Raw genomic sequence first — 72089 nt, 5'->3', positions numbered from 1 at the left:
AAACGTAGGTGGTAAGTTGCCAAAGTGCTTTGTTTTGAACGTGCATCAGTATTATAATCAAAAAGAGAAATATGAACGTTAGTTTTTACTGAAATTATCAAATAAAGTCAACATTTCACAGTCTTTACTGAGCTGTGTGGGGTTTGTTCAACTTTTAAAAGATGTTTGAATGGTGATATACACAGTGATAGATGTTAAGGACTAACGTTTATAATAAATACATTTGTATTAATTTTAAGATCTTTTCATAGTTCATACAATCTTTGGGATCATTAGTATTAATGTGGACCGGAGGGAGAGGGTGACGAGCATAAGTTTCACTTTCCTTTTTTATTTCAATTCCAACTTTGGTCATGAAGAATATGTTTCTCCGTTCATAAAGCAAAACAGCAGCATCAGAGCACGGTGCAGAGTCTCTAGATGAGTTTACAGTAGTCCCTCGTTCTTATTGAACATCCATGTTGTAGTCCGCTGTATAGAAAACTGTAGTTTCCCCACAGCAGCAGACGCACAAAATGATGTCCGCTGGCGCATCATAAACACGTCGGATAGTGAAAGTGCATTCGGATTCTCTAAAGCACTGCAGTCTCTTTTCCTAAATGCTTTTGAATTCTCCTATCCACTATCCCTTAACCCCGTGACGTTTCACTCAGAGGTCAAGGAATAGACGATAGGGTTAGAACTTAGGAGCTGATTTTTAAACTATCCGACTGCAGCCTAGGAGAAGAGACTGCGGTGCTTTAGAGAATCCGAATGCACTTTCACTATCCGACGTGTTTATGATGCGCCAGCGGACGTCATTTTGTGCGTCTGCTGCTGTGGGGAAATAAGTAAACAGGAAGAATTTGGTGCCAGGTCATGACCGTGGGCTGGTTGGGTTCTGTAGGTGAACAAAGGAAGGATATCCCCCTTTATTTTGTCTCAGAAGAGGCCATTGAATTTTGTTTCCTATTTCTCTAAAGTTTAAACGACTTATGTATTTACATAATGCTGATTCCTATGTTGTTATGTGTCACAGTGTTATGTGTCATAGAATGCCATAATGCATGTCATATTACGAATAGTTGTTTAATTTTCCTTTACCAATTATTTAAAGTTGTTAATGCATGTCAATTCATAAATATACCGCTTGTTTCTCTTTTTGTGCATGGTACTTCACCTTTTGCCGAGTACACCTGTGCTTTCCCTGGTGGCATCCATATATCTTGGTGCCCACGAGTTGGAATGGCACCCCATCATATGGTACACATTTCAACTGCCAGTATATATTTTTCTCTGGTGAAGGTTGCACGTCTGTATTGAAACATTTGTGACAAAAATACATATTTTATCCATAACATATACATTAACACTGGTCAGTTTAGATTTGGAAAGACACTCGGAATTTGAAATGTCTTAAGTAACTTTACGCCTGATAATTCAACCTGTTGCTGAATGTACAGTAAAGTTTCACGTATTTTTCGCTTTTATCAATCTATGGGTTATGTAGAAAGCTGAAACTACCAACCTATGATTCAGTTGTTGTAGGCATTAAAACACAGAACATCAAAATAAACATTTTAGTGGTGTGAACGCTCGTGAACTGTCAACAGGAGGGCGGGGGAGTCTCGCTGCGGGGAAACTGTGGTCGTCAGCCGTTTAAAAGATGAATAAATTAACGGCTCGAACCGAGCCGGCCGGCACCGGCCCGCTGACGACCGGCCGTTCTGTGAGCCTCTTATACTACTTATATACATACATACTTATACTTACACATTATTATACTTATACTTATTTGATTACTGACCACAATGTAGGCTACTTGGTCATCGTTGTTTCTTACATTTCCGATCTAACCTTACAAACTTACTATTTTCCCCGAAAACCTGTTCCTTTTTGTACACAATATACTTTGTGATCGTTGTTTCTTCCACGTCTGCTAACGCTTCCTCGAAATCCTTCAGTGTTTGAACTATTTTATGTGAAAGCATCCTGTTTGTTGCGCTTTGGCATCCTTGACAGACGTGTGTCTGTAGAGGCTTCTCAATACTCACATTTCCCCTCCTCGACTCCCCTCCTCGACTCCCCTCCTCGATACTTAGACCCGCCCACAGGAGATGCGAGCGGAGGACCGAGGAGGGGAACCGAGGAGAGAGGAGGGGAAGCAGCAGACGTTTAAAGAAATGAGAACTCCTCTCCTCTGAGCGGTCATATTAAAGCGACGTCCGTTCATTATTACGTGGCAACAGCTGCATCAGCTGTCGAGTGTTTCGTCATATTTTATAATCTCTGTTAGATCAGCTGAACATTGTTCCCCCACATATTTACTTTGAGTTCATTGAGAGTGCGGTATAATGAGGCAATACCAGGCTACAGATGCGGACACACAGACACACATATATTTATATAAATATAAGCAATTTAAAGTATGAGAGCACTCTCATAATAACGTAACACAATCAGAGACTGGATATATCCCCCCCCCCCCCTCTCTCTGGTCGCTGAAATGGGGAATTGAAATTACGGGCCAAAAGTTGTATTTGCAAGTATTAAAAGTAAGGACATCAAACCAACTGAGACCCGTCTGTCCGCCGCACCTACACACAGTACAACACACACCTACACACTGTACCACACGCACCTACACACTGTACCACACGCACCGACACTATAGGCCTACCACACACATGCTTGGAACAATCTTCAGCAAGAATTGAAACTGAGCAATCTCATTCCTCTGCATGTCTTTAAAGCTAGGCTAAATGAAATGCTTGCTGATACAATGGGCACTTGTAAATGTCTATAACTATGTATCCTGTAAATATAATGTATAATGTCCTTATTGTTTTATGTTTCATGTGGGACCTATATGCTGCAGGTCTCCCTTGAAAAAGAGATCTATGATCTCAATGGGACCAATCTGGTTAAATAAAGGTTTGAAATGAAATGAAAACACCTACAGCTCCTAAAGCATAATCAGGCAACAGCCGTTGTGTATTTTATTGTGAAGCACTAAATGTTCTTAGAAAAATATGGACTCTTTGTAGATATCTACTAAACTAAAGCAAATAAAGAGAGTAGGCCTGTTATACTGAGTGATATATATTTTACACACTGCTCTGCTTTCTGCACGGACCTCACAGCTGTTCTCTCTGTAAACATCGCGTTGCGATGAGAGCAGTTTCTAAAATAATATCCAGGGGATGCATGCAGAGCTGTCATTGGCTGAGATAAGTCCGGCCGTGCGTCACGCCGCCACCGTTCCCGGAAATGCATCCGCGGAGGACCCGTGGAGGAACCATCAGTGTATCCTCGGTTATAGCTCCTCCAGAGAGCCTCCTCGACGCTCGATCCTCGGTCCTCGGTGTGCATTTAGAGAAATGAGACGTCCTTCAAAATGGCACGCTGAAATTCATTTCCGGGTCACTACCGGAGGACCGAGGAGTCGAGGAGTTGAGGAGGGGAAATTTGAGTATTGAGAAGCCTCTTGTCTGTTGTCTGTTGGAGCGCGAGCGCAACAAAAGTTGCCGTCTCATCCACGACCACTATTACGTCACTTCCGCCGCATAAAACCCAGCAGGTATACGATCTAGCACTAACCGTCCCGACCGTAGACTGTATATATAAAGGTCCCGACCTATGGTCCCGACCAGAGCCCTATAGATACTAATCTCTCTATGGCTCTGGTCCCGACCAGAGCCGTATAATAGAAGATTTACGACAACGGAAGTCCAAAAACGGTTATCGTCACGTGGTTCATGTAGACGAGGATCGTTCCCCGGAAGTTCATGGCGGGCAATGTGAATGCAAAGATAACAGGAGATAGAACTACGATTTTTGGTAATTATTAGTGAATAAAGGTTTTGATTTGCAATATTTATACAACAAATCGATATGCGTATGTATTTACATCAATATGTTTTAAAAAATCAAATAGAATTTTCTAATATTAAGTGATAATATTAGGATTAGTGTGAACAACTAGTTTACATGTTACTAACAGTGCCTTGGTTAAAGAGCCTGTTGTTTATTTATAGCTTTGAATTCTTTAAAACCAATATTATCTTCTTAAACTTCTATGGTAGTCAGGAGCATCACTTTCTAATGTGTATTGATATATTTAGAGGGAGGGGATCTAAAGTAATGCTTTAAAATTCAGATTAGATTAATTTCTACCATTTTCTTAAATTCATGGTAGTTTCAGTAATCTCCTGGTAATTGAGGACACAAGTTATCTAAATGACTAATGTCATCTTTATGGCTTTCAGAAAGGACAGGAGACCGACAGGTGACTATCAAAGGACTAGCAGCAGCAGCAGCAGTGTTGGGAAAGTTCACTTTCTACATGAACTAGTTCAGTTCACAGTTCACACATTTTAAAATGAACTAGTTCAGTTCATAGTTCATAATTCAAAATGTTGAACTAAAGTTCATGGTTTCAAAAATGAACTAATTTATAGTTCATAGTTCTTTTTTCAATACGTTGCTGCGAGCTATTATTTGTCTCCTGTACGATGTTAATGGGCCATTTCAATTTTTACAATATCCTCAGAGGGCCGTACAAGTTATTGACCTCTGCTTAAAAAAACTAAAATCACAGCCCATTCATTTCATTCTGTGCAAAGAAAAAGCAACCTCTTAATCCAGATATCTCACCATGACTCGCGTATGCATGCACGTGCAGGGTGTGGCGTGACCACCAAAACAGAAAGATATGGACACAAGATGTGTGCAAATGTATTTAGTTTCCTATCCATGTGAACATGGTTTAAGTGGGGGGGACCTAACCTCCTCTAGAGGGGTCCGGGGGGCATGCTCCCCTGGGAAGATTTGTTGCACTTTGAGAGCAACATTAGGAGATCTTTGGACACATCTCTCAAGCCCAAACACAACTGGAAGCAGATTTTCTTTTAATTTATGGATATTTGACAAATCACTCCCCTTTCAAACTGTATTCTTCTTTATTAATAACTGTCATATAGTATTTTATACCTGTTTACTTTATTCTCTTTTTTTTTTTTAGAACTATAATGATCATATAAGATGTGCCTTTACCTCACTGGTTGTAGACAAAGCTTCTTATATTCGTTAGCATAGCTAGCTAACCAGATGCTAATGATAACAACACAGTTATTGACTGTATGACAGATGAGCAGATCGCCACTGGGCTTTCAACTAAAGACACAGACACGCAGAAACTGCGGCATGTGTATGGACTTTCTGCAGTTTCTGAAGTGCTGGAGTGGCGTTCTGGTACTCTCCGTCAGAACTGCACCCCTGTCAGTCGAGACATATACCACGTGATGACACGTTAGGCTCGTGTTGTGTTCAAGGACCCTGACCTTGGCCAGGAAAAACAGGCACTCGCTTGTTTAATTTTTTTGCGGTCTAGATTTCTTTCATTTTTTTATTTTTTGCGTGTGTTTATAAATGACCTCGAGGGCCGTACCAAATTGTCTCGCGGGCCGTATACGGCCGGAGGTTCCCCACCCCTGCCGTAGAGTCTCACTCTGAGCAAGTGCTGCTGCAGCTGCTCTCGGCTTCGTCCATACTAATTCATTCATTCATTCATTCAATGCTCGCCGGTTCCGCGGTTCCACATTGTTTGTTGTGAGGAGTCTGATATATTTAGTATATTTATATTTTAGTGCGACAGCCAGGGGTGACAGGCGCGTACGCGTCACAGGCAGCTTGCTGTTGCCAGATTGGGTGGTTTTCCGCATTATTTTGAAGCCTGTTTACGGTGTGTTTTAACTGGGTTTTCGGCTGAAAGGCATATGAAATCTGGCACACTTTTGAACGCCGTTATAATACAGTGCTGAGAATGAATGCACTTTTGAACGCCGTTATACAGTGCTGAGAATGAACGCGTTCTCAATTACGTTCATCTAGCGGAAATACAGTACTTTCAGTTCACGTTCGCCCAAAATATGAACGCGTTCATGAACGATCGTTCATTGAACGCGTTCAGGTACATCACTGAGCAGCAGCATGATGATGATGTTAAATGTGTTGTTTTAGGAACATCCATTGCAAATACATGGAATTCAATAAACATTGAATAGCATATCATGCAGTTTGTCTGTGCCTTTTCCTCCGTGTTGTCCTGGTTTGCTGTGCTGCCTCCTAGTCGCCACCATGGTTTGCTGTGCTGCCTGGGGATGCTCCAATCGCTCAGAGAAAGGAGTACGAATGTACGGCTTCCCCACTGACACAGAGCGGAGGAAGCAGGAGCAATTTCACGATCAACAGCAAAAAAATATGTGATTTATATACAAACACTGCATTTGCACTTTTTCACAAAACGAAAACCACACCATTGGGAAAGCTTAATGTTTTGTTTAATACAAAAAAACAGGGAAAGGCTTGAAAAACACTGAGAGTTGAGACGCAGGGTGCAGGGTGAGGGTCTCAGTGCAGGTATTCAGGCTCCATTGAATCCCCCTCTGGTTCTTGTGCTGAAAGAGGGAGCAACAGACAGGAGAAAGGGTTATACACACCTATATAGCACACCTATTGGATGGGAAATTGCCTTGGGGGGATAAGGTGTGGTCTTTGTTCCCGACTGAAGTTATGGAACTTTATTATTTGTGAGTTTAACAAAGTATGGCAAATGGCATCAGTAACAGATGTGATATGAATTTCTATAAAGTTGTCTCACATTCTTGGTCATATTTTATATACAGTATGTAATGAGTATAACATGTCCAGTAAGTATAAAGTGTTTCCTAATACTGTGTATTCAACCACTATGGAATATGTATGTGGGCAGACAAAACTGAGTTGTTCTGTGTGTGAAGTAACCTCAAGTCACTCGTTTGTCAAGACAAAAAAGGGCAAGACTAGGCTGAGAGCAGAGGCTATACCCACCATCTTCGTGCATCGCCCTGTGGTCAAAAAGAGAAGGCCCAAGTTAATTACTCTTATGAAACCAGAAACCATGGAGGGTCTTGGTCTTCCCAATTTTCAACACTACTTCTGGTCAGCTCAATTAAGAAATGTATATCTTGGTCTCTGGGAAGAAATGATTCACTATGGGTTCAGATAGAAGCCAATATCTTTGACCCGTTGCCAGTGGAAACTCTTATATTTGTTAAAGATTTCAATAAGGTGAAAAATATGGACAAATGTTTTACAGTGGTCAATACACTTTTAGCCTGGAGGGACTGCCTAAATCCTTGTTTTTTCCTGTTAAATGACATGCCAAACTTTAAACTGAATCCCAAACATTACAGAATAGTAATACTAATCACGATAACATATTTTGCCAAGAAATGTATACTTTTATTCTGGAAGAATGAACGTCCCCCAACATTTAAACTTTTCATTGATCAGATAACACATTTTCTTCCTCTGGAGAAAATGACATTGGAAAAATATAATCGTGGACATATTTTTCAAGCTCTGTGGTTGCCATTGTTCTATTTCGTATAAGGCTTCGCCCTCTAAGGCTATCGCTATTGGGTAAACCCCACTGCACGTGTGCAGCACTGACAGACTTATTCCACGCCCACCTATGATGTGGGCCCCACCTCCGGGCTCACTTCCGTATAAATAGGAAGTAGGCCCTACAATCCGCTCCTACTTTTCTTCAGCACTCCGTTGCAGAAGCATTGACAGGCAAAACAAGTTATTTTAAGAGCTAAAAGAGCAAACATTCCTGGTTCCCCTGGGCCCATCCTCCCTCTCCTCCGGACGGGGGAAACAGGGTGGGGGCCCAGTGTCAACCCGACATATGAGTTACGACCAGAGCTCACGGTGTGAGTTTTGAGTATTAGAGCACGCAAACGCGGCTCTCACTCCCCAGGTGTCGTGCACTCATTGTGTCCATCTCCCTCGGGCCCACAGGCAGTGGAGAGCGGACGCTCTCGTTGCTGCGGCCGAGGATGATTGGCTGGTCCAGGAGTTTTTACTCTGTGGACCAAGCCCTTTATTTATTGGATCCGAGTGGCGGGCAGCAGTAAGGCGACTCCTTCCCCTCCATTCACGGATCACCAGGTGGAGGAACTCCCGGAGATCATCGGAAAGGCAGCCGCCTAATGAGATCTCCCGGTTCAGGAGAGCTCTCCTCCGGATGACATAAAGCTGCATAAGCGGCTGCCTCACAGCCTGTCGGTTGTTAGGCAGCAAGGCTTACGGCTAAAACCAGCTGTCTTTAATAACCTGTCGGTTAATTAGACAGCCCGGGTTTGTTTCCTATGTCACAGATGTGCCTCCTATACACACCGCCGCTCATTCCTCAAGCAGGTTTGAGCGTGAACCTCAATGTCCGTTTTACGAGTTTTAAAAGCTCCTAAATGGCGACATGAGGAGAGCCGCTGTGTAATACAGCGTGGGGAGGTGCATAAGCCAGCTGTTGTTACCTGTAAGGTTAAACAGACAGCGGGGCTCGCCGTTTGAGCCGGCTGTAACCTGTTGGTTAGCGCGGCAGCGGGGCTCGCGGCACAAGCCAGCTGTAATTAACCAGCCGGTTACTTAACAGCAGGGCTTGACGGTTAAACCTGATGCTCCTAAACCTGTCGGTTATAGGCAGCACGGGTTTTTTACTCTGTCCCAGATGTGCCTATACTACACACGGTCGTAATGAGCCTAGGGCTGTTATTACGCACTGTGTGAATAGCACTGCACACACCTCCGCTCATTCCCTCAGCGGGTTTGAGCGTGAACGCGCCACAATGTCCAGTTTACGAGCCTTCTCCGAAACAGAGACAGGATGAGAGCCGGTGTGAGATGCAGCGTGTGGAGGGCCCCTCGCAGCCTTTTTCGGTCCGGCCCCTCTTGGGCTGCTTCACGGGCAACGGCGGCGAGGGCTCTGACGTGGCTCGTCACCATGACAACCACAGCACATCCAAACCAGGTGTGCGCTCTCAGAGTATTACTCAGAGTGGCGACACGTGTATTCGATGGACAGATTGATAATAATAAGCAGCTCACCGGGTAAGCCGGCTGCCCCTAACCTGTCGGTTATAGGCAGCATGGCTCGCTGCATAACCGACTGTCTTTAAAACTTGTTGGGTTTTAGACAGCTCAGATTTTTTTCCTCTGTCCCAAACCTACCTCCTACACACGGTCGTAATGAGCCACGAGTGCCATTATTACAGTGTGGACAGCACTGCACACACCTCCGCTCATCCCTTAGGGGTGTTGAGCGTGAACGCACCTTAAATGTCCGGTTTACGAGCCTTCTCCTAAACGCGACATAAGGAGGGCCTGTGTGAAATGCAACGTCTGGAGGGCTCTGGCGTGGCTCGTCACCATGACAACCACAGCACATCCAGAGCAGGTTCGCGCCTTGAGGACGGCACGTGGGTTATATGGACAGAGGGAAGTTAATATGCAGCAAGGCTCCCCGGTTTAAGCCAGCTGCCAATAGCCTATTGGTTACTTGGCAGCATGGCTCGCTGCCTAAGCCGGCTGGGTTTTTTAACTTATCGGTTAATAAAACAGCTGGGCTTGCTATTCAAGTCCGTCTACCGTAAACTTTTTGGGTTTAGGCAGCATGGATTTTTCCTCTGTCTCAGACACCTCCTACCCACGGTCGTAATAAGCCCACGGAGGGCCATTATTACGCCTTGTGTGGACAGCACTGCACACACCTCCGCTCATCCCTTAGTGGGGTTGAGTGTGAACGCGCAGTTTACGAGTATTCTCCTAAACGACGACATAATGAGAGCCGGTGTGGAATGCAGCATGTGGAGGGCTCTGGCATGGTTTGTTACCAACCACAGCACATCCAGAGAATGTACACCTGGCGCTATCAGAGTACTGTATGGTACTCAGGGTGGCAGCGCGTGTGTCTGATGGACAGATGGATGAGAGGCGGATGGGCAGAGGGTAGTCTCTGCAATTCGCCTCTCCCCCCCCGCAGTTCTACGGGATGCAGGAAGTCCTGTCATCCCAAGAACAGTGTCTCGCGCTCCGTGCAGAGCGGCAGGAACTCTGGTTAAAGAAAGCCTTTTCCCGGGATTCCTCAAAGAGAAGAAAATCAGGGGTTTTTACTCCCGCTATTTTCTGGTCCCGAAGGAGACGGGGCGGAGGGAATGAGACCCATTACTTCCATATAACCATCATCCCAAAACACAGGAAATTCCTGCGTTTTTCATTCCAGGGAATATCGTACCAGTCAATCGACTGCCGTTCGGATATTCCCTGGCTCCACGCACTTTTTCAAACTGTGTGGAGACGGCGCTGGAGCCGCTACGCAGAGGAGGGATGAGAGTGTTATTTTATCTGGACGACCTGCTGTTGCTGGCTCGCTCCAGAGAGGAAGCTGCTTTACAGACGGTACAGCTCGTATCTCACCTGTCAAGCCTGGGTTTCATAATCAATTGGGAGAAGAGCTGTCCTCTTCCATCCCAGATCATCATGTATCTGGGAATGGAATTCAACTCAGCCCGCATGAGAGCACGACTCTCACAGCGGAGAGTGGAGAATCTGACAGCTCTCCTCAGGCGCGTCACACCCGGCAGGGTGGTGACAGCCCTTTCCGTGATGCAGCTGTTGGGCATGATGTCAGCTGGTCACGTGGTGATCCCCCTGGGTCTTCTTTACATGAGGAGACTTCAGAGGTGGTTCATTCGCCTGCGCATCGACCCCGTGCGTCAGAGGAGACGCAGGGTGTGCGTTCCTCCATCCGTAGGTTTAGATCTGACCTACTGGAAAAATCCCCACATCCTGTCGGTGGGGGTTCCCCTCGGCAGAGTGACGTCACACACCTCGGTGTTTACAGACGCATCGCTCTCAGGGTGGGGAGGAACATGCATGTCGCAGGCAGTGGGGGGACAGTGGCCGCCGCACATGTCCCTTCATATAAACGCGCTGGAATTACTCGCCGTATGGAGAGTAATTCAGCACTTTGCCCCGTTGCTGTGGAATCATCATGTGATGATTCGGACAGACAACAAAACGGCGGCAGCCTACATAAATCGTCAGGGAGGTGTACGATCAGAGCAGCTGCTGGACACAGCCAGGCGGCTGTTGTGCTGGGCGCGCACACACATGCTCTCGATCAGAGCAGTGTATATTCCCGGCGAGCTGAACAGAGGGGCAGATCTCATGTCCGGAGGAGGTCCTCGACAAGGGGACTGGAGCCTCCACCCCGAGCTGGTCTCCCAAGTGTGGAGCAGGTTCGGGACAGCAGAGGTGGATCTGTTCGCTGCTCGCGGGAACGCGCAGTGTGCTCTCTGGTTCTCCCTGAGAAGGCAGGATCACCCCCCTCTGGGGGTGGACGCGTTCGCACACAGACCTTGGCCCAGGGTGTTACTGTACGCTTTCCCACCAGTCCCTCTGATCCCTCGGTTCCTGGACCGAGTGCAGGAGGAGCGACTGGTAGCGGTCTTAATAGCCCCGGACCGCACAGGAGCGTCCTGGTTTCCCTGCATGCAGCGGATGCTGTCAGGGAGACTGTGGGAAATTCCGTGGCGGAGGGATGCTCTCTCCCAGGTGGAGGGAGCAATCAGCGGTCACCCAGTGTTAGGCCAACGTTTGTGGGCATGGCCCCTAAACGGGAACACTTAGAGGGGCTCGGCCTCTCTCAAGATGTTGTGAGGACTATTCAGGGATCCAGAGCCGCGTCCACCAGGGCGTTGTACACAACCAAATGGACGGCGTTCCAACGATGGTGTGTAGGAAAAAGCGTGGACCCCGTGGTGTGTCCCCTGCCTCTCGTGCTGTCATTCCTCCAGCTGTTGTTGGACAGGAAATTGGCCCATAGCACGATAAAAACGTATGCGGCTGCCATCTCGTCATGCCATGTAGGGTTTGGGGTCAGCACGGTGTTTAGTCACCCGCTGACAAAACGTTTCCTACGAGGAGTACAGAGACTCAGACCGGTATCACGTGCTTTAGCGCCTCAATGGGATTTGGCTGTAGTGCTGTGCGCACTAGGTAAAGCCCCTTTTGAACCGCTGGATCAAGTTCCCCTGAAGTTTCTGTCAGCCAAGGTAGCGCTGCTCCTGGCTCTGACGTCAGCTAAAAGGGTGAGTGATTTGTCTGCTCTCTCTGTGGCTCCTTCATGTCTCCAGATCCAAGGAGATGGCAGCTCAGCTGTGTTACGCCCGAACCCGGCGTTTATGCCGAAGATGATCACAAGCTCGTTCAGATCGAGAGTGATAACTTTGGAGGGCTTCTTTCCTCCGCCTCACACATCAGAGGAAGAAGGTGTGAGAGAGAAAATAGAACGTCCTCTTTACCGTGGTGAGGTGGATCTGTTCGCTGCTCGCGGGAACGCGCAGTGTGCTCTCTGGTTCTCCCTGAGAAGGCAGGATCACCCCCCTCTGGGGGTGGACGCGTTCACCCCCAGATAGAACCCCCACGTTCTATTTTCTCTCTCACACCAGAGGAGACAGAGATAAAAAAAAGGTATTAACACACCAGTTAATATTCTTTAAAGAATAAAATCTACACCGTCGCTTTTTTTCCTTTCGGACTAACGGCAAGGTTGGATTTTTTCTCAGTAACGTACCTGTTACTAGCGTGTCCACTCCACGCCGACACCCTGGCGATCGAAGATGGACCCTTCTCTCCCTCACACCAGAGGAGTCAGGGACTCGGAGGCTCGGCTATGCGGCTGCGGGTTTAAGATTTCAGGCACAGACTCACACCAGGTCTGCTCGTCCTGCCTCGGGCTGGAACACGCCCGGGAGGCTATCGATAACCCCGGCTCGTGCGGGCATTGTACCCGCTTCACCATTAAGAGCCTCCGCCGACGGTTAGCACGCCAAGCTAGCTTGTCGGGACAGGACCCCCTCATGTCCGCTGATTCGCCGGCCGACAATCAAGACATGGTGGCGTCCGCCGCAGAGATTGAGCCCCGCGCTGTGTCAGACTGGGGCTCAACAACAGCGACAGCCGCTGAACCGGAGCCCCACGCAGTTTCAGGCTGGGACCCGGTGGCGGCAAGAGCTGCGAGAGCGGAGCCCCGCGCTGTGTCAAGCTTGGGCTCCCAATTGGACCTCACCATGGTTCCACCCGCGGAGGATGTCCTGGAGTTGGACTACATGGAGGACGAAGAGGATATCTCTTTGTTCCTCCTGTCTGACTCGGATGAGGATGACATCTTCGTTTCATCGGCTCAGGCTGCAAAGCCGGGAGCGATGTCCGCTCCCCCGGGCAAGAGCACACCAGCTTCGCCCGTCCTAAGCATGGACTTGCAGGCCGTGTGTCAACGTGCTGCGTCCAGGCTGGACATCCCATGGCCTGAAGTGGCCAAGGAGACCTCCAGATCTCGCTACGAGGGGAAGAACTTGCCCCAAGCAGCGAGGACGAAGAGGCAGCTCCTTCCAGTTTTTCCGGAGATGCTGGACGAGGTGTCGGTCTCCTGGAGAGACCGTCCCTTCAGCAACAAGGCCCCAATCCAGGGTGCCTCCTCCCTGGACTGTGACGGTATGGAGAGGCTCGGCCTGCTCCGCATGCCGCCCATGGAACCGCTGGTGGCAGCCCACCTCCAACCGAGGCTGGCTTCGACACCGAGCAGGAACCCCATGCTACCGGCAAAGGCAGACCGGTTCCAGTCAGCGATGACCGAACGGGCCTATAAAGCCGCAGCTTTGTCCGCCAGGGCACTCAACGTCTCCTCGCTGCTGACCGCCTACCAGGCGGAGCTCTGCGAAGACATGTCGAGCAGACCTGAGCCTGCCGTGTGGGATGAGATCGCAGCGATCACGGACATTTGCCTCCGTGTGCAGCGCTGTGCAGTCCAAGCCACAGGCAAAGCACTGGGAATGATGGTGGTACAGGAGAGAGCCAGGTGGCTCAACCTGACCAACCTTCCAGACCGGGAAAAAGAGGATGTTCTGGACATGCCTATTGTTCCTGAGGGCATATTTGGCTCCGCTCTAGCTTCAATGCAGCTGAGGTGCGAGTCAAAAAGGAAGGGAGACGAGGCTCTCCAGCTCCAATGGTCCCGCGGCAGGCCTTCACCCAAGCTGTCTCACGTCCTGCCCGGTTCAAAATACCGAAGCAGCAGAGACCGCAGCCCGTCCCGGGTCCCCAGCCCAGGCACGAGGCAAGAGGGAGCTGGCCAAGAAAATCTCCGGTTCCGGCAGCTGCCGCTCAGGCGCAGCCGACCCAGGTTTTCAGCCACAAGGCGAGGAAGAAGAAGCGGGCGGCCTGACAGCCTCCTCTCCTCTCCTAGATGAAGGAGCTGGAAGTTCCCTGTTCTCCAGCTCCGGAGCACGTTCCAGTGTTGGATGCTCATGTGTTTTCGGGGTACCACCATGCCCCCATCTTCCCGCCGCCTCGAGTGATGCCAGAACGTCATCCTCAAGTTCACGCCATCAGGGAAATGGACTTAACATCAAAGACAGCAAGTTCCGCTGCCTGTTTAAGTCACACAAACACATGTCATCATTGTTGTTTCAAAATAAATAATTTTCCACTGTCGTTTCCAGGCTTGAAGCCAAGGGCGCAGTCAATAGAAATGAAAAGAAAAACAATAAAAACAATAAACAGTCTGTCGTCTGCCCCTCTTTTGAGAGCGGCTACGGCTTCTCTCAAAAGGCAGACAATAGACGAGATTGTGAAGGCACCACCGCCACGCGCATGCGCAGTGTCGGCCGGGGTTGTCAACCTGGGGTACCACCGTGTTCAGACACTAGAGGGCCCCATAACACAACAAAGAGACACTGAGGGCAGAAAACAGAGCTGTGACATCTCCGCTCGCTTTGAGAAGCGAAAAGTGGAGGATGCTCACAGATTCTGCTTGGGTTTTCAAGACAGTAACACGGGGCTACAGGCTCCAATTCGCTGTCACCCTCCCTCACTTCTCAGGCATTCTGTATTCACAGGCCCGGGGAGAGTCGGCCCATATTCTAGAGCAAGAGATTTTCTCGCTACTAGAAAAGAAGGCTATATCGATAATACCCGCCGAACAGAGTCAGAGCGGCTTTTATTCGAGTATAGTAACGAGTATTTCCTCGTTCCCAAACGGGGACGGAACGGAATTCGGCCTATACTAGATTTGAGAGCTCTGAACAAATATCTCAAAAGATACAAATTGAGAATGCTCACTAGGGTTGGGTACCGAGAACCGGTTCCGGTTCGGAACCGGTTCCAACATTTCGATTCCAACGGTATCATTTAGAAATGTGAATTTCGGTTCCGCTTTTCGATTCCTGAGGAAATGTTTCTCGCCGCTCTCCGTAGCCTACTGCATGACTGCAGCGGGGCGGGAAATGTAGCGTTGTACCTACACTTCCTACAGTGTAACCTGAGACCAGGGCCGGCCCGTCGCACTGGCATTATAAATGTTCGCCTAGGGCGCCAGATCTGTGGAGGCGCTGCGCTGACAGCTCTGGGAGAAAAAATAAATGTTTTGACCGTTGGTGCTCATCCTAATTTTCGGCCTTGATGTAACAACATTCATAATTAAGTAAATGTAACACCCTTTTCATCCCGGTTACACTTTTCATTTGCCCTGTACGATGGGCGCTGCAAGTGATGAAAATGGGGGATGTTGGCTTATCTGGCAACCGCAGCTCACGAGGGTGCACTGGAACCGGCGCTGTTGTTATTAGCATCTGGTGCTAGCTGCTCTAACGGAAGAAGAAGAAGATGTTTCTACAATGATGTGGAGGGAGAGTCCTCTCCAGTCAGACTGAGAGGCTGATAACTTCAGCTCAGTGAGGTAAAGGACTCTCAGTGTTTAGATAGTTCACTTTAGTCTAAGTTATCTCAGTGGGTCTCAAACGTTTTGATCACAATTTATGTAAACACATATTTCCAAGGCACTCCTTTATAATTATTGGGATAAAACAGGTTTGAAATCATTCCAATGTAAACTATAGGACAGTAAACCAGACATATCGTTTTAAACTGGAGAGATAAAAAAATATGCATAAATAAAATAGTAAAATAAGATATGAATGAACAACAAAAATAAAATGCATTACATGTAAGCTATTTGTTATTTAATTATTCAAATGTAAACCGATCTTTTTCATATGGGTGTTTGGAGTTGTACCCCCTAGATCTAGTCTCTAGTAATTCTGCGTGTGCACCAGATTGAAGCATTTTACTTCAAAATGTTCAAACATTTCTTCCCGGTATGCCTGAGAGGCAGATATGCTTGTTTTTCTCAACAAGAACTGTTTTTAAAAGTTGGACTGTTGTAGCTTCAGGGGTTCTCAGGTTAAAGTTACATAGCAGTGAATATAAACAGACTGATTAATGTGAATATTACTTTAAACTAACCTGTGTAAAAGTTTCTCGAATAAATGTAATTTTTTTGGTGGAAGAAGCATGTATCATTTTTTTACCCTGCCCCTCAAAGAATCGGAATCGAGAACCGTTAAGAACCGGAATCGAAAAGTAGAATCGGAATCGGAATCGTGGAAATTCAAACGATACCCAACCCTAATGCTCACTCACACATCTCTGTTGCGTCTCGTGTGCCAAAACGACTGGTTCACATCAGTCGACCTGAAAGATGCGTATTTCCACATCCCAGTATATTACCCACACAGGAAATATCTGAGGTTCGCCTTTCAGGGTGTCTGTTACGAGTACAGAGTACTTCTCTTCGGTCTGTCTCTCAGCCCGCGAGTGTTTGTACGGTGTACAGAAGCCGCGATAGCCCCGTTAAGACAACATGGTATTCGCCTGGCAACTTATCTGGATGATTGACTCCTTCTCGCACAGTCGGAGCAAGAGGCTATTACGCAGACGAATGTCCTCGTAAAACACCTGCTCGACCTGGGTTTCGTAATAAACACAGAAAAGAGCATGTTGTCTCCAGCCCAGACTGTACTCTTCTTGGGCCTATGCCTGAATTCGGTGTCCTTTACAGCCCGCTTGTCCAACACACTCTCACTCCCTAAGCGTCCAATAGCGACGTTTGGTCAGTGTCCGTGGCGTCCAATTTTGACGCTCCTAGTCTCCTTCAGCGTCATAAAGGGACGCAAATAGCTTTCAACTGATTGCAATGTATTCCCATCTGCGTCGGGATTTGACGCTCATGGAAGCACGGCATTCGTTTATGCCGGCTGCCCTTAAAGGCAATGTGAGCGTCCATTCCCATTGGATAACGGAGAATTTTACACCCGGAAGTAAGTACTCCTCTTACTGTCGATTGATTTTACAGTGATATCTGCACTACTCATCGACTAAAACACACCAGATTATCCTTGTTAATTACACAACATTGATTGGTTTAAATTGTGTGCAATGCTTTTGTATTTTTCCCCTTCGATTCGGAGAAACAAATATGTTTTCTGAGTAAAGGATGGCAGAAGACACTACACTACCCAGAATCCCCAGCTATCGTTTGGCCTACACCATGTGCTCTGTTTGACAAACCCCGTTTTTTTCACCATTCATTCCGATGGCTGGCGTCTATGTCACGTGATCTTCAAATTTCTCCCTGCAGAAAAAGAAAACATGGCCGAAATTCGTTTTATTCTCGGTAGAAAAGGTCTATTTTAAAGTTAATTTGGCCATTAAAATGCGTTTTGATGTCATTTGATGCGAGAAATATGAGTTGTTATTTCAGATTATGTGTGCAGTGGATGTACATGATCTTTAGTTTGCTAGTTATTACGAAGATTACTTCAGGAAATCGCGACGTTTTCATTGTTACCAAGGTGGTTGCTAGGGACGCTGCTATCGATATTATTTCTGTTATGTTGTGTAACACATTCCACCCACTCCTAAAACTACCGCCCCTCCGTTATTTTTTTTACCTGGAGCAATCCACCGAGCTCCGAGTTTCACATGGACTGGAAAGATGATAGCTCTAAGGCTCCTTGCTGCTGACATCTTTAACCTCTCCGACTTCAAATCCAGCCATGTTTAGACTGTTACATTCACTCATGCAGCTGCGGGTTCCCTGTAACAGCATTTTAAGTATTATGTGTTATCTTTATTGCTACCCCCTTCCCCGTCAATGTATAGTGTTGGTCCACAGCCTAAACATATTAGTTTAACAAAATCCGCATCTAAAGATAGCTTACGTTATTTCCCCCCTGTGCAATTCCAGTCTCACATCTCACAGCACATCGTCATTAACAAATACCGGAAACAGACCAAAATAATAATAATACCTTATTCCGAGTGTGCTTGCTTTTCTCTTTGAAAGTCATCACATAACGGCATTGTAATACACGGTTCGGCTGCATTACATATTACATATCTGCCGTAGTTCTCTATTTATAGAGCCCTGATGAGAAGACAAACATGAGGAACTGAAAACGTGACGTGGATCATAAATATATCAGCCATTAAACAACATCTTACATTTCTTTTCACACAATACGTCTCCTTGCAGTATCAACACTAATTCGGCTCACTTTTATATTTGATCCAATTGGTAGATAGGCTGTATTTACACCATAAAGGTGCACAGATGATATAAAGGGACACCTGGTGGTTAAAGCATGTTATTGAATTTCAATATTTTTATTATTAGATATTAATACGATCCCTATAAAGTATATTCATTACTCGTTATTCTCTACTAATTGTTAATTAAAGACTGTATGTAATGACTATTTTGCACATCCCGTTCAAGATTTCAAGATTGTCTAAGGTTTATTGACATATCATATAGGCCTACACAACTGTGGTGTAGTTCTGCACTGAATGAAAAACTTGGGTTGCAGGTTCCTCAATAGTGCATTACAAGACATCTATCAATATGTGTGCATACCTCCAGCAATGTTAACTATGTTGAAGCACTTATTTTAACTGATATTATACATAATGTATTATACATATAAGATGTATGTAGATATTTCATCTCCGGCCTTGTCAGGTATTGAACAATCAATAAATAAAGAACACAGAATTGTTGAATATAAAACACAGAATTTATGTGATTATACTAAATGATTTTCAAATAAACACAACTGCATATTTAACTGTTACACATGCTGATGTAACGCAAATGTTCCAACTTGGGATCAATAAAGTATATCTTATCTTAAGCTGATCGATGGCTACTGCTATATTTGCACAATGTGCCTCTGAACCTTGACAAGTGCATGTTTCAGGCTTATCAATTAATGTAATGTAATGTTATCACAGGGGTCACACACATAAGACCAGCTGTTAAATAAAGCTCTTCTGACCTTAGCTGGCATGTGGGTATATATATTAATGCTGCCCATTATGGGCACAAGCAATTTTCACCCATTTATTAATTAAATGTTTTAAATGTGAGTGTTTCCTGTCCCCTAAACCTCCAGGGATGTACACAGTTTAATACTGGCAACTTCTTATTATGGGAAATACGAAAACGTCTTTTAAAACTACAACTCCCAGTAGAGACGTGCCATAGAGAACATGTTGCGAAACAGAATAGCCAGCATGTGTAGTTCTGGGGACGGGGTGGGCGAGGGGGGACGCGGTGGACCCGTTCAAATCCAGTTTTGGACAGTCTGCCGTGGTTCCATCCCATTTCAAGTGCTGTTCGAGAATCGGCTTAACCCTCGGAGCACACTCTCCAATCACAGAGCTTGAGGACTATCACGGGGTTTGTCAAGAGCACATGGTGTAGTCCAAACGATAGCTGGGGATTCTGGGTAGTGTAGTGTCTTCTGCCATCCTTTACTCCTGGGAATGGACGCTCACATTACCTTTAAGGGCAGCCGACATAAATGAATGCCGTGCTTCCATGAGCGTCAAATCCCGACGCAGATGGGAATACATTGCAATCAGTTGAAAGCTATTTGCATCCCTTTATGACGCTGAAGGAGACTAGGAGCGTCACAATTGGACGCCACGGACACTGACCAAACGTCGCTATTGGACGCTTAGGGAGTGAGAGTGTGTTGGCTTGTCAGCAGAGAGAGTGAAAGCCTTCAGGGCTTGCCTCGCTCATTTCCAGCCACACAAATATGTTTTCTTCAGGTCATGTCTGCGGTTAATGGGGCTCATGGCGTCAGCCATTCTGGTGGTACGACTGGGACGCTTACACATGAGGGAGTTTCAGCGCTGGGTAGCTGCCCTCAGATTGGACCATGACGCGCGGAGAGTGATGGTCACTATGAAATGCGTAATGGCACTGCGCCACTGGCCGCACCCAACTTTTCTAGTACGGGGCATGCCTATGGGTGCTGACGGGGTATATACGAAGGTCGACCTGTGAGTGGTCTCTGGAGCAGAGACCTCCAATGGTCACACATAAATTATCTGGAGCTTTTAGCGGTGTTCCTCACCCTGAAACGCTTTCTGCCTTTTCTCAGAGGACATCATGTCCTCGTGAGGACAGACAACACGACCACAATATCGTATTTAAACCACCAAGGGGGTTTGCGTTCTCTCCAGTTACACATGCTGGCACGCAAACTGATATTATGGAGCTGCGGACGTCTCCTCTCTCTGAGAGCGATGCACGTACCAGGAGTGATGAACCTCGGGGCGGATCTGCTGTCCAGAGGTGCACCACTATATGCAGACTGGACTCTACATCCAATGATTGTGAGTCAGCTGTGGGTGCGTTACGGCCGAGCCGCGGTAGATCTGTTCGCATCAAAACAGCAGACCAATGCTCAGTGTCAGCTGTTCTTTTCAATGCGCGATTTAAACGCACCGTTAGGCGTGGACGCGCTCGCGCACGTTTGGCCTCCGGTCCTTCTGTACGCGTTCCCACCCCCGGCTCTGATACCCCCAACTCTGGCCAGAGTGAGAGAACAACGCCACACACTTATCCTGATAGCTCCGCACTGGCCTGCAATGTACTGGCTGGCGGAGATTTATCAGCTGCTGTGCGGGCAGCCGTGGCAGCTCCCGCTACGCAGGGACATACTGTCTCAGGCGGGGGGGGGGGGGGGGAGACGATCTTTCACCCACACCCAGAGCGCTTGGCACTATGGGCCTGGCCCGTGAGTGGTACAATCTGAATACAGTGGGGCTCCCTCAGAAGGTTATAAACACTATTCAGTGTGCAAGAGCTTCCTCCACCAGGTCCCTCTATGACTGTAAGTGGAGGGTGTTTGAGGAGTGGTGCCTTCAAAAAGGACACATCTCTTTTCAATGTCCGGTCGGGGTGATTTTATCATTTCTACAGGACTTAATTGATAAACACAGAGCTTTCTGTACGATTAAAGTGTACCTGGCTGCTATTGCTGCATGCCATGTGGGCTTTGAGGGAAAGACGGCTAGCCAACATCCCTTGGTCTGCCATTTTATGAAAGGGGCTCGCAGGCTCCTCCCTGTTTCCAGGTCACTGGTGCCCTTATGGGAATTGGCAGTGGTTTTAGATGGGCTCACTCGACCTCCATTTGAACCCCTGGAAGAAGCTGACATGAAACACCTGTCACTGAAGACAGTGCTGTTACTGGCTCTGGCATCTGCCAAGCGAGTCAGTGACATTCATGCGCTCTCTGTACATCCTTCATGCACTCAGTTTGCCCCGGGGCAAACGAGAGTGTTGCTGAAGCCCAACCCTGCCTTTGTACCTAAGGTGGTTGGCTCATGTACCCCTATTGACATTGTGGCATTTCCTCCGCCGCTGTGTTCCTCTGAGGAACAGCGGCCGAATGTGCTGTGTCCAGTTTGTGATTTACGCATCTATATGGACAGGTCAAAAGAGTTTCGTTGTAATGACCAACTCTTTATATCCTGGGCTAACCCTCAGAAGGGCAAGCCCGTTACCAGGCAACGGCTCTCCCACTGGATTGTGGAAGCGATTGCTCTGGCTTATACGAGTCAGGGTTTGCAGGCACCAACGGGCCTGCGTGCTCATTCTACTCGTGGACTAGCTACATCCTGGGCTTTGTTCAAGGGTGTTTCCATCCAAGACATTTGTGCAGCAGCGAGCTGGTCCTCGCCGCTCACTTTTGTCCGCTTTTACAGGCTAGATGTCTCTGCTCCAAGTGTGGCCCGCGCAGTGCTGGGTCCCGTGTTGAGACAGAGTTCTACCTGTTACGTTCTGGTTGTTTTTGGTGATTTTCGAGATAAGCATGTCTAGCAATACGGGAGTTTCATTATCCCATAGTGAGACATCGAACGGAGTGTTATGAATGAGAACTATAGGTTACTTACGTAACCCCAGGTCTCAGAGTAACATGAAGTGAGATGTCTCACCAGACGGCCCTTCTTGCTAAGGCGAAGCGAGAAGAGGTGCTTATTTTGAATGACGCTGCGTCGTAGCGCAAGCTACTTAAAGGGTGGGTGGATTCCCTGACGTTGACGTTAAGATCACCAGCCAATCAGGATTGGCGTAATGAGATTGATGCTTCTGTTTTCATATGCGTTGAGGCGCATCCCATAGTGAGACATCTTGTTACGATTATTGTGTTATGTCACGTTTTGTATGTCTTGTTTTGGGTGTTTTGCTGTTCTCCCTGTCATGTTTTCCTCTTGGTATATTGTCTGGTCCTTTTCCCTATGTCCTCCTGTCGTTAGTTTCCCTGGTGTGTCTAGTTGTCTGATTGTGTTCACCTGGTGCCCCTGTGTTTTCTCCTCCCTCCTCACCTGTCTCTTGTTTGTTTGATTAGTCCTGGGTGTATTTAGGTTCTGTGTTTTCTGTTAGTCTTTGTGAGTTCCTTGTCGTATTTGGACGTTGTTCACGGGGTGAGAGTACTGTTTTGTTGAAGTTCGTTCCAGTAGCCTTGAAATAAAGGTATTTTTTCTGTTAATCTGCATTTGGGTCCTGCTTGCCTCACTCAACCCTGACACATCTCACTTCTGTACTGGGGTTACGTAAGTAACCTATAGTTTCGTATGCCGAAGATATTACAAAAAAAGTATAGTATAGTACTTGGAAAATATTTGAATAAAAAACACAGTATAGTATGTCATAATAGGGGAATAATTGACATATGACGAACATATCGACATATTATAGTATGTCCAAAATATCAGAAACATTTATAGATGTTTTAATGTTGGAGAAGGAGGAGATTTGTATTTAAGACTATTTAATTGCGAACAAAAAACCCATTTTATTAATATTAGATAGCAATACATTTCATTAATGTCAAAAATATCAGGAAAAACAACATGGTATAGCATGTCGAAAAAGTCTGAAGATAATTTGTCACACCATTGTATTTTTTCAAAAAAGTCATACAAAAGCAGTACTGATATTAATCAGAAATATACCAAATTGTCTAGTCAAATCAATAGTATATAAAACATAGTATGTCTTAAAAAAGTCAAAAAAACTAGTAAAGTATGCCCTTTAAAACCATCGTAGCAATATTTCATAAAATACCTATAGAAGAGTATGTAAAAAAAGTCAGTTTCTTGTTATAAAAAAGACAAAATATATTGGCAGTCTCAACTTTGACATGAACAACATTTGCACATTCATAGATTTTGCAATAAGGAACAGGGAGCAGATTTGATTTAAGATGTTATAATATTTTTCATACTATTAAAGGAACATTATATATATATATTCGTGTTAAAGTCTGTTCACTGTAGGGTTCCTTCCCTGCAAGCAACTCTTGTAGACAGCTGTTTAAATTGGATCCTTCAACTACCGTTTCTTTTTTGGCACTCTTAGTTGTTTGTTTGGTATTAGATAAGTCAAGGATGATATTGTACCACATACTCCCAGTATGTGGTACAACTCCTCCCAGTGCCGATCCATGAATGGGCCTGGTGTCTGTGTGGCGTCCAGGACTCCAGGGGGTCTGTAAGCTGTAGGATCACACCTCTGATCCTCCACTGACAGAGAATACAAACAGCTGCCTGTTGTTCTGCTCTCCCCCGCCCTGCTGCTGAACATTTTCCAAAACGGGGCGCCAAAACGGAAGGCCATAGATGGAGGCTCTGTGTTCATTCCTACATAAAAGACAAATGTCGGAAGTTTTTTTTATTGACAAATTCATTAATCACAGAGTACAGTGAGGGATGTATGTACAGTATGGGAACAATCACATCCATCACAGCTTTACATATTGCAATATCAATGACATTTACTCCAAGGATGATTTAAACCTGTAGATAAAAGCTATAGTTTACACATTTTCAGTATCACAACTAAATCGGTTGTGTCTGAGAGAATAAACTGAAACAACACTTCGGTTTAAGGTCTTTGTCTCACCAGAGTGGTTATTTATTCCTCATGACTGTGTCTTCTGTGCATGGTTAAACTCAACGCTAGCAAAAGTGAAGCCTTATCTCCACTGCTGCTATCAGGCTGAAAATACCCCTGATGGTGTGGCTGGTAAACTGGCTCCAACTCTGTTTGTGTGGTCAGTCATGCAGAGAAGAGAATGGGGTCAGGCATCTATAAAACAAAAGAATTTTCTTATATCCATCCCACCCACAGTTATTAATAAACCGCACAGTCTAATACCATAATCATAAGAGAACAATGGAGAGACAAGAGTTATATGGAAAGATAACTCACTGTCTAGAAGTGGAATGGGACCTTTTATTTGAACTGAACTTTACAATAAATGCAGCAATGTTCACTTAAAAAATAGTAGCGTTAAATATCTACTGGCTACTCTATTTTAGTTTAATCTGCTTTTTCCAGGAAGCACAGAAGTTACCACACATGATTCACATTCATGTATGGTAAATTCTTAGGACAAAGACAGGGGGAAGGTGATGGAGAAAGAAGGGAAAGTCAGAAACATCTGGTGGATGGATGTAAAATGGTAATAAAAAGTTTCGGGAAAGGGGAATGTGGACGGAGACGGACTGGGATTCTCCATTATTGTTTTACTGTAAAACACATTGCGCATTGTTTGACACATTTTTGTTTTCATCCCTAAAGTGAGTATTGTTTTCTTTGAAGCATGTCCATCTGTGTAAGCTTTATTTCATTGGCTCAAAGCATTCAAGATATCATGGCAGAGCTGTCTCTTGAGTGTCTGTAGTGGCTGCTGACAGGATGCCGACCACAGCTTGACCGGCCTTGACTCTAAACAATAGACCTATAACCTGGCAGTGATAAGCATCTTATAATACGAGGTGATGATTACCACAGCTAATATTAATGGAGGAGTAATAGCCAATTAGCCCCTGGTGACAGAGTGGACACTTGGTGTGGTGTAGCTTGCAAAGTATTACATTATTGACATTGCAAACAACAGTAAGAATTACCAACGACAGATACTCAAGAGTTCTCAAACAGACCATGACTTAACGGGTGAATTTCATTTTGCAATCCCATCTTTTTGGGTTAGTGCTTCCCACAGCACAGGCTGGTTAAAGCCCAGCCATACATGCCTGACTCCTCCACTGGATGGTTTTTTCCACTAGCAGGTTTTAAGATTTAACTCTGGGTTTAGTGATATACAGGTCAAGACTGTTCAGTTAGGGCGTCAGTCAGACCCTCACTTTTTGTTTTACTTTAACAAGTCACTTCAGAAGTTGAGAAAGATAACACAGAGAGGTTGCTCTGTATACAATTGTGGATGCAAAGATCTGAATAAACAGCAAGGCAATCCAAGCAATGTTGCTTTTTAATGACTTAGCCACACATTTAAAAATTATTTTGAATATATCCTTCTTCTTGGTAACTTGTTCTTTTTGGATGGCCTTGATAATTTCTCTGTTTATCATTTGATGTGTCGGACAAATAATTTGCTCCAACCCTTACCGAAGTGTTCATGGCACTTTAACCACATGTTGCTTTAAGTGTGCGGAAATAGATAAGCTTATACATTGAACATGACATTTGAATTTGATATCAATGACAGAGATTTTTGTTTTTTGTTTTTACAGGCAATAAATAGAACCTGGTATCTATTCATGACCAGTCCTTACTTGTAAAAAGAATGTAGGACAAGAGATGGCTGAAGGAAAGTGTGGTGGAATTATAGATAGTGAGGTAATGCTTGGGTGAGCCCCAGACCAGTTATGCAGGATAAAGTCCCTGGCACTACTCCCGAAAAATCACATTTTTTGGATGTGAGTAGAAAGGGCAACCAGACATCAAGAGAGCCATTAGGGAGCACTGTCGTAAGTGATGAAAGTGATTGCGATTACCACAATGTGTGAGTGAGTGGGAAAAGGGGAGTGTTTGGAAGCTAACCTGTTGAGATACGTGTTTTTTTTTGGTAGTGAATAGGTCAGGGTGATGCCCTTGGCCTTGTTAGGCAGGATTATCTGGGGTTATATATTTCATCCCTGCCTTCCGCACAGGTCTAGAAGAGGCTTCCTCAGCATCTGGCTTTGGTGAGTCTGCATCACAGGATCGATTATGTAGTCATGCTGTATTATTCTGAAGTTTAAACAACGTGTAAATGTAAATGTTTTAGATATGGTCTCATTTCTCAAAAACGAGGTGATGAGAAACCACTTTTTGCTTTTTACATGTTTTTATACTTTTTATCTTTTGAACTAACTATGTTATTCTAATGATGCAAAAATACTTGTAAGTAAAAAAAGAGACCTGTTACTTTTACAAATACTGATGCTAAACTACTGTAATTCCTTTTCTTTTATAATATCTTTAAAATGTCTCATTTATTTTTTTCTCTGTCTATTTCAGATTTACCCATACCAGTCTTGAGTTTATCTGTCATCTGAGTTGAAATCACAGGTACAATTCCCTTTACTAATGCTTACGTGGCAATGCATGATAATGAGTATTAAAGGCTGAAATATGTGATACAGACGTGTACAACCTTGTATCCTCTCTACATGTTTGTAAAGCAGAGCCATGGGGGATGCTCAGATGGCTGTGTTTGGGCTGGCTGCCTCGTACCTAAGGAAGTCGGACAAGGAGCGTATGGAGGCTTCCACGCGTCCCTTCGACATAAAGAGGGAATGCTTCGTCCCGGATGCAGTGGAAGAGTTTGTGAAGGCAACCATCACCAGCAGAGAAGGAAGCAAGGTCACTGTGGAGACGGCGAATGGGAAGGTCAGTGTTTACATAACAATTCAGACATTTCGTTTTAAAATGATTACCAACACATATGGTTTTCTTATCATAGTTGCAATGATGAAATAACGATTAACCTATAAGTCTAACCTTTATATGTCAAAATGTGTAACAATAGTGTGAGGAATGACTAACACAGTATTTGTTATATTTCATTATTATGAATTGACCAGAAGGCAGCATGTGGACAACACTTGTATATCAGTGGCGATAACAAATATGAATGATTTGTGTCTCGGGTGAAGTGTGTGATGAGACGGTGTATTGCTGCCACCTGTCACTAACAATGCGTGGCATGCTTTGTAATGTTTCACATGCAATGTTGACAATGATAAGGCAACACATGGAGGTTAACAAAATGAGCAGGAAGCATAAACAAAAATAAATTGTCTCACAAAACAATTTCTTTTCTCAGACTGTAGTTATCAAAGATGTCGACGTCATGCAACAGAATCCTCCAAAGTTTGACAAGATCGAGGACATGGCCATGCTGACCTTCCTCCACGAACCAGCTGTGTTGTTTAATCTCAAAGAGCGTTATGCAGCATGGATGATCTACGTGAGTAGCCCACAATACAATGAATACGATTTGTCAAAAATCATTTTGCACCTACTCTAAAAAGTAGTATTGAGAACATTTTGATGTAGACAAATAAAATAATAAAAAATATATCTAATGAGCTTTTGAAAAGTTACAGAACACAAGTATGGATTTTCCTTATAGACAACTTATGGAGGTGAATTCCTTTTTAATTTTGAGGGGTTCCAAAGGAATTTTCTGTTTACCTCAATTTAAAATGTTGTTTCATTAAATGCTGTTGCTAAGAAGTCAGATGTGATCTCTGTTATCTTGGTAGTGGCCTGTTAGTGTGAAAAAAAACAAATGAATAATTCAACAGTATTGGCCAGGCTTTTCTCCTGTTCCAATCCAAAATGCTCAGTGAAAAAAGGAGGAAGACCACGGTGAATATTGCTTTTGCTCTTTGGACTCAGCTGAAGTAGTTTTCAAGGCTGACAATTATATCAGAGGCAGTCACTCTTCTTCTTATCTGGTCAGCTAAATAAAGCTTTCTTTGAAACCTGAATGGTAATCTTCACTGTCCATTACATGCTGATTTTGAATCAAAATAGCAACCAAATGCTTTGATAGTGAACAAAATGTAAGGGTGAGGAGGAGTGTGCCATCTAGTGGCTGAATGTTATCCAGGTTATCAAACAAACTTTTACATAGAAATGTATGAATTAGTTCTCTATTAAGATTTCAATACAAAATATTTGTATGAATCCAAGATTACAGTGTGTCCAAAACTTGGAATCTTCAATATATCATAAACATAAAAAAGTTCAATTTACAAGTAGTATTTGGTAAAACAATAACAATGTTTCTGTATCTCACAGACCTACTCTGGGCTCTTCTGCGTGACTGTCAACCCCTACAAGGCGCTGCCAGTCTACAACCAAGAGGTGGTTGTTGCCTACAGAGGAAAGAAGAGGGCTGAAGCTCCTCCTCATATCTTCTCCATCTCTGATAATGGCTACCAGTATATGCTGTCAGGTAAAAATGACCAATAATGCTTCGGTAATTTTTGGTAGATGTTATTATGCTGAATCTTGATATTTACAATATTGCACTTTCTGCACACTTGTGTTTTTAGACCGGGAAAACCAGTCTATTTTGATCACGTATGTATTGTGTTTTACTTGATTATCAAAAATGACACTATATGCTGTGCAATAACATCTTATTATCATAGATGATGCCATTAGGTATTGATTTTTGAGTTTGCAATTACAGTGGAGAATCTGGTGCAGGAAAGACTGTCAACACAAAGAGAGTCATCCAGTATTTTGCCAGTATTGCATCTGGAGGCATGAAGAAAGACCCCAATGCCAAAGACAAGGTAAATAATAATACATAATGATAATAATATCTCTGTCAAATGTGTGAGTTGCCAAAGAGGTTCTGATTGAAACTACAGATTAAATCATTATACAAAAATACAAGTTTAACTCCCATAACTTAGCCGTCTGAACTGACATTGAATAGATTTTGCTACCTTGCTTGATTAAATTACCTGTTTATAGTATCTTACAAATTCACAAACAATCATGTCATGATTTCCACTTTCGACAGCAACTCTGCTATATAAATTGTAAACTTAAAATGTCTTCAAACTTTTTAATAACTGCAGCCAGAGGTTGCTAAAGTCTCTTCGTGTAGCTTTAAACACAATGTTCCTCTTTGACAGGGTTCTCTGGAGGATCAAATCATCCAGGCTAACCCTGCTCTGGAGGCCTTTGGTAATGCCAAGACCATCAGGAATGACAATTCTTCCAGATTTGTAAGTATCTAATCCCTGTGTGAATACATTGTGATTACTTTGTATTCAGTTCACTTGAAAACGCAATCATGTAGTTAAAAAGGACAAATGTTTTTCTTTCAGGGTAAATTCATTCGAATTCATTTTGATACCAGGGGAAAGTTAGCCTCTGCTGATATTGAAACATGTAAGGACAAACACCCTTATATGTTAAACAGTGATGCAGAAAACATTATTTAATAAATCATTTATAATAATAATAAAGTTGATTTTACACATGGCCATATATTCTCTCCTGTATGTGTCCCTTGTCAGACCTTCTGGAGAAATCTCGTGTGGTCTTCCAGCTCAAGGCTGAGAGAGATTACCACATCTTCTACCAGATTCTGTCCAACAAGAAGCCTGAACTCCTGGGTTAGTGCAAGGCTGGGGTTCCTTTGTGTCTCAGTGGTGGTTGACTACCAAACCAAGACCAAATGAAGGCACTTTGTATGATTGCATCTGTCTGACCTTGTCTCACCCTCTCTCTTTGTCCTCCAGAGATGCTGTTGATTACAAATAATCCCTATGACTACCCGTTCATCTCTCAGGGGGAAACCACAGTGGCCTCTATTGTTGATGCAGATGAACTGGAGGCAACAGATGTGAGGCTGATAATCATTCCTCGGTTTTACAATTTGACATCAAACTCTAACCATAATGATACCGTTGATGCAATTAATTACAATCTAGGAAATCCAGTTGGATTAACAGATCAATGTGTTTAAAGACTTCTCAGACACCAAAACACTGCATAATTTAAAATACTCAGACAGGACTTTACAACTTTAGAAAGTTATCAAAACAGCATTTATTGTTCTTTTAGAAGGTATCATTTTAATCAAAGCTAAAGAAGATATTATGTACTACTCCACAGAGTGCCTTTGATGTGTTGGGCTTTACTCAAGAGGAAAAGAACTCTGTGTACAAGCTGACTGGTGCCATCATGCATCATGGAAATATGAAGTTCAAGACCAAGCAGCGAGAGGAGCAGGCAGAGGCTGATGGCACTGAAGGTGAGAGAAGCTCTGTTAATCATGTTTGCTCTTAACCAACCAAGACTAACACTATCCTTTGTATCAGACCTCAGTTTTATAACCTGCACTTTCTTTCTTCAGATGCTGACAAAATTGCATATCTGATGGGCCTGAACACCTCCGACCTCATCAAAAGTCTCTGTCACCCGAGAGTCAAAGTCGGAAATGAGTGGGTCACAAAGGGACAAAGTGTTGCTCAAGTAAGAACACAAAAACTGTTCTAAAACTATTAAAGGAGCACATTATGTTTTCCATATGGCTACTTCTGCAAGGGATAAAGGTTGCATGCTAAATTTCAAATGTATGTTGCCTATTCCAAAGGTGACCTACTCTGTTGGAGCTCTATCAAAGGCTGTTTATGAAAGGATGTTCCTGTGGATGGTGATAAGAATCAACCAGTCACTGGAGACCAGACAGCCTCGCCAGTACTTCATTGGTGTACTGGACATCGCTGGATTTGAGATCTTTGATGTGAGTTATCTGATTAGACCAGCTCGCTCCCAACATAAAATGGATAGAAAATCTGACCTGTTTTTTCTTTACAGTTGAACACCTTTGAGCAGCTGTGCATCAACTTCACCAATGAAAAACTGCAACAGTTTTTCAACCACCACATGTTTGTGCTGGAGCAAGAAGAGTACAAGAAAGAGGGCATTGAATGGACTTTCATCGATTTTGGCATGGATTTGCAGGCCTGTATTGACCTGATTGAAAAGGTAAGAGAGTGGATTATTACATTTTCTTGAATCAACAAAAAGCAAGTGTTTTGAAACAATTTAAATTTTTTTCCTTTCAGCCCATGGGTATCATGTCCATCCTTGAAGAGGAGTGCATGTTCCCCAAAGCCTCTGATATTACCTTTAAATCCAAGCTCTATGACAACCATCTCGGGAAGTCTGGTAACTTCCAGAAGCCCAGAGGTATCAAAGGAAAACCAGAGGCCCACTTTGCCCTGATGCACTACGCTGGAACTGTTGACTATAATATCATCAACTGGCTGGTGAAAAACAAGGATCCTCTGAATGAGACTGTTGTTGGATTCTACCAGAAGTCCAATCTCAAGCTGTTATCCATCCTGTTTATTAATTATGCTGGAGCTGATGCAGGTACCCTGGCATGAATATGTTGTTTGGAAATTACACCCTTTCTTGTCTCGCTAAAAGGTTACATTTTAACAGTTATTCTTCTTAACAGTTGCAGGTGAGGATCATGAAGGCAAAAAAGAGAAGAGAAAGAAGAAGGGTGCATCGTTTCAGACTGTGTCCGCACTTCACAGGGTATTTTCTTTTGACTGTTTTTATCCTAGGATATTATATTTTGTATGGTTCTGAGTATCTTAACAGCCAGCTATAAATATGTGATTCATCACATTAATAGGAAAACCTGAACAAGCTGATGACCAACTTGAGGTCCACTCACCCTCACTTTGTACGCTGCATCATCCCCAATGAGACCAAGACTCCTGGGGCCATGGAGAACCCTCTGGTGATGCACCAGCTGCGCTGTAATGGTGTGCTGGAAGGCATCAGGATCTGCAGGAAGGGCTTTCCCAACAGGATCCTGTATGGAGATTTCAAACAGAGGTATTATCAGACTCAAGCCCGGCCCTTAAAAATTAGAAGCAGAAGTCCAGAATATTATTATCAGATTTTTACAAATATATTATTTTTCAGATACCGCATTCTGAATGCCGCTGCCATTCCTGACGGCCAGTTCATCGACAGCAGGAAGGGAGCTGAGAAACTTCTTGGGTCTCTGGATATTGACCACAATCAGTACAAGTTTGGACACACAAAGGTATCACCTGAAGTTTTCTGATATGAATGAGAATAAACAATCGGGAGGAGATGAAGAAGATAGCACAAAAGTAAAATACCCATTGTTGTTATTAGGTGTTCTTCAAGGCTGGTTTGCTGGGTCTGCTTGAGGAGATGAGAGACGAGCGTCTCTCCAAAATCATCACTGCTATTCAAGCCAGATCCCGTGGCCTCTTGTCTCGTATTGAGTATCAGAAGATTGTGGAACGCAGGTATCTTATGTTTACAGCTGATGACATCGGTAACAATTCAAGGTTATTGTTGGTTGATTAATAGCCTTTCATTTTATTCAACACATATTTTAGAGAAGCATTATTGGTGATCCAATGGAATGTCCGTTCATTCATGGGGGTCAAGAATTGGCCCTGGATGAAGCTGTTCTTCAAGATCAAACCCCTGTTGAGATCGGCTGAATCAGAAAAGGAAATGGCCAACATGAAGGAAGAATTCCTGAAGCTGAAGGAGGCCTTTGCAAAATCTGAAGCTCGCAGGAAGGAACTGGAGGAGAAAATGGTTTCTCTGCTTCAAGAGCAGAACGACCTGCAGCTCCACGTTCAAACAGTGAGGATGCTATCTCAAATGCAATGTATTTTTTGAAAATGTCCTGTCATTAATGTATGTGCTAATGAAGTGAGATGTTTCGTAGGAGCAAGATAATCTCTGTGACGCAGAAGAAAGATGCGAGGGGCTGATCAAGAGCAAGATCCAGCTGGAGGCAAAAGCCAAAGAGCTCACGGAAAGGCTGGAGGATGAGGAGGAGATGAATGCTGAAATGACTGCTAAGAAGAGGAAGCTGGAGGATGAGTGCTCTGAGCTGAAGAAAGACATTGATGACTTAGAGTTAACTCTGGCTAAGGTGGAGAAAGAAAAGCATGCCACAGAGAACAAGGTATGACACTTATCTTAACTTTTTTTTTGTTTTGGATCAGTACTTGATCAGGCCTCTAGTAACTTATGTTTTCATGAATTAACAGGTAAAGAACCTGGTGGAAGAGATGGCTGGTCAGGATGAAATCATTGCTAAGTTGACCAAAGAAAAGAAAGCCCTACAGGAATCTCATCAGCAAACACTGGATGATCTTCAGAGTGAAGAAGACAAAGTCAACACTCTGACCAAGGCCAAGACTAAGCTGGAGCAGCAAGTGGATGATGTAAGCATTATTATCAAAAGTGTATATGATGTAAGTATTACAAAATGATGAATTCACGACTGTTGTAAACAAACCTATTTGTATTAAGCTTGAGGGATCTCTCGAGCAAGAGAAGAAGGTTCGAATGGACCTTGAGAGAGCTAAGAGAAAGCTGGAGGGAGACTTAAAGTTGACCCTGGAGACTTTAATGGATTTAGAAAATGACAAGATACAACTGGAGGAGCACCTGAAAAAGTACACATTCAGCATGACATTGTTCATTCACTACGGTCACTTAATACTGTGTAACCAGTTGTAAATGTTCCAATAATCTAGTAACAAATAAACAAAATGTTGCAGGAAAGACTTTGAGATCAGCCAGCTGAACGGGAAAATTGAAGATGATCAAGCAATCATCATTCAACTCCAGAAAAAGCTGAAGGAGCTGCAGGTACAACATTGTACTACAGGAACTTAATTTAAAGTTATGAAATTCCCATTATAACTCACATTCAAATATGTTATTCTGACACTAGGCTCGCGTGGAAGAGCTTGAAGAAGAGCTTGAAGCAGAGCGAGCTGCTCGGGCTAAGGTGGAAAAGCAGAGAGCCGACTTGGCCAGAGAGCTGGAGGAGATCAGTGAGAGGCTGGAGGAAGCTGGTGGAGCAACATCCGCCCAGATTGAGATGAACAAGAAGAGAGAGGCTGAGCTACAGAAACTCCGCAGAGACCTTGAAGAGGCTACTCTGCTGCACGAAGCCACTGCTGCCACACTCAGGAAGAAACAAGCTGACAGTGTGGCTGATCTGGGAGAGCAGATAGACAACCTGCAGAGAGTCAAGCAGAAACTGGAGAAGGAGAAGAGTGAGCTCAGACTGGAGCTGGATGATGTGGTCTCCAATATGGAACACATTGCCAAGTCAAAGGTATGTGCGCATGAAGATGTTCAAGGTACATTTCCACACTGATGGAACTGACTGATAACTGGTAAGGAATGATGACAAGTCAATAGCCTCAACATCAGTTAACAGTGCACATAGTATCTCAAATTATATTGAGTTGTTCTTCTAATTATTATTCCCTCTAAGTTGGGAATACATGTCTAGAGATGTTTCATTCTGAGAAGTAATCAACATTGCTTGTGAACTATTTCTTTTGAAGATTACCTTGGAAAAGACCTGCAGAACTTTGGAAGATCAAATGAATGAATACAGGAGCAAGTGTGATGAATCCCAGAGATCTATTAATGACTTCACCACTCAGAGAGCCAAGCTTCTAGCTGAGAATGGTCAGTTTAACACGTTTCAATTAAAAAATAATAAATTATTTGATGTAAAACAATCTAATTCAAAAACCTAACTTTGGCCTCTTTAGGTGAGTTTTCAAGACAGCTGGAGGAGAAAGAGTCTCTTGTTTCTCAACTGACCAGAGGAAAGAATTGCTACACTCAACAACTTGAAGACATAAAAAGACAACTAGAGGAGGAAGTAAAAGTATGAAAACGGCAAAACTTATTAATTTACAGTATCTGTATATTTCAAATATTTTTCCATGTGGAAGAGGAATACCAACATTATCATTATTTATTCAGGCAAAGACTGCTTTAGCCCATGCAGTGCAGTCTGCTCGTCATGACTGTGATCTGCTCAGGGAGCAGTATGAGGAGGAGCAGGAGGCCAAGTCTGAATTGCAGCGTGGCATGTCCAAGGCCAACTCCGAGGTGGCTCAGTGGAGAGCTAAGTACGAAACTGATGCCATCCAAAAGACTGAGGAACTGGAGGAGGCCAAGTGAGTAACAACACACACTTGTGTCACTAAAAGTAATGTCAACAAATTCCCACAACTTGATTACAATTGCAGCTCGTAACTACAGTTTGATGAGAAATGTAATTCATTCATTCAAACATCTTGTTCGTTTGGAAAGCTACAGGAGGCAGAGTCAGCTTGCCCTAATATTGTGTATGTTGTTTTATATATTTGAATTGCAATGTCTCCAGTTTGAATAAAGCCGGGCGCCTGTGTGGCATGTGGTTTCACATTACTACTGCCTTTATTTAATGTGCTTTAACAAAGCAATCATTGGATAAGACTTGTCATCTTTTTCAGGAAAAAGCTGGCTCAGCGTCTGCAGGATGCTGAGGAGGCTGTTGAAGCAGTGAATGCTAAGTGTTCCTCTCTGGAGAAGACCAAACACAGGCTGCAGAATGAGATTGAAGATCTCATGGTGGATGTGGAGAGGTCTAATGCTGCTGCTGCTGCTCTGGACAAGAAGCAAAGAAACTTTGACAAAGTACATCAGCATTGTTTATCATTAAAAACCTGGTTTTCAAAGTGAAAATGGTCTACTCAACCAATGCACATTTTGCTGTTAAAGTTTGAAGTGGTGATTTTAAATGTGAAATGATACAACTTGTATCTCAATGTCTAGGTCCTGTCTGAGTGGAAACAGAAGTATGAAGAGTCTCAGTGTGAGCTGGAGAGCTCTCAGAAGGAAGCCAGGTCTTTGAGCACAGAGCTCTTCAAACTGAAGAATTCCTATGAGGAGTCACTGGATCATCTGGATACCATGAAGAGAGAGAACAAGAATCTTCAGGGTAATATATATTAAGGTGTCTAAAATGACATATAATACATATTTCAGGTGGCAACAAAGTGAATGACACACCATGACTCTCATACACAGAGGAGATGTCTGACCTCACTGAGCAAATTGGAGAGGGAGCAAAAAGCATTCATGAGTTGGAGAAAGCCCGGAAGCAGCTGGAGCAAGAAAAGAGTGAGATTCAGTCTGCACTCGAGGAAGCAGAGGTAACACTTAAATGTCAAAGCTTTTTCTGATACATTTACAATTTGAGTTTCAAAGTTGTAGTAGACATTTTCTTCTTAAATACATTCCTGATTTCCATCTTAGGGGTCTCTTGAGCACGAGGAGGGAAAGATTCTAAGAGCCCAACTTGAGTTCAACCAGATTAAGGCAGACATGGAGCGCAAACTCGCTGAGAAAGATGAGGAGATGGAGCAGTCCAAGAGGAACCTGCAGAGGATGATTGACACCCTGCAGAGCTCTCTTGACGCGGAGACTCGCAGCAGGAATGAGGCTCTCCGTTTGAAGAAGAAGATGGAGGGAGACCTGAATGAGATGGAGATCCAGCTGAGCCAGGCAAACAGGCAGGCGGCTGAGGCTCAGAAACAGCTTAAATCTGTCCATGCACATCTGAAGGTAAACAGGGGGAAATACCTTTATTGTAATTTGCATCATTACTTTGGTATCTTTGTAACCGGAGAATCGGATCATTCTACAGGACGCCCAGCTCCAGCTTGATGACTCTCTTCGATCCAATGAAGAGCTTAAGGAGAACAATGCCATTGTTGAGAGACGCAACAACCTGCTTCAGGCCGAAGTGGAGGAGCTCAGGTCTGCTCTGGAGCAAACTGAAAGAGGCCGCAAACTAGCTGAGCAAGAGCTGCTGGATGTTAGTGAACGGGTGCAGCTACTGCACTCACAGGTATGGCAGAAATCTTACAATGAATTTGTTTCATTAAAACATTCCTTTCATGCTCTATGGTGCATTGTTTAATGAAATTGCTTTGGTTGCATACAAATAGAACACTAGCCTGATAAATCACAAGAAGAAGCTTGAGGCCGATACATCCCAGCTTCAGACTGAAGTGGAGGAAGCAGTGCAGGAGTGCAGAAATGCTGAGGAAAAGGCTAAGAAAGCCATCACTGATGCTGCCATGATGGCAGAGGAGCTGAAGAAAGAGCAGGACACCAGCTCTCACCTGGAGCGCATGAAGAAGAACATGGAGCAAACCATCAAAGACCTGCAGCACCGTCTGGATGAAGCTGAACAGATCGCCATGAAGGGAGGCAAGAAGCAGCTGCAGAAGCTCGAGGCCAGGGTTAGTATTTCTTTTGATTAGTCAGTAGTGTTATATAGTGATGTTGAAGAGGTTATGAGAACATTTATTGAAAAAACACTGTCCTTGAGCAGGTGAAGGAGCTGGAAAATGAGGTGGAACTGGAGCAAAAGAAAAGCACCGAAGCTGTGAAAGGCATCCATAAATACGAACGCCGTATGAAGGAACTTACCTATCAGGTTTGTGACATAACTAGCTTTAATAATCTTTCTGTGTGATTGAAATGTATTGGAAGGAAATGTACTTGTATTTCCACAGAGTGAGGAAGATCGCAAGAATATTGCCCGACTCCAAGACCTGGTAGATAAGCTGCAGTTGAAGGTTAAATCTTACAAGAGAACTACTGAGGAGGCTGTAAGTTTGCCAATGTGTGAAGTGTGGTTTTCATTTGGCTTTTCCCCCTGTCAATAGGTAACTATTTTTATTTTTACCAATCCTCAACAGGAGGAACAGGCTAATGTTCACCTCGGTAAGTTCCGGAAGCAGCAGCACGAGCTGGATGAGGCTGAAGAGAGAGCTGACATTGCTGAGACTCAGGTCAACAAGCTGCGTGCCAAGAGCCGTGATGTGGGCCCCAAGGTTTGAACCATGCACTCTGACCCTGACACCTGCTGCCCTCTGCTGGCTAATTTAACATGCTGCTCTGCTTTTTGAGTATTAGTACAAGTGTGCTTTAGTGTACATTTGTCTGTTAATGAATACATTGCTTTATGGCATTAAAGCATTGCTTATCTGCAGTCTTAACAGCTTTCTCTTTTTCTTTTTTTCCAAATTCCTGGGCTGCAACAGAAAGTGTTTGAGGAAGAGTGAAGCTTTGGAGCCTGCAGAAATCCCTTAGCCCGCTGTGTGCTGTAGAACAGAGTATAAGGCCAACAAGGGAGAAAATTGTAGGATTTCAAGAATAAAGTTGTAATATTTCGAGAAAAAAGGGCATTGTATTGCAACTAAAAACATGTTTTCTAATTAGAATAAAGTCATTATATTTCAAGTTGTATTATGACACAAATGTAGTTGTAATTTCATGTGGAAGGTCAACAAAACAGTTGGAAAACACATTGACACATAAATCTTCACCACCTGATAAAGTGCAGCTACACACACTTCCCTTAGGATTTCAATGGAAAGCCTCGTGAGTAGGAAGATAGCCTACTAGCACAGGGAAGGTAACCAGTCAGAATAACTGAGGGCTTCAGTGGCCTTTGGACTGTTCAAAAAGATTAAAGTATGCACATGAAATTGAATAGGAACTATACACATAATATCCTTCAAAGCAACCTATCATATTGAGACTTTATTTTCAAAATATTATGACTTAATATTGGAAATCTCAGATTGGGATTTTTTCCCAATAGCGGCCTTAATACTCCATTGTATTGATTCCCTTTGCTATCACTATTCACAACCTGTAATGCTTAATAAAATATCATCAAAAATGTTAACGCCGTTGTGTTCTTCCATTATTAAGAAAGTGTTTGTTCATGACACAATGTACTGTATGAGGAATACTGTGTTGAAACTTAAATCGATCATAAATAATAATAATAATCCTTATATTTATTATAGCGCTTTTTCAATGACTCTCAAAGCGCTCCTTACAAATACACATTACACATTATACATGTAATGGTCATGTAGTGTGGACAATACCCACAGGAGCAAACTCAGGTGAAGTGTCTTGCCCAAGGACACAACGGCCTGACGCAGTGGCCCCAATGCCCCCCCTGATCTGATGATCAAACGCACAGCCCACTGCACCACCCCGCCCCTAAACTGGTCATTCGCAAAAACAAAAAAGAGTGCCTATATTTTGAATAACACATTTTACAATTTGGGATGAAATACATTAGTCTATTACATTTACGAAGAAACTGATAGGCATCAGTAAAGGAATCATGAATCAGGAAGAACAGAATTAGGCCAAAGCAGGAAAACTCTTGGGATCAAATTAAGTGTAGTGGCAGATGTCCTAAAAAGAGGAACGTTGAGTTGTAGTGATTGCTAGAAGAGAGAGAGAGATAAATCAAATCCTTTTCTTAAAATAGAGTAAAAGAAATCCCAGGAGTCTGGTCCTCAAGGTCAACAATGAACCAATGCTCATACTCAGACTTTCCATAATACCATGAATAATTACTGGCAGCTGCTCGGCAAATACCTCCAAAGGGCTAGAGAGGATTTCAAAGAACCAACAATAACACATGTAGATCATATAATGAAACAGACAACAGCAAATCACAACCAACTATTATGATGTTTTCCCTGTACTAAGAGTGCTATGGTTACCTGTCTGTTTAGAGCTTTGCCTCGGTGCTGCTGCAGGTCTCAGTCATTGCTGCTGATGCTGGAAGCTAAATAATCATTTGGGCAGAAGGAGGGAGGAGAGGCAGGCCCCAGACACCCATCGTGTGAAAACTCCTTGAGTGAACAAGCAGGTATCCATCAGCTAATGGAAGCTTATTCACACCTATGTTGAAGAGGCTCACTACATGCAGCACAGTGTGTTGAGGATTATCGGCACGATTAACAGGACACCTGAGACCATGCTCACAAGAGTGAGGGGACTGGCCAAAGATGGAAAAAATGTACTGCCTCTATAATTAGACCATCTCCAACATGCTTAATGTGTTTGCAACTACCACTGAGCCTTCTAACTCAAAAGTGATTTAGTTTAAAGCCAGTTTATCAAATATTTTACACACCGGGGGAAATCCCTCTGTTTTATAGAGAGTCGTTTGCTTTTCCAGCAGAAACAACAGCATCAGCGGCTGTTTATAAAAGCAAAATTGGTCATTTACAGAAAGCTCAAACAACAGAAAACGGAAGGAGTATTATGTGATCAAATATGCAAATATAAATAATAACTAAGTGCTATTTTAATTGGGATCCAAAAACAAAATCAAAACAAGATAGTGACTAAAACAATAATGATAGTTACACACTTTATTTATAAAAGACTTTTACAGTTGCTTTAAAAAGAGATAAAATACCTAAAAAACTATAAAATAGCAATGAAGTCACGGGTAAAATAGGAAGAAAGCTTTCCAGTTAAATCAGGCTTTTAAAATACTTTCCTTCGGGAGCACAGAACAAAGAGACATGTGGCTTGAGGCTCTCTTTACGTCCTTCCCTTGTTTGTATTTAATGGAAACATGTGGTGACAATGTTAATTTGTTGTGATAAACAAAGCATTTGAAACTTGTTCTCGTTCCTTAATACAAGTTTGACCTGTGAGCTCAGTGTTATCTTCACGTGGTCTTTAGCAGGGGCATGGAATCTCTCACTTCCATTTGGCCCCCTGACGCCAGCTGTCGAAACAGCTATCAGAATGGAAATAATCTCAGCACTTGTCACCAGCTGTTGACCCTCCTTTTATCTCTTAACCTCTGAAGCGGCTGTGATTACTGGTGCTAGTGATGGGCTGTGCAATGTGGTTGTTATATTTAATTACAATGAATGTTGTGGTTTGTTTTAAAAGTATTTTTGGATAAGGGGAATCAAATGTAAAGTAAAATGTGTTTAGGAGTCACTGGGCTTGTTGAACAGCAGCTAAGGGTGGGCAGTAGGAAGGTTTATATCTACTTTTGGAGAAGCATATTGTTAACGGAGTAGATATTAGAATACTACCTTAAAGTTAGTCTGCTGATGTAAAACTGAAGCTTAGGCTCAGACCCCATATAGGAGGGGCATTTAAAAGGAACATTAAAAGTTATGGGCTGTGGAATAGACCTGTCACTCCCATTATATTTGTGAGACAATACCCAGCGTGGGGCTATCATCTGCTCCAACTGAAGGCTGTTTTCCTCGATTAGGGCGACAGAGGAATTTCACGCAGCTATCTTTGTCCTCAAAGACACAATGCCATGTCAACAGGTCTGTAACTGAGGGGCCAGCTTTCGTTAGCTGCTGTCTGATAATGGGAGAAGGCTTCCACAGTGACCTTGGTGTCTCATCGGAGCATGTAATGCTGACATAGCTCTCTATTGTGTGTCATCATTTCTGCCTTTCAGTAATTCTCAAGAATGTCACCTGTGGCAGTCCCTTGTTTGTGTCGCCCAGCACTTGCCGCCTGAATAATCCCACAGTCACAGACCCATGTTCTTTATTTAGACCCAACCATTTGGTATCTGATTTATCTTACAGTAAAGTCCATTCTATGATAAATAAACACAATATGCTACCAATGCCTCACTGCGACTCCACTTAAGCCTTCTGGGTAATTGAGACCCATACATAACATACTTCTCTCGAATATCTCCCCAGAGATTTTCTGCTTCTTCCTTTGTGTTTACACAACAAGACCAGGAGTCTACATTGAAGGAATACTCTGGATTATTGTATATCATGCAAAGAATATAAACAATCTTTTAGTTTTCTTATTGTTGTTCCCAGATGCATAAAGTCTACTTAATTATTTCCCAATTTATAAATCATTCATCATTTAACACTTTACCTTTTCTAATGCAAGTCTTTATAGAATAACAATGATTTCTATATTCTTATCACAAATATGGAAAACAAAATAGACATATAATATACACCATAAGCTTTTTTAACTCTCATTTTTACAGTTTTTAATGATTTATTTAATTGTGTCTTAACCTGCATGTTTTTCCTTTAATCCTTTTTTTATGTGTTTGCTAGAATTTGTGTAACTAATATTGTTGTCTGATAGTTGCTTGTCCACATTGTACCAGTTTTTATACAAAAAAAGACAGTGGCAAATACATACTGAAAGTAACATTTGAATGTACATTATTATCCTTAAGTTGAACACCTCACCATCGATATGAACACATCTATTTAATCATAAACTTTTACACGCATTTCAAATGTTCAGTCCTGCCGGTCTGAGGTGAGGATGCTTCTGCTCAGTACAACATGTATTGTTCCTGTAACAGAAGCAAACTTAAGAGATGACGAGAAAATAATTCCTCCCTGTGTCTATTTAAAGATTGAGTTGCCGTCCCTGGCTGCTTGAAGGCACCTATGATTAATCACTGGAGTGCATGGAGCTCCTAATATGGCTACGTCAGCAAACCCCATCACTGATAAGACTTGCTGATTTCTATATTGCACTCGGGAAGTCATTAACCCCTCCCTCTATGAACCCCCAACCCTATGCAGACACAATAACATTCCTGCACCCTGAACGCTCCTCCATATATGGCAGAGAGGCTTTGTTTATAAAGAGCCCATGGTGAAACGCCCAATAGGTCACCATTCTATCTCAAGGTAAGGTGCAGAGACAAGCGTTCTGAAATCCCTCACTACACTTTGACTCTAAAGCATTACCTCTGTTAGTGTGGACTGCAGACTTTTCTCATCCGTTTCCATTGTTCATTTCCTCAGGACCATTACACCTCCGTGGCATCAATAGGGATTGGTAAGGTAAGAGCACCTGAACGTTTCAAATGTGTTTGATTTGAATAAAAGGATTTAATGAAGGAAAGTATAACACCAATGTAGGATTAATTAACTAATTCAAATTGGACTGTTTATAAGCATATGCTTTCTTTTTTTCTATAGACAAGGTGAACAATGGGTGACTCTGTCATGAGAGACTTTGGGGCAGCAGCCCCGTACCTGAGGAAGTCAGACCGGGAGCGCCTGGAGGCCCAGACCCGTGCCTTTGACATGAAGAAGGAGTGCTTTGTTACAGATCCTGATGAGGAATATGTGAAGGCTTCCATCATCAGCCGTGATGGAGACAAAGTCACTGCTGAGACTGCAAACGGGAAGGTCAGTAAGCTGGCAGTTACAGCTGCCATTGCTGCAACTGGTTTCTTAACCAAGACAAATATTAAATCAGGACTAATTTTCCTTCAGTCATACATGGCAGAGAAACAGTGGAAATCAGAGGCTCTGATGCACAGTGGCTTGTTGTTTTCCTTCCTATACACACAACAAGCTCTTGTTTGAGTTATAACAATGTATTAATACTGACTATCTCCATTTCAGACTGTCACAGTGAAGGAGTGCGATGTACACCCTCAGAACCCGCCAAAGTTTGATAAAATTGAAGACATGGCGATGTTCACTTTCCTCCATGAGCCCGCTGTGCTGTTTAACCTCAAAGAGCGTTATGCAGCATGGATGATTTACGTAAGACAAATGCCTAAACTGTAACTTTCCTTCGTTATTAAGACATCTCAGCATCTGAAATAACTATATTTTGTCATTCCCCTTATACGACAGACCTACTCTGGGCTCTTCTGCGTGACTGTCAACCCCTACAAGGGGCTGCCAGTCTACAACCAAGAGGTGGTTGTTGCCTACAGAGGAAAGAAGAGGGCTGAAGCTCCTCCTCATATCTTCTCCATCTCTGACAATGCCTACCAGTACATGCTCACTGGTAATTCACTTTCAGTTATCATATGTTAATAAGAAGCAAATCATAAAAAACGCTTAGGAATCCTAGTATTCTTTAAGTGATGCTTTCTTCTCTTTTCCAGACAGGGAAAATCAGTCAATTCTCATCACGTGAGTTATCTTTTCATTACTTTGTTATGCTGCAATTGAGAATTATATAATGCTGTTAGAATTAGAGCAGGTGGCATTAATCGGCCCTCCAAGGAATGTTATTTGTTGGCTTTGTGAGTTTCAGCATTTATGCTCCATGTAGACCCAGTACTATATATTTTAAGTGGTAAAGAAAAGTGTGCATGTTAATGCAGTGTATAAGAATACATGAATATACAATGAATAAACACTGAATAATAGATTTAATGGCAATTATTGATTGTTTTTTACAGTGTACATATGTGATTCAGTTAGAAGCAAACATGAATGCTGGCCACTACTCTAGTCTATTGCCACTGTTAGCTATAGAGTACTGAAAGAAAACAATGATACATGTTGAAAAGGATTTACTTATTTACTGATTGTAACTAATGTTTGTTCATAAATTAAAAAACCTGTCTAGTTGCATATGGGGTACTGTGTGTTTCACATTTGTCAATTTATAAAACAATATAATTTGTAACTTCAGTGGAGAATCCGGTGCTGGGAAAACTGTCAATACCAAGAGAGTCATCCAGTACTTTGCCAGCATTGCAGCTGCAGGCGGGAAGAAGGATGCAGGCAGTGACAAAAAGGTGAAAATGCTGAGATCTTTTAACTGCATACTTTTCTCTTTGTGTTGCTAATACAATTTGTGTACCTGTATTCCTCTAGGGTTCTCTGGAGGATCAAATCATTCAGGCTAACCCTGCTTTAGAGGCTTTTGGTAACGCAAAGACCATCAGGAATGACAACTCCTCCAGATTTGTAAGTATCTGTCTGTAAAGAAATACTACTTTTAGTCTATAACATTGTAACATTTTCATTTTGTCATACACTTTAGGGTAAATTCATCAGAATTCACTTTGCAGCCAGTGGAAAGCTGGCCTCAGCTGACATTGAGACATGTAAGCAGTGTTTTCTCCAGACTTTCATCTTGTCCGTTTCTATGTTCCCAATGATCAGCTCCCCACTTCTTATGTCTTCACAGATCTGCTGGAAAAGTCCCGGGTCACCTATCAGCTTAAGGCTGAGAGGGATTACCACATCTTCTATCAGATTCTGTCTCAGAAAAAGCCTGAGCTGCTTGGTAAATTAAAAAAAGGATCTTTGGGCCACTAACAACAAGAAGTTCCAAGGTTGTTGTATCCCTAACATACAACAACGAACATCTCTCTTTTGCTTTTTAGAAATGCTGCTTATCACCAACAACCCCTATGACTACGGCTTCATCTCCCAAGGAGAGACGACAGTAGCATCCATCAATGATGCTGACGAACTGATGGCAACTGATGTAAGAAGAGATTGATCTAAATGTATTTATGGAAAAGCCACTAGCATGAACAAGTTCAGTTCCATTGAATTCATTTTGCTATTCAAGACTTCAAAGAGTTTACTGAAATATAAACTTTCATTATTGGTATTGGCATAATTTTAAGGGGGTTTAAAAAAGGCAGAACATCTAGATGTTAATAATGAGATTGTGAAATGTTATGTAACCCAGTGTTAATGTTTCCCTAGATGAGAGCAAAAACTATTTGTATAGATTGGGCTAAATGTCTGAGGTCAGATGTCAAACTATATTCTTTTAAAGCTACTAAAATATTTGTGTTATGTCTTCACAACTAGAAATCCCGATAGAATTGTAAAGGTAAATGATATAACAAATATAATACCCATCTCCCCATTCAGGAAGCCTTTGATGTGCTGGGATTTAATCAAGAAGAGAAGAACGGCATTTACAAGCTGACTGGTGCCATCATGCATCATGGAAATATGAAATTTAAGAACAAGCAGCGTGAAGAACAGGCAGAGGCTGATGGCACCGAAGGTGAGAGAATCTCGCTGAAGCCAGGAAACAGGATATGTCACATGTCAGCATTTTATGTGTTTATAAGAGATTAGGTGATGCTCATTGAGAGATCCTACATTGCATTTTTTCAGATGCTGACAAAATTGCATATCTGATGGGCCTGAACACCTCCGACCTCATCAAAGGTCTCTGTCACCCGAGAGTCAAAGTCGGAAATGAGTGGGTCACCAAGGGACAAAGTGACCAGCAGGTAAGAATGACAGCTCAGAGTTCAATGTACTAGGGAAACTATCAATGTGTGGACAATAAGTCAAATTTTTGGTTATTTACTGTCATTTTTAAATGTTGGACTTCCTTTAGGTGAGCTCTTCTATTGGTGCACTGGCTAAATCAGTGTATGAGAAGATGTTTTTGTGGATGGTGGTGAGGATAAACCAATCCCTGGACACAAAGCAGCCCCGCCAGTACTTCATTGGAGTACTGGACATTGCTGGATTTGAGATCTTTGATGTAAGTTTGTAACAGAATCCGATGCACGTTATTACCATGTGTGCTTAAAATGTTCATGAGTTAATTTCTGCTTAATTTCAATGTTATTACAGTTCAACACCTTTGAGCAGCTGTGCATCAACTTCACCAATGAAAAACTGCAACAGTTTTTCAACCACCACATGTTTGTGCTGGAGCAAGAAGAGTACAAGAAAGAGGGCATTGAATGGACTTTCATCGATTTTGGCATGGATTTGCAGGCCTGTATTGACCTGATTGAAAAGGTAAGATTTTGTACTTGTACACGTTTGTGAATTTTTTGTTGTTGTAATGGTCTATTAAAGCAATTCTAATCTCTGTCCTTTCAGCCCATGGGTATCATGTCCATCCTTGAAGAGGAGTGCATGTTCCCCAAAGCCTCTGATGCCACCTTTAAATCCAAGCTCTATGACAACCATCTCGGAAAGTCTGGTAACTTCCAGAAGCCCAGAATTATCAAAGGGAGACCAGAGGCCCACTTTGCCCTGATGCACTACGCTGGAACTGTTGACTATAATATCAACAACTGGCTGGTGAAAAACAAGGATCCTCTGAATGAAACTGTTGTTGGACTCTACCAGAAGTCCAATCTTAAACTGCTATCTTTGCTCTTTGTAAATTACGCTGGATCAGAGTCAGGTAGGAATAAAGTAAATGATCTACCTTGAATGGGAATGTAAAGGCTTTCTAACATTTGTCCTATTGGGAACTTCAAGATTGAACAATTTATGCCAGTGTTTTTTAATTCAATCTAATGAGTTGTACATTGGTTTATTAGCTGACGGTGGAAAGGGTGGCAAAGGCAGCAAGAAGAAGGGTTCATCTTTCCAAACTGTGTCTGCCTTGCACAGGGTTAGTAAAACACATCTATGTATGAATGGCTACATCAAATGCATACTGATGACTGAGACTTACTTTTATATAAATAACTGAAAACTATGCGTCACAATATCACCAAACTGGTTGTTCTCCACAGGAGAACCTGCATAAGCTGATGACCAACTTGAAGTCCACTCACCCTCACTTTGTACGCTGCATCATCCCCAATGAGACCAAGACTCCTGGGGCCATGGAGAACCCTCTGGTGATGCACCAGCTGCGCTGTAACGGTGTGCTGGAAGGCATCAGGATCTGCAGGAAGGGCTTTCCCAACAGGGTCCTCTATGGAGATTTCAAACAGAGGTATAATCATTTATGGTTAATGTTTAGTCACACCCTTAAAAGAAAATGTAAATATTATTCTCTAAAATATTATTTATTTTCCAGATATCGCATCCTGAATCCTGCTGCCATCCCTGACGGCCAGTTCATTGACAGCAAGAAGGGAGCAGAGAAACTTCTTGGGTCTCTGGATATTGACCACAGTCAGTACAAGTTTGGACACACAAAGGTAGCTAATTAAATAGAAAGCATATTTGGTAACAACTGTTTATGAATGCAAATAGTGTCAGTAGAACATGAAGGGTAGAAATTGTAACACAAATTATTATCAAGTCAGTAAACTTAATGACACCAATTCAGCAATCGTATCTATTTGTTACCAAAGGCTACTCATTACAACAGATCAAATAGGCCTGTAGCAGCTACATTTCTGAGCACTTTTCATTAAGCAAGAATTAATTTAAAGGGGACCTATTATGCAAAATGCACTTGTTGATGTCTTTTATACATACATATGTGTCCCCGGTGTGTCAGGGAACTCACAAAGTGTCAGAAAACAAAACCCTCTCTCTTTTCCTCTGTGCCCACATTGCAAAAAAAAAGAAGAAAAGGGGGGTGCTAACCATGGATGTATAATAAGAACTGGATACAGCGTGGGAGGAGGGGTCTCGTTCTTTCCTATGAGAGCTGCTCATTGGCGCAGGAAGACAAAATGGCCCAAATTTGAGAGAGCGAAACATCAGATTACCCATCATGCCTGGCTGTCAGAGCAGAAGAACCCGTATGTGTAGTCACAGAGCATGCACCCCTTAAGCCCCGCCCCCCGAGCTCCCACTCTCGGCTCAGTAGAATGAATGGAGAGAGAAAATAAATCTAGATTCAGCTTTTAGTGCATTTTACAGCTTTAAGGACCTAATGATTCTAATAAGGGCTATACAATAATTCATACTAGGTAGTTTATTTAGTTAAACAAAAATTATCCACCGCTTTACAGAAGTCTCTTTCCCCATGTTAGTCAATAGCCGCGTTCACACCGCAGTACTTTTCCCACTTTAGTTCCGATATGGTTCCGAAATGTCGCGTTCACACCAAAAAGAGCCGGAACTAAAATGAGTTCATCCGATCCTTTTCACCCCTTTTTCCGTCCCTACCTAGAGAGCAGGTACTTTCGTGGGAGAAAAAGGTTCCTATGTCTGATTGGCTGGGCGGAATGAAAACCACGCCCCGTGAAACTCTCAAAAGGTTTTGTGAAGCCGCCATTTTATTATCCTTGCATTAGCATTATTAGCATTAGCCCAGCGCAGAAACGCAGAGAGACTAACTTATGGCAACACAAAAGAAAACATGGGAGCGGTAGAGATGAGGAGGTGTCGGCGTTCTGGAAATTTACTCGGAAGCCAGTCCCCCAACTCCGGGGACTTTGGGTGGCAGTATACGCCGTGAAGTTGTTTGCGGCCTGCCAGTAAACCCAAAGCAGAAGAAGAAGAAGTGACGTCAGCGGCTTCATTTGCCTAATCCTTCCTCCCAGGGACTTATTCCGGTGTGAACGCGATCTGTACTTAGTTCATGAGAACTAAAGAGTTCTCATGAACTAAGTCCTCATGAACCTTTGTGGGAAAAGTACTGCGGTGTGAATGCACCTAATGGGAAAAAGTTGTTTTGGGCTGGGTGACGTCACGGACTGATACGGAAATTGCAGTACCGCCGTTTGGACGCAACGAATATTGTCCATGGATGTATAATAAGAACTGGATACAGCGTGGGAGGCGGGGCCTCGTTCATTCCTATGAGAGTTGCTCATTGGCGCATGAAGACAAAATGGCCCAACTTTTGAGAGAGCGAAACGTCACGAAAGTATTCATATAATCATATAATCCGTTTCTTATTGTGCATCCATGGGTAAAGGTACAACTCATGTAGTACTACTGAGAAAGGTTTGAGCTCCATACTGTTTCAGAAAAGAAGCTTGAAGTGGTTAGGAGCATAACATGGCATTTAATCACTGCAGCGTTTAGCTGAGATCTCCCGGTAGAAATCTCTCTCTAGAAGGGGAATGCTGCGTGACGCTACAAAGGGGCGTGGCTAGCAGCAGACGTTCAATTTAAAGCAGAATCAGCCTGTTTGCAACAGGGCTGCAACAGAGGGGTATGAGCAGTATGAGGCATGGCTATAATGGGTGATCTGTTTGGTATTTTAAGCAAAAAAAACTTCACAGACTTGTTTTGTATAGGTATGGCCCTACAATATATTTTTCCAATATAGCATGATAGGTCCACTTTAAGTTCAGCTTTTGATTTCTAAGAGTAACAAAGTTATTCAGTTATTCAGCTTTAAAGCTACAATTTCCTAAGGCATGAGCTCTTACTGTATGTGTAATACAATACATGTTCCTCAAGGTGTTCTTTAAGGCTGGTCTTCTTGGTCAACTGGAAGAGATGAGGGATGACCGTTTGTCCCTCATCATCACTGGGATCCAGGCAAGAGCAAGAGGCATGCTGGCAAGAGTGGAATTCCAGAGAATTGTTGAAAGGAGGTCAGAGGAATAAAGAATATAAAACACAAACCAAATAAATGATAACAATTATACAACATGATATTATACGTATCAGTGGATTAAATAACTTTGTTTTATCTTTGACAGAGATGCACTTTTGGTGATCCAGTGGAACATCCGTGCCTTCATGGGGGTCAAGAATTGGCCCTGGATGAAGCTGTTCTTCAAAATTAAACCTCTGTTGAGATCGGCTGAATCAGAAAAGGAAATGGCCAACATGAAGGACGAATTCCTGAAGCTGAAGGAGGCCTTTGCAAAATCTGAAGCTCGTAGAAAGGAACTGGAGGAGAAAATGGTTTCTCTTCTACAAGAGAAGAATGACCTGCAGCTCCATGTCCAATCTGTAAGTTTAACAAGAGCTTTCTTAATATTTTAATGCAAAAAGTGTAATATAATCATTTATATCCTAAAAATCATGTATATGGAAACCAAACCTATGATATTTTGACATACATTTCTACAATTTAGGAGCAAGATAATCTTGCGGATGCAGAAGAAAGATGCGAGGGGCTGATCAAAAACAAAATTCAGATGGAGGCAAAAGCCAAAGAGCTCACGGAAAGGCTGGAGGATGAGGAGGAGATGAATGCTGAAATGACCGCTAAGAAGAGGAAGCTGGAGGATGAGTGCTCTGAGCTGAAGAAAGACATTGATGACTTAGAGTTAACTCTGGCTAAGGTGGAGAAAGAAAAGCATGCCACAGAGAACAAGGTATGACAATGGCCCAGCTATTTCTTAAAACTAAATGCACAGACAAGAAGCACCTGTACCCTTTTATCAATACTTATCATTCGTTTTTCAGGTAAAGAACCTGGTGGAAGAGATGGCTGGTCAGGATGACATCATTGCTAAGTTGACAAAAGAAAAGAAAGCCCTACAGGAAGCCCATCAGCAAACACTGGATGATCTTCAGAGTGAAGAAGACAAAGTCAACACTCTGACCAAGGCCAAGTCTAAGCTGGAGCAGCAAGTGGATGATGTAAGAATTCTGCTTTGTGTTAATGCAAACTTGTATTCAACGTGTTCATGAGATCATTGCATCTTGCATATTGGGAATAACTGCTTGACTTTCTATAATGATATTGTCCAGCTTGAAGGTTCTCTGGAACAAGAGAAGAAGATTCGGATGGATCTTGAAAGAGCGAAGAGGAAACTAGAGGGAGATTTGAAATTAACCCAGGAGAGCCTAATGGATCTGGAAAATGACAAGCAGCAACTTGAAGAGCATATGAAAAAGTAAACACAGTATTCTAAAGTATTACAGTTTGTCTGCAGAAAGGATGACCAGCTTTTCTAATTCATACTTCTGCATTTCACCACAGGAAAGATTTTGAGATCAGTCAGCTCAGCAGTAAAATAGAAGATGAGCAGGCTGTGACAATTCAGCTTCAAAAGAAACTGAAGGAGCTCCAGGTAATGGATGACTACGTTTTTTTATTTATTTTGGTAGAAATGAACCAGCAACTTAATTAAGTTCTGCCTTTACAGGCTCGCATTGAAGAACTAGAGGAAGAGCTTGAAGCAGAGCGAGCTGCTCGGGCTAAGGTGGAAAAGCAGAGAGCCGACTTGGCCAGAGAGCTGGAGGAGATCAGTGAGAGGCTGGAGGAAGCTGGTGGAGCAACATCCGTCCAGATTGAGATGAACAAGAAGAGAGAGGCCGAGTTCCAGAAACTCCGCAGAGACCTTGAAGAGGCTACTCTGCAGCACGAATCCACTGCTGCCACACTCAGGAAGAAACAAGCTGACAGTGTGGCTGATCTGGGAGAGCAGATAGACAACCTGCAGAGAGTCAAGCAGAAACTGGAGAAGGAGAAGAGTGAGCTCAGACTGGAGCTGGATGATGTGGTCTCCAATATGGAACACATTGTGAAGACAAAGGTTGGCTAAACTAATACACAACTTATAAATTCTGTTGACATGCAAATATGAGGACATTTGGGGTATAATGGTTAATTTCAAATGTTTATTTTAAATGTAGACAAATCTGGAGAAGACATGCAGGACAGTGGAAGATCAGATGAATGAATACAAGACCAAATATGAAGAGGCTCATCGCTGCATTAATGATTTCAACATGCAGAAAGCTAAACTTCAAACAGAAAATGGTATATTTTTTTGCTTCATAACTAACTGCTGTATTTGATAAATAATAAGACAATTTTCCCGTTAAAAAAAAATGGTGTCTACTAAGAAAACCAGATAGGATGTGTTGCAATATCAACATCTATACTATACATGGTTTGTTTGGACAATAACAAACATGCATTTGCCAATTCAAGGTGAGATCACGAGGCAGCTAGAAGAGAAGGACTCTCTGGTGTCACAACTGACAAGAGGCAAAATGTCCTACACCCAGCAGATTGATGACCTCAAGCGACAACTAGAAGAGGAGTCCAAGGTGAAAATAATTTTCAGGCCTTGGTTACAGTAAGTTTCAACAAAAGCGCATTACAGTGTTGCTCATTCATCTTGGTTTTTTTCCACAGGCAAAGAATGCTTTAGCCCATGCAGTGCAGTCTTCTCGACATGACTGTGATCTGCTCAGGGAGCAGTATGAGGAGGAGCAGGAGGCTAAGTGTGAATTACAACGCGGCATGTCCAAGGCCAACTCTGAGGTAGCTCAGTGGAGAACTAAGTACGAAACTGATGCCATCCAGAGAACCGAGGAACTGGAGGAAGCAAAGTAAGACATTTTCAGATCCTAATTCATTATTTGATATGTGGTAACTAAATAGACAATTTATTTCGTCTAGCAGATCAGCTTTTTGTTTGTGTTATGTTCCTACTAAAATGTAAGACGAACAAAAAGTTTGTCTGTTAGATGACCGAGCAACCTGTCATTAGTTGTACTACTTATTATATATCCAAAAGAAACACTTCCAGGATTGTTAAATGATTTGAATGATCAATTTCTAAAGGAAAAAGCTGGCTCAGCGTCTGCAGGATGCTGAGGAGGCTGTTGAAGCAGTGAATGCTAAGTGTTCCTCTCTGGAGAAGACCAAACACAGGCTGCAGAATGAGATTGAAGATCTCATGGTGGATGTGGAGAGGTCTAATGCTGCTGCTGCTGCTCTGGACAAGAAGCAAAGAAACTTTGACAAGGTATAAACTACCAAGTATTTGTGAGCACCCAAAGTATCAATTGGCGGTGTAGCCTTTATACCCTCAAAAATATCATTAATTATATTTAAATTGAACTTTAAACCTGCTTTTTAAAGTATTGTTCAGCTTCATGCTTACAACAGTTACATCTTAATAAAAATAGATCACACTACAGAGCAAACTTAACAAATCAGCGGGGGGTTAGACTATTACTCAAAGGAGCCCTAACAGTTGAAGATACGATTAGAAAAAGTCTCTTGGCATTTTAAGTAGCAGGTTAAATTCCTCCATTTCCATATCCACTTTAGCCATCTGCAAAGTGTGTCATTTGGTCATTAAGGGTGGGAAATGTATCTTCAGTCAAAAATACGTCTATTAAACAGCCCTTAAGTACATTTTGTCAAGGGTAGTGTGAGATATATATATTGTCCGCCTTGGATTGCCATTTTCAATATTAAGAGAATTTGTTTGATTCAATACAAACTCCCAAAACATTTCCTTTCTCCAATCATCTGGCACATATACATGTATCTGTAGGTCCTGTCTGAATGGAAGCAAAAGTATGAAGAGTCTCAGTGTGAGCTGGAGAGCTCTCAGAAAGAGGCCAGGTCTTTGAGCACTGAACTCTTCAAACTGAAGAACTCTTATGAGGAGTCTGTGGATCATCTGGAGACCATGAAGAGAGAGAATAAGAACTTACAGGGTAAGATCAACTGCCAAGACTTTTGTCGAAGTTAACGTGGACGTAAACATTTCATAAACTTTTTTTGGAAAGCCATTTTAATCGCACTGCTTGACATTCCACAGAGGAAATTTCTGACCTCACTGAGCAACTTGGCGAGAGCGGAAAGAACATGCATGAACTGGAGAAATTAAGGAAACAACTGGAACAGGAGAAAATGGAGATCCAGTCTGCTCTCGAGGAAGCTGAGGTACAGGCCCTCATAATGAAACATTTAAAGTAAAACCCTCTGCTGTAATGTATCTATAACTCTGTAATCTTCTGTCTGTAAGGCCTCCCTGGAGCATGAAGAGGGGAAGATTCTAAGAGCCCAGCTCGAGTTCAATCAAATTAAAGCTGAAATTGAACGCAAACTAGCTGAGAAAGATGAGGAGATGGAGCAGTGCAAGAGGAACCTGCAGAGGACCATTGACACCCTGCAGAGCTCTCTTGAAGCTGAGTGTCGCAGCAGGAATGAGGCTCTCCGTTTGAAGAAGAAGATGGAGGGAGACCTGAATGAGATGGAGATCCAGCTGAGCCAGGCAAACAGGCAGGCGGCTGAGGCTCAGAAACAGCTTAAATCTGTCCATGCACATCTGAAGGTAAACTAGGAAAGGCTCACTTTCTTCAGATGTTTTCCATTCAATTGAACTACTTACTGAACATTGATCTGGTTGATATCATCCCGTTAAGGACGCTCAAATCCAGCTTGATGACTCTCTTCGATCCAATGAAGATCTTAAGGAGAACAATGCCATTGTTGAGAGACGGAACAACCTGCTTCAGGCTGAACTTGAGGAACTCAGGTCTGCTCTGGAGCAAACTGAAAGAGGCCGCAAACTTGCTGAGCAAGAGCTGCTGGATGTTAGTGAACGGGTGCAGCTACTGCACTCACAGGTGAGTCCTAATTATTTATTGCAGCATCCTCGGTTAGTTGACTTTTTTGTTGTAGAAAAAAACATAAAAGCTTTACTTTTATTAAGTAGTTACAAATATGTTGTAACATCTCACATCCTCAAAAAACTATAGAACACTGGCCTGATAAACCAGAAGAAAAAACTTGAGGCTGATACATCCCAGCTTCAGACTGAAGTGGAGGAAGCAGTGCAGGAGTGCAGAAATGCTGAGGAAAAGGCTAAGAAAGCCATCACTGATGCTGCCATGATGGCAGAGGAGCTGAAGAAAGAGCAGGACACCAGCTCTCACCTGGAGCGCATGAAGAAGAACATGGAGCAAACCATCAAAGACCTGCAGCACCGTCTGGATGAAGCTGAACAGATCGCCATGAAGGGAGGCAAGAAGCAGCTGCAGAAGCTCGAGGCCAGGGTAAGAGACATTTGCCAGTATACAAATACTTTCTCGAATACCTTTGTAGGACAAACATGAAATGCATATTTGTAAACCTACAGTATAATGTTTTAAACAACAATGATCAAATTCCTCCATCAGGTACTTGCTAACTTCTAATGCTAATCTTATGTTTGATTTTGGGAAGACTGTTTACAGTGGTTTTATCAGGGCTTTACGATGTTACGATGCCATGGAGTTAAAACTGAGATTCAATGTTGAACAAAATGGATTAGTGTGGCTTTGCTGCTTGTGCAGCCAATGGAATTCCAAATAAATAAATTCCTGATGTTTTCAGGTGAGGGAGCTGGAGGGTGAGGTGGAGTCAGAGCAGAAGAAGAGCACTGAAGCAGTGAAGGGGGTCCGTAAATATGAGAGACGCATCAAAGAGCTCACATACCAGGTGATTTGTTTTATGTGCATATTACCATGACCTATACAAAAAGCAAGTGTGTGTGTACTTTCATTGCTTCAAAATTAATATAAAATATTCTTAACATTCTCCATGGTCCATGCTCCACTAATAATCACCTTCTTTTTCATAATGTTGTTGTAAAAAACAAGATGCTTTAGAAAGAGAATAGTAATCAACTTTTCTTTCTTATTCCATTGTTTCACATAGACTGAGGAAGACCGCAAGAATATGGCGCGTCTGCAGGATCTGGTTGACAAACTGCAACTGAAAGTCAAAGCCTACAAGAGAGCTTCAGAGGAGGCTGTAAGTGTGGGAAAAGCTTTCTCTAATCTGTGCTATGCGAACACGATCTACAATACGTGTCATTAATGATTCAAATTGACTTACCTTGGCAAAATGTGAATTGGGGATTCAAACACACTTTTGAAGGCATCATAGAAGATAGAGAGAGTTCATTAAACATGTTTATGTTAAGGTCATGAAATATATCAGTCTTAATTGTGACTTGACTTGGACCAATATGGAAACTACAAACCAATGTTGAATTAACCAGACTGGTTATGGCCTTAAGTTTCATTTCCCCAGGTTGAATGCCTCTGGTAGTAATATTGGGCCCTGTGTTTCGTTGAATCGTGTAGGAAGAGGTGGCCAATACTCATCTGGGCAAGTTCCGTAAACTGCAGCACGAGATGGATGAGGCTGAGGAGAGAGCTGATATTGCTGAGTCTCAGGTCAACAAGCTGCGTGTCAAGAGCCGCGATGTAGGCTCAAAGGTAAGAAGCTTCTCTTCACTTCATTAAAATATACACAGTATTTTTCACCCTGGTAACCATTTCTATGTAATCCATTCAAGCCTTGTTTTATTTTAAACAAAATCAGTATTTCATTTTATATATATATATATATATATATATATGTAAATCATTTCCAATGGCAGTGAACAAATCAGACCAGACTTTTAAATATCAATTTTATTTTTATGTTTTTAGTATATTTTATTTTATTAGTTTAAATTAGTGCAATCTATTGTGTTAGTGTTCATGTCAATGTTGTTACACAAAAGGATCGAAACGGTTACTCTTTTAAAAAAGATATATATTTTCTGCAAATGTTACGTTTGTTTTGGTGATTAGACCATACCATATATAAAGTGATAGTTTGATAGTGTAAAAGGCCCTTACGCTGTGTGGAACATGCTAATGGTTTGGCGGTGTTAGTATACTTATTGACTTTGTTGTCGATCTATTTTGAAGGCACATTTTCTTAAAATGCTAAATAGTGTTGAAATACATCACTGGCAGTACCACTTACTTGTCACCACTATCTTTAGCCAAGTTACCTTCAGTAAGACTAGATGTTGAGTCTTGTTTGTCCTCTGTCACTAATCCGTCTCTCTTTGTCTACTCTCTTATCATTCTTCATCACAGAAAGGGATAGAGGAGGAGTGAAACTCGCAGACGGCCTCCTAAGATCTTTGGGTTCTCCTCTGATGTAGGCCCCTTTGTCTTTAAAGTAACTGTAGAATAAAAAAAAGTGCAATCAAATGAACGAACAGAGTCCTCATTTATTTCAATTAGGTGAACTTTGTACATTAAAGGTGGGTAGGTAAGTTTGAGAAACCGGCTCGAGATACACTTTTTGTTATATTCCATGAAATGCTCTTAACATCCCGATAGCAATGAATATCTTAAGTGCTTTAAATCCATACAAAAATGTCATCTGTGGAAGCCGTAGTACTGTAAAAAGCACGACCAATCATTTTAGCCGACCCGGCTAAAGTAACTGGATGGCCTACCTGGCTGTCAGCCTTCCATCTGTGCACAAACTTATCTCGTGCCCTCATTGGTCATGTGCGCGTGTGTATGTGTTGGAGGAGGGGCTCTGTAAGGAAGTGGCAGATTTGTTCCGGTTGTGTATTTTCAAATTCTAGCGCACTCGAGCTGGTTTCTCCAAAATGACCTACCCCACCTTTAACCTAAAGGTCTGGAGCAGTAAGGAGACCTACCATGCAGTTTAATATGTTAAACTGACTGGCTATCACCACATCGCAATGGACACTATCACATTACTGGTAAATGGATTTCAGTAGATGAAGATTATTAGAAAACCAATCAATGTTTTACACACTCATGTGTTCACTTCCTGTGGAGGGTTACAAGTGACGAGGGGTTACTTATAAGCAGCTCGCTCCTGCCACCTTGTGCTGGCACTCTGAACTGTTTTCTGACTGTTATATTGATGCCAAGATGTTTCTATCAATCTTTATAACTAAATTTGATTTATTGTTTTTACTGACACCAATAAATCCTAATAGCTCTGTTACTTGTTTGTGGGATTATCGTACTTTTAAAGTGTTTTGTTGGTTTTTTCCAGTCTTGGGCCTAAAATAGTATTGGCTCAGATTTATACATCAGGTTGACAATATATGAGAGCAATATCAGCATGTTTAATACTGTGCCTTAATATAAAAGACCTTTCCTTACCACATCAATTGAACTGTAAACAGATTCCAAAATGAGAAAATTGCTGCTACACCTAGAAATAATCTACTGATGGTTTAAAAGTTATTTCAGAAGACTTTTTACCTTCTAAATAATAAACCTAAGGTAAACATGTATTGTAATGTATTTCTTTGGCAATTTAAACACTGGTTTAAGGAAACCAGAATGTTATTAGGATTAAGCCAGATTCAACCAAGCCTGAAGAGGACTGTACCCCATCATCACTGGAGAACAGTACATTTGACAAAGAACAAAACAATGATTTCCTTCATGATGTGACATGCTACAGAGTAGTTTGTGCAAAATTAGCCTGAAAGTCTATTAAAAAAACAATTAATTGCAAAACTTTTTTTAATCTTAAATCGATAACTTGGCCGACTATTTGAGACTGGTGCTATTGAAATAGCGGCAGGAAAAGTTACATCATACCTATATGATCTTCTCAAGTTATTGTACTTTATACTTTTGTTTTGAATGATTAAGAGCAAGCTTTACATTACTGAGGTTTTGATTTACACATATGAGTTTGGTTTTATGTTATGCATAACTGTGAAACATAGTTAATCGATTTGCACATTTGTCAGATTCATTGATAACCATAAAAAGTCAACAATATATTTTTTAATGTTACAATAACATGCATTATGTAACCTGTGATGACTTTTGATTAAAGTAGCGTGCAATCAATATAAACAAATCCTTTTTTAAACTGGATCTATGACTTACCTACCGTACTTCATCCTGCAGCAGCACAAAGGAGGAACTGATGCTCAGCTTTCTCTGCCACAGGTATTCCAGTGAAGGGTAAATATCAGCTCGAAACGTGTCTTCAATGCTGACCTTGATCTCACATGGCCCCGTCCTTCCAATGTTTTCTATATTTGCAGAGAGATTACAAGGTTAACTTAACCCATCGATTGCATAGTGTTATTCTTTGTCATCCACATGCTAACAGCAGACAAATTAAATAAGCAATGGCTCAGTGTTGGATACTGACTTGAATTGTACAATAGACTCCTCTGTCTCAAATGATTAACATGTAATCTATGGTGTTAAGAAATACTTAAAGACAAATTAGCAGACAACAGCGACAATAGCATATCAAAGTTACAACATTTCTTTCAATCATAGATATAAGCCGCCAATAATTGGTACAACCTCAGAGGATTCTGCTTATTACACTGTACTGAAACAACAAGTAGCGGATACAAATCCGAAATGGGACGAAGAACAGTTGAAGAATTTTTCAGGGATTTTAACATCTGAGAACGAGTCCAACAATTGCTTTGTACTTATCATTCTCATTTGACAGAATTAGCTAAACTTCCAGATATGAGAGCAGGAAAAATAACTCAATATTTTCTTTCCTTCCTCAAAAGCGATGTTAGTGTTTTCAATTGAAGATCTATTAACACAGACTGAGTAAAGGCCTATTGTAAGAAAGTAAATCAATTGTATGTTCACCATGGATTTGAACAACCAACATCTAATAATTACTATAATGAAAATGAAACATGAATCCTTTGGTCTACAACAAACTCAGGTATATTGTCAAATTGAGCCACCTGTTACAAGTTGTCCATCACAACATCAGACTCTGCCCTTCTCAATCAGAAATAATCAAGACAAGAACTTCACAGGGTTATCTTTGTCCTCAAGGCCAAAGGAAAGAGAACAATGCCATGATGAAACTCATGCCCCTTTCAGCTCCGGCTCGGAGCTAGAGCCTGAAAAGCGCCGGGTTTTCCAGTTCACACCGCAGCGGCGCCGGCTCTTAGCTCCGGAATCCGCTTCATTTCCAGCTCCAAAAAATTGTCGGTCCAGAGGCAAGAGCTTTGGAGCTAAGAGGTGACGTCGCTTACGTCTCTCTTACGTCGAGGCGTGCAGGAAACTAAACCCACCTCCCATGGGTCGACTGTTATGCCTGCCTACAAGCAGTAGTGCCTATAAACACACTTTATAAAGTCAGGCAACACTAACCAGGCTTCGTGTGATTCTGTTTATTTGTGCCTTACTTTGACCATCCGTTCACTGTTATCGATCATTGTGGAGAGAGGCAGACGTGTTGTTTTGTATTATAGCAGCTATCGGATGCAAGTAGTCAGTTTAGCTTCGGTTGCTATGCCAACATCACCCGTTTTATACCAGAGAAACTTTCATAACAGCGTTGTGATACCAAACAGTGTCAATTCAGACTGACACACATTCACTTAGGCTAAGGGAACTGGGGATATGCATCAGCTGCTTGTGTGAGTCGGACAGTGAATACTTTAGAGCGGCCGCTGCAGTGTGAGCTAACCAGGAGCTAACGGGAGAATAAACTCCTGTGGAAGAGCAGCACTGCAGCGGTCGGTAAATGCTGCAGAAACACATTAATAAACAATGAACCACGGCACTCTGGAGCAAAGTATAAGGTTGGAGAAGTCGTTATTCAATTTATTCTGGCTTCGTGTGATTAAAAGCAACACGATCATCGACCGACGCTGTTGTTGTTGTTGTTGTTGTGAGCGCCGTAATGGGTGCCGTTGGGGAGCAAATCAGCGATGTAAACGGTGACGTCATGACGCAGCAGGGGCAGCTCTGGGGCGCCAGTGGGCGGTGTGCACAGAGCGGGAGCTGAAAAGGGAAACCGGAGCTGAACCAGAAAAGCTCCCGCTCGGAGCTAGAAACTGAAAAGCGCTGGTGTGAAAGCCGCATTAGAGAGCGAAAGGGTGTGTACCTAGCTGGAGACCTGTGATGAGTGATCATTTGCCTGAACGTAGCTCTCACTCTACAACAGCTGCGGCACTTGTCTTTGCAACTTTATCTTTCTTATCAGGAATTCTAACACGCCAGATCCAGAGTATTTAGCCATTCATCTTGCTTTGTATTCACACCTCTGTTTGGGAAATAGAAGAGACAGTAAATTGCCTTATGCCTGGAGGAAAGGAAGAATGATCCAGGAAGAATGATTCAAAAAGAAGGTTGACCCTTTAATTAACTGTTTGTGTCTTCAAATATAAACGTATACAGGGATTGCTTTAAATCATGCCATGTTTTAAGATCTGGTTGTCAAAAAGGTTCAGCGGGTAGGTTAGGATACAACCAGGATCTTCTTGTCCAGATACAAAATAAACTGCAAAATAAATATGTGGCCTTTTTGACAAATCTGATTGATAAACATCCTTTATTAAAGGAGGACTGGTGACTTTTAGCTACGGGCGTTTTACTTGGCATTAAAAACATTTAATAGTCAATGTTAAAAAGGTGTTCTGTAAATAGGATGCATAAGACTGTCTCCTTCTACACTTTTAATTTATACATGTATTCCTTATGATTCTTATTTATTTCTAAATGTTTGGTCCTCAAAGAATGCAATTTAATATTTTAGGTCAGAGACTCAATACTAACTATTCAAGAGTAGAGTCCTCCAGTAACTTAGTAAATTCAAGCTACACCCCTTTATCTATCAGAAAATAAATATGGTAGTACCGTGGCAAGATTAACTCATCAGTTTTCGAATTAAGCAGATTCCAACATATAGAGGTTTTGCATAAAAAAATGGACAATAGAATAAAACCGCCAACTGTACCTTTTCAGTCTTTGGCCCCATCCTGTAATTAGGAGTTCAGTCCACACAGAGGTCCGCAGTCTGAATAAGTGCAAAGAAGACAAGGCAAGAGACGAACTAACTCCTTCCCTCCACCAAGCTCAACACCCCCTTAGAGGTGACCTTTCACAACAACATTGAAGATATACTATCAATAGCTCTGCAAGCTCCAATTTCAAACTAAAGTGAAGGCAGGCGCAGGGCACATCCTCTTATCTAATAGTAAAGTCAAAGATACAAGGAATGTGGATAGCTAGGAATGGGACCCTTAATATACAACTCTATGCTATACTGTACAGCCTGTAATAGACTGAGGGATAGGTAAAGGAGATGAGAGTTGTAGTTCGAAGGCAAGCAGGGAGAAACCTGGCAAGATGTGATGTGAGGGAAAGGAAGACATCGGAGGTTTTGGTTGCATTACTGGCCAGCATGGTTTACACGATTTAATTTGTACCAGACAGTTTCATGATCAAGCCTTATGTTTCCAGACCAAATAAAAGTATATTGGATATGGCTTCAATTAGTTACATGTTGATAAGTCTCATTTTTTCATATTCCATCTTGTATACAAACAATATAGTTTCAATACTGCATTACATACACTACATAGAGTACATGTTGGCACATTGACTTATCCCCTGTTGCTGCTGATCAAAAAATAAAAACCTTTCCTGACTTGCAGAGTCACAAGCTTTCGCTATGCTGCCCTTGAACCAACTAACCCTAGAAGGCAGCCAGGAGGAATTTCACAAGTTATCTTTGTGCTCAGGGATAAAGAAAGGTTAATAAAACAATGCCATATCATCAGAGGCAAGGAAAGGGCAATTGCAACAGGTAGCCTTGGATAGAAGCGTTGAGTACATGTAGGTCAAAATAATGATGGTTATTCATCTGTATGAAGTATACACAGGGTTGGGTTGTAACGGAATACATGTAACGGCGTTCCGTAATCAGAATACAAAAATCAAGTAACTGTATTCAGCTCGCGTTACATTTGAAAAACGAGTAATCTGATTACAGTTACTTTCGTAGACCTGAAGTGAATACATTTAGGATTACTTATTGTAATTATTGGTGGAAAGATTTCCTCTCAACATTTAATATTCATCACAGTCCACAAAACCTATTACCGCCGCAGATGGACCAAAAAAGCGTTTGAAAAAAAATCGCGGGTCCGCTCGCTCAGTGAAACAATAACAATGAAACATGGAGGAACAATACTCTGCGTTTAGATCGCGTGTGTGTGTGTGTGTGTGTGTGTGTGTGTGTGTGTGTGTGTGTGTGTGTGTGTGTATATTGTGTATATATAGGTGTGTGTGGTTAAAACACATCAGCCTGCGGTCGCTCTTTAGCCTTACTAATGATTATTTCTGAAGGTATACACAGTGAAGGCGGTGCGTGAAAGGCGGTGCGTGAAAGGCGGTGCGTGAAAGGCGGTGCGTGAAAGGCGGTGCGTGAAAGGCACTGCGCGGCGCGCTCGTCTTCTCAGAGGCTGAGTTAACCCTCCCGCTGCCTCCTGGCGCTGCAGAGATGTCATGAAGTGAAGCAGGTTTTCCTTCTATAAAACAGCTGTGGGCAGCAGATACTGTGAGAGTCACGGACATGAATTCATAGATCAAGGCAGACTGGTGCACACTCTCCGGTTTTGCCAATCCGGTGCTTGAACAAATATAGCTCTACACCCCTGGCCGAAATGTCCTTAAAATGAAGTCCGAGTTAGACATTTTAATTAATGTCCTGCCAGGAGAGAAGGCGACACGCCCGTTCTAAGCCGTGTCCCTCACTCCTCACATCCCAAGCTGCATCCCCAGAACGTGTATTATGTTGTTACATCGTTTCAGATGTGATGTTTCAGTGTGCTCTTGATACGCCATTAAAACAGTAAAAACACGTTCAGTTTCCTTTTGCTTTTTGTGTCTCCTGTTCACCAAAACATACCCATCTGTGAAGGAAAAAGAAAGTAATCCAAAAGTAATCTAAAAGTAATCTGATTACGTTTTAAGACACGTAACTGTAACTGTATTCGGATTACTTTCAGAGCCATGTAATCAGTAATCAGTAACTGATTACATTTACAAAGTAAACCTCCCAACCCTGAGTATACATCTGATTTTAAAAACACAATTTCTAGCAAACAGAAGATCAAGTATTCTTGTCTTGTTATTTTTTTTACATTTTTCTAAAGTATATGAATCTAAAGTACGTAATTGAAAACATGGCAGCTAAGAAAAATCCCTGCTGCAATGTAGCAACCAATCCTTCTCATAGTTATGGAAACAAAAGTTGGAAAGTTTCCTATTCATTTGTTCTAATAATTGCCAGAAACAGGCAATCATTCCTATGCCAGTGATGGTACAACTTTATCTTTATAGAGTAAATAAACCGGGTGAACTGTAATACAAATGGCATGTCAGGATCACATACTGTACAAATATTTTTATTTTTGGCCACTGTTTGCTTATTTCATGTAATGCAAAGACCTAAACCAAAATGTTGAATACTTCATACAAAAGATTGGTAATAATGGTAGAGTAATGGAACTCTAATCTAAGATAGTTGCTTAGATGTATGCATGAAATGAGGATACCGTGGCTCCTGTATTGGCATCCAAACAGTTAACAGGTGAATCTGTGAACAGTGATGAGTGATAAAAAAAGGATATCACAGCTGTGACCTTGGCCTCATCTTTCCTACCAGCAGACAACAGCTGTAGCTCTTTGTTACACCCACCAGAAATGTATTTCACACCCTATCACTTGACAGACTATTGTTGAACTTTATATCCCTAGATGTTTGATGTCACATGATCATACTTGGCTGTGATCTATGGAATGCCATTTAAGCCAAAATTAAATAAATAAATAAATAACTACATAAATAATTAAATAAATATGCCTATGAAATAAATTCTGAAATAAATAAATGAGGCAATAAATATGTATACATGTACATTTAAATACACATTTATTTATTTCATGGGACTTTTATTTCAAGAGACTTTTATTTCATAATGACACATTTATTTATTTCAGGGGACTTGTATTTCATAATGACACATTTCCATTCCTTATATGCAAATGAACGGGGCGTGGTTAGCTCACAGATGTGGCATTTTGTCTGGGGGTGGAGCAGTCCTTTCTGCAAGCAAAGCTGCAGGGGACTCAGGGTCACCACTTGGTAAGATACATTTCACTTTTTAACATATTAGAAATGTACACAACTTAAAATAAAAAATACATGCATGTGCATGAATACGTAAAGAAGTATATTTGATTGTTTAAAAGACTTATTATGTATTTATTAATTAGCTAAAACTATGTTTTTTTGTTCGTTGCCTCAGGGCAACACTGTGCCACTTGACCACTTTTTTCCAGGCCTAATCAATGTTTTTACTTTACCATCTACTACCAAAACATGTTATGTGCAGAAGGGACACGATCAGGCTGTTAGGGCTATTCCGTCTGACAATGAGGACAGTGAAGGTCAAGATAGGGTTACACACACACACACACACACACACACACACACACACACACACACACACACACACACACACACACACACACACACACACACACACACACACACACACACACACACACACACACACACACACACACACACACACACACACACACACACACACACACACACACACACACACACACACACACACACACACATTTTGAATTCATATAGAGTTGTAAACCAACCCCTGGTTGTGGGGGGGGCAACATTTTATAATTTATATAATATCAGGGACCCCTAAATGTGAAAAAAAATAAAAAGTCATGCCATAGAGGGTTAAAGTATTCTTTAATGTTTAAATAAAGCCTTATTAGTTTGTCTGTTTTGCACATCCTCCTGCCTCTGGAGTCTAAGGGTGTTTTCTTAAATCACCTTTTAAATGTATTTCTTCTAACATGGCACCCCATGTGTTACATATCAAAATGCTCAGGACAATCTCTGGTATTGCTATATATGCAAACTACTCACCTTAGAGCACTGTTTGATGAGATAAGTAGCTCAAAAGATGTATGTTCTGGCTGCTGGATAAACGCCACCACCTGTGGGCCACTAGGCCCAGACAGCTGTGAAACATCTCTGCAAAACAAATTAAAATGTAGGACAATAAGTACAACTAATTTCATTGAAATAAAGTTCAAGTAAAATGTTGCTCAAGCACAAATAACAATGCACACACACACACACACACACACACACACACACACACACACACACACACACACACACACACACACACACACACACACACACACACACACACACACACACACACACACACACACACACACACACACACACACACACACACACACACACACGTATTTCCAGTTACTTTACATTCAGTATAAAATCACAGTCACACACAGTGTACGAAATACGGGGGGATTAACACCTGAGCCCCCCTGAAAGCCTCAACAGCTACATTTAGGGGGGTCTGAAATTATAATATGTATTTGTCACTTGCAATGGTCACTAAAATGTTTTTAAGCTTACTATGTCCAGTATTCATAATTCAAAACATTTATTCACAAATATCTTCTATTTTGGCTGTCAAAAGCAGAGCCAGCCGCCGTGACGCGGGTACGCTGCGTGACGCGGACACAAATTATGCAAATTAGCCACGCGCAGCAAAGAGGAGAGAAAGACGTTACATTAGAGAGGACTACAATGTCTAAGAGAAAGCTAAACCAAAGTGTTTCACTCGCGCACTTTGGGTTCACATCCAAAAAAGTGACACCACGAGATGACCAAGAGACACCCAGAGATGATGCTGATGATGCAGCAGCTAGCACAGCACTCGCTACCAGAACCGTTAGCGAGTCGGGGGCTCCTGTCCCGCCCAGTCACTCCCCAGAAGGAGGTGAAGTTGAGGCAGAGCGCTCAGAAGACGCAGCAGTTGCGGAGGTAGCTGCTACTGCTAGTGACTTTCCGCCGGCTGGTTGGACAACGAAGCAGGTGGGCGAATGGAAAGACCGCAACCCCTGGCTTGACATTAAGGCTGGAAAGTTAGGATGCTTAGTGTGTAGGAAAGCAAAAACGTTGCTGCTAAAGGGACCGGGTTTACACCTCGCGGAAGAATGGATCAATGGTGATGTTACTAGCCCTGATGCAAAACAGCTACGAAAGAAGATCTACAAACACAGGGACAGCCAGGCCCACGCGAGGTCAGTGGAAATAGTACAGATGAAAGACAAAGAAACCCTCCCAAACTGTTTCATTGATGTACAGTCCGATTTACTCAAGAAAACAACAGTCTCGTTTAATAATAAATAATAATAACTGAGATTTCTATAGCGCCTTTCAAGGGACCCAAGGTCGCTTTACAGGAATAGGGCAAGCACAAACAAAACAAAACAAAGGTCAGACAGACAAAACAACAGATCGATTTAGGGGCCGAAAGCCTTGATGAACAGATGGGACTTGAGGGCCCTTTTGAAGGCGTCCAGTGTGGGGATGTTGCGAATCTCCGCAGGGAAAGCGTTCCAGAGGGTGGGGGCTGCCACACTGAAGGCTCTGTCCCCGAAGGTTCTCAGTTTGGTGCGGGGGGTGGTGAGCAGGCCAGAGTCTGAAGACCGCAGGTTTAGAACAGCTTACACCGTGGCAAAGGAAAGGCTATCTTATAAAAAGCTCAACCCCCTCATGACAATGCAGGAGCTGAATGGAGCCGAAGTTGGGAATATCCACAAATCTGACCATGCATGCGCAGAAATAATAAGTCACATTGCAAAGGAAATGCGCCGCAAGTTCATCTCTAATGTGAAAGAAATGGATTCAAAGGTATCAATCACAATTGATTAAAGTACCGTTCACGGTCGTCCCTATCTAATCATTTACGTAAGATGTGATGTCAGTGGTAAGGGGGATGTAGATAATGTGTTCCTGGATATAGTGGAACTTACAGATGGGGTCGATGCTGAATCAATTTATAACTCAATGATGGCGAGTCTATATAAAGCTGGAATGGATGATGACTTTTTGAAGACGCACCTAATAAGCATAGCCACCGATGGGGCTGCAGTGCTCACGGGAAAAGCCAGTGGGCTTGTCGTCAGGCTCAAAAACAAGTTTCCGAACGTGCAGTCTGTACACTGCCTGGCGCACAGACTAGAACTGTCACTCAAATATGCTCTTAAAGGAGTGGGTGGCACTAATCAGTTTGAGATATTTATTTCACATTTATACTCACTCTACAATCAGTCAACCAGGAATTCCAGATTGCTGAAAGAAGCAGCGGCCGAGCTCAACATGGAAATACTGAAAATAGGTCAAATGTTCACCATCACATGGGTTGCCAGCAGCTTTAAAACAGTAAAAGCTGTATGGAAAGATTTCCCCGCACTAGCACTCCATTTTAAAACATCCAGTGAGAACGCATCACGTAATGATCTTGAGAGGCAAAAATACAAGGGACTTTTCAAGCACCTAACCAACTCAGGATTCGTGGAAGATTTGGCTGTCATGAAAGACATCCTGCGTGAACTCCAGAGCCTGTCTCTCAAGCTGCAGAGAAGAGAAATGACACTTGTGGACTCAAGTGTCCACATCAAACAAACCATAAATGTGTTGACCGCCATGAAGACGACCGGGGGGAGATCAACGAAGAAGGCTGAACAGGGCGTCTCATCGGGCTTTTTTAAGGACGTAGAGCTGACAGAAGGCAGGGGGAAAATAAACAAGCCTCGTTTTTATGAATCGGTGGTTGCTACTCTAACCAAGCTCTTACCAGAGTCAAGCTTGGTCCAGCCGCTCAAAGCTCTTGATAAGCGCTTTTGGCCTGGAGAGCAGGAAGACTTGACTTTGTTTGGCGAACAAGAAGTGCACCGTCTGGCTAAATCGCTCGGAGAACCAGCCGGGGAGGCCGTGGAGCAGTTTAGAGACTGGAAATTGCAGGGCACTCCACCGGGCAAAACACTGGAACGGCTATGCATAGCAAGTCGCATTTACCTCCCCACGTCTGCTGAGTGCGAAAGAGGCTTTTCCGCCGTGAATAACATCGACAAGCAGAGCGAGGAGAGCCTGTCTTCGCTTCCGTTTGTGGACCTAAACGGACCCGCTTTGGACAAATTCGACCCAGTGCCGTTCGTGAAAAGCTGGATTAAAGCAGGACATCGTCTCTCTTCTTCTTGTAAACCAGGACTGCAACGAGAAGAAGTCGAGCCAAGGCATCTTTGGTCTATTCTCACTTAAGGTAAAATACTATTTTTTTTTATCTTTGCTGTGCAAGATGAGCGTGTGTGTATGTCCTGTGTGGATTCCGGGGTTAAGAATAGCATAATTAGCCTTGGCGTTCAAGTTAGTGTGTGTGTGTGTGTGTGTGTGTGTGTGTGTGTGTGTGTGTGTGTGTGTGTGTGTGTGTGTGTGTGTGTGTGTGTGTGTGTGTGTGTGTGTGTGTGTGTGTGTGTGTGTGTGCAGGCCCGCACCTCCCTACACGCAGACCACGCAGACTGTGTGTGGGTGTGAAGGTGTGTGCAGGCCCGCCCCTCCCTACACGCAGAGCACGCAGACTGTGTGTGGGTGTGAAGGTGTGTGCAGGCCCGCCCCTCCCTACACGCAGAGCACGCAGACTGTGTGTGTGTGTGTGTGTGTGTGTGTGTGTGTGTGTGTGTGTGTGTGTGTGTGTGTGTGTGTGTGTGTGTGTGTGTGTGTGTGTGTGTGTGTGTGTGTGTGTGTGTGTGTGTGTGTGTGTGTGTGTGTGTGTGAGACCAGCTCTGCTCCCATGTCCTCGCATATAATCGAAAACAGATGGCTCTTTAACGGTCGCGTATTCATTCATATGAACGTTAGAATATATAATTATTTGACAGCGCCCTGTTGAGAAACGCTGCTACTACTGATTGTTTTGGATTGCATCCATGAAATATTGCATAGGCCCACTGCATATTGAGAAATCTTCGACCGGTATATTGCGCAATAAACGGGAGATGGGGACCCCCCCGATTATTGACGGGTATTTCACACACTGGACACACATATACATAGGCTACATCTGATTACAAAGTCTCATCTGTACAGGACGGTAAAATAATAACAGGCACACATATAAATAAATATATGACAAAGTCTCATCTGTACAGAACAGTATGATAAAATAATCGATGGCAAAAACATGTCACTGTAAATGTCTCCGTTGTGGGACGAATACATGATTAATTTAATCATCTACACATGTAATCTCACTTTTACACACCAAAATAACGTTAACACAGAGTAAAACGTTTGCTAATGGAGTCTATTTTGTCCGAATAAAAAGTTCATGACTCTCGATAAAAAATATATATCAATAAACCTATTGTTCATTTTCGCGGTATTCCCCACACATTGCCAGTACACTATTACTGTACTATTTACACCTACCCATGTCCAAATGTATCCTTGTTATTGTCTTTGTATTCTTCTTCTTCAGAAGAGTCGAAGACTTCAGGTTCTGAGGTTCTATGTTCACTGCTGCTAGCGAAAAAAATCTCTAGCGAAGTCGGCACCTGTAAAGTTTTTTTTAGCCATTTTCTCTGTCTCTCTCTCTCTCTCCCCTCACATAAGTAAACTGATGGGAGACACGTGGTTTATGTTTTGTTTACTTGGTGGGTAGGTCCTTAGTGATTTCTCGATGTCCATTGGTCATTTCAGACCTTGATGGCTGCCGGCCGAGATTTCCTTGACGGACACACGAATCCACCAATCCCACACAGTGTCAAGTCAAGCTGCTTTGAGCGGCCATATTGGCTGCTGTGCCCTAGTTACAGTCTCACAGGAGATACCACTGGAAAGCTACTCTTCCATTCCGCGGATATCTGAATCATATTTCTACTCCTTATAATCGAAAATATATGATTAATTACGTAAAATTATGCGCACAAGGACGCGCCGGCGTGTCCACCGACTCCAGAGGGTTATCTTTGGACGTCCTGCACTAAACTGTTTTATTGTAGAGATCACTACAGTATCTTCTTGATCTTTTCTATTCTATATTTCTATCATGCCTTCTACAGTAGTTTCCCCCAATTTTGTATGTAGGCTACTCTTAATATTTAAATGTTTTCATCAAATAAAACGTATTCAACAACAAAATTCAATAACGTGCTTTAACCACTAGGCGGTGTGGGTTAAAAAACCAGTGGTGTAGTTATTAAAACATAACAATATCAAACATAATTGAAGAGTTTATCGCCGGCCACTAGAGGGCAGCGTCACTGCTATTTTAGTTCAAATATTGTTCATTCACTCTGCCTCGAGTTGAGACGTTCATCCACTCATTCATGTAAGATTGTTTCCGCTATTGTTTGGTGTGTCTTTACTCTATGTAATTGAATATATGTGTATTGGTCATGACATGCATGTATGTAGTACTTTGTCAGCTTATCTTATCTAGTGTCTATCTAGTACTTTGTCAGCTTATCTTGCTGCATTGCTCTGTTTTAGGGTGTCGTCATCCTTGTCATTAAAGTACCGAAACTGACATTGAGGAGTGTGTTTCTTCATGACGACATCATGGTCGTTGTTGGATGCCCTGTCCCCGGCTGCGAGTTCGAATCCGAAGACTTGTCTGAAGCACTCGTCATTGCTATATTGACGATTCATGGATTTAGCCACCAGCATGCAGCGCCTGTCATGGCCGCGCCAGTCCAGGCCGCGCCAGCCCAGGCTGCGCCAGCCCAGGCTGCGCCAGCCCAGGCTGCGCCAGTCCAGGCCGCGCCAGCCCGCGCCAGCCCAGGCCGCGCCAGCCCAGGCCCCAGCCCCTCACGGCCCGAGACTCGATCGGCCCAAAGTTGATGTGGGCGTGTCGATAGACGAATGGAACGTGTTCATTCGCCGTTGGGACGTATTCCGCGCCGGCTCAGGCATAGGGGATGCCCAGGCCCCCTTCCAGCTGTTTCAGTGCGCTGGGTCTGTACTTGGAGGCAGCCTGTTGAAAGCCGCCACCGACGCTGCTTCCGGACCCTTGCCAGACCTAATCACCGTCATGCGTTCCCTAGCTGTCATCCCAGTCACTACATGCGTCCTGCACACCGAGCTACTTCAGCTCCACCAGGAACGCGATGAGACATTCCGTGCATTCGCTGCCAGAGTGCGGGGTAAAGCGGAGACATGCGCATATAATGCGCTATGCGAGTGTGGTAAGGACGTGGACTATACCGACCACATCATCCGTGATGTTCTGCTCAATGGCATTTATGACTCGGACATATGCCGCGAGACGCTGGGGAAACGCTGGGGAAACCTGACGTCCTGGTTAAGCCAGTTAATGACGTAATTGCACTCGTCGAGAACAGAGAGATGGCCCGTAACGCTCTCCCGTCGTCCTCCCTATCAACCATGTCGTCATTCCGGCGCCTGAAGACGACTCCACAGACGAGCCGCGCCCCGAGCCGCGCCCCGAGCCTTGCGGACGGGGCTAAACGTGCCTTGTGCCTGGAATGTAAGAGCGTCTTTAACGTCTTCACGGAGGGGCCTCGCGGGTGGAATCCTAAGCCTCACCAGGTGTGCATTGGCTGCTACAGGGCCCGCCGACGACAGAGGCGTCAACAGTCGTCATCCGACAGTCAACAGGCCGCCATGGGGTCGGAGCCGGTCTCCCAGGTCTCATCGGTGCAAGCTGGGGCCCGCCCTGGCTGACGTCACAGGAGCCATCGCCGACGCCGCACCCCTACGTCGCACGGATGTGTCAACAGGCAAGCACCTATCAGACTCGAGCACCACATCTTCTCCAAGGGCGAATGGAGACGGGCCAGGCTGAGAGACCACCCCCGAGCATTAATCACCATCTCGATGGACATGCCAGTCGGGCTGAGGGATGGCACCGGCAACC

At 42.9% G+C, this 72089-nt stretch overlaps 1 protein-coding gene across 1 annotated transcript; it reads left to right on the top strand.

Annotated features, from left to right (window-relative positions):
* Positions 1-25976: 25976 nt before the first annotated feature.
* LOC117462919 (uncharacterized) lies at positions 25977-56702 on the top strand. The gene is made up of 76 exons (XM_071206293.1): positions 25977-26058; positions 26375-26425; positions 26539-26746; positions 27183-27326; positions 28166-28322; positions 28423-28450; positions 28563-28668; positions 29017-29109; positions 29212-29275; positions 29404-29502; positions 29629-29732; positions 30005-30143; positions 30246-30364; positions 30486-30635; positions 30710-30880; positions 30961-31270; positions 31359-31441; positions 31542-31747; positions 31838-31961; positions 32057-32193; positions 32287-32542; positions 32628-32870; positions 32956-33132; positions 33221-33366; positions 33472-33562; positions 33648-34037; positions 34273-34399; positions 34486-34604; positions 34703-34899; positions 35218-35401; positions 35540-35705; positions 35795-35919; positions 36023-36331; positions 36414-36617; positions 36718-37014; positions 37107-37211; positions 37291-37386; positions 37477-37611; positions 42379-42417; positions 42568-42768; positions 42988-43131; positions 43225-43381; positions 43482-43509; positions 44018-44123; positions 44203-44295; positions 44372-44435; positions 44519-44617; positions 44718-44821; positions 45220-45358; positions 45472-45590; positions 45701-45850; positions 45943-46113; positions 46198-46507; positions 46647-46720; positions 46845-47050; positions 47135-47258; positions 49426-49562; positions 49671-49926; positions 50052-50294; positions 50386-50562; positions 50674-50819; positions 50906-50996; positions 51072-51461; positions 51562-51688; positions 51863-51981; positions 52070-52266; positions 52502-52685; positions 53223-53388; positions 53493-53617; positions 53700-54008; positions 54100-54303; positions 54436-54732; positions 55052-55156; positions 55376-55471; positions 55807-55941; positions 56596-56702. Exons 3-76 carry the CDS (start codon positions 26546-26548, stop codon positions 56614-56616), a joined length of 11655 nt encoding a protein of 3884 aa, XP_071062394.1. The 5' UTR covers positions 25977-26058; positions 26375-26425; positions 26539-26545; the 3' UTR covers positions 56617-56702.
* The last annotated feature ends 15387 nt before the right edge of the window (positions 56703-72089 follow it).

Source organism: Pseudochaenichthys georgianus, chromosome 17 (genome assembly GCF_902827115.2).
Source record: "Pseudochaenichthys georgianus chromosome 17, fPseGeo1.2, whole genome shotgun sequence".
NCBI classification, from domain to species: domain Eukaryota; kingdom Metazoa; phylum Chordata; class Actinopteri; order Perciformes; family Channichthyidae; genus Pseudochaenichthys; species Pseudochaenichthys georgianus.
The sequence above is the reverse complement of the archived record's forward strand: the minus strand, read 5'-3'. Positions and strand labels throughout refer to the sequence as shown.

What these genes read in the sequence shown, in the direction of transcription:
- LOC117462919 (XM_071206293.1), top strand. Translation starts at nt 26,546, where the DNA reads ATGGGGGATGCTCAGATGGCTGTGTTTGGGCTGGCTGCCTCGTACCTA. An exon ending in TTATGCTGGAGCTGATGCAG is followed by an intron (nt 31,271 to 31,358) that starts GTACCCTGGCAT and finishes TCTTCTTAACAG; the next exon opens with TTGCAGGTGAGGATCATGAA. An exon ending in ATGCAGGCAGTGACAAAAAG is followed by an intron (nt 44,124 to 44,202) that starts GTGAAAATGCTG and finishes GTATTCCTCTAG; the next exon opens with GGTTCTCTGGAGGATCAAAT.